Raw genomic sequence first — 72,089 nt, 5'->3', positions numbered from 1 at the left:
AATGCAGTTCCCCCAATTTACAGGCTGCATAACCTCTTTATTTTTGAGAGTGACGCAGCTGCTTCCCTGTGAAGGCACTGTATGGATGCCACTGGTCACTATTACTTGACTAGCCATTGCCCTCTTCTCAAAGGGCTCGACCAGAACAGTGTGAGGTCTTGCTGCCTTGGTAAATTCCTAATAAACTTCGATCACTGCGTCATCCAGAGGAGGCAAAGTCAAGGGCCTCAAAGAGGTGAGGACTTCAGGTGGTTGGAGCTCGGATGAGGTACACTCTCTTGTGTTACACAGTCTAGCTTCTCACATAGATTCCCTTGCACTGAGAAAATGTTGGAGTATGTTTCCAAGACCATGCGAGAGTCATCATGTGATGGGGGCTCCGGGCACATTATGGCAAGTGTGTTCAAAGGCTTCTGGACACCCACCACTTCAGCTGCAAACTCAATGGTGACTTCAATGCAGCCATCATAGGGGTAGCTGTTTTCACTAAACCCCAGAGAGTTAGACACTCTATGAGAGAACATTTCCTTGTCACAAGATGTCATGTAATGGCATTAGTCAGTCTAAGAGTACAAGGAAATCCTTATTGGAATCAAAGGAGGCATTAGCTCCCCTGACCCCCACCCAGTTTCTGAACACACAGACGCACACACAAACTACACATCATTTGGAGCATCTTCCTTTTACTAGTCTCATGGAGATCAAAGCAGAAGGGGAGTTGTAGCGCTGAGCACCTGGGATCAAATACTATTTGATGTATTTAAAATACTTGAGCGTTTTCTTTAACATACCTGTTGTGTCAGGTGAGCATGATTTGCAATTTTGGGACTTTACTATTGGTTCCATTGCAACGGAAAAGCTCAATCAAGCCCAGCTAAAGTATGTTCAATTATTTCAAATAATATTTGAAGACAGTTCAGGTAGCTACCATCTGGAGGGATGCTGCAGAGCCAGGCTAATAGAGTTAAGATAGAGTTAAGTCAGAGTGTGTGTGTCAGCCCAAGATAATGGTTCATATTAGCAGCACGTGCTCTCTGGCTTTCTGCACATTAAAGAGGGATCATTCCTTCCAACAGGCTGCAGGGGGGAGAAAGAAAGGAAACCAAACCAAACCGCACCAATCTGGAGCTGAGGCTGAGGCTGAGGCTGATCCTTCTTCTCTCCCACACACAATTTTATTTGATCTTTATTTAACTAGGCAAGTCAGTTAAGAACAAATTCTTATTTTGAATGACTGCCTAGGAACAGTGGGTTAAATGCTTGTTTAGCTGTCTTATGCCACGATTTTGCAGTCCCCGACAAAATGTCCAGGTCATGGACCAATGCTTCCACGGAACCCAAACCGGCTGTTCGGATGCGCCATCGTGTATAAATTTATTTTGTCCCCCCACACCAAGTGCAATCACTAAACTCAGGTTAAAATGTCAAAACAAACTCTGAACCAATTACATTCATTTGTAGACAGGTCGAAAATCATTGAACATTTATGGCAATTTAGCTAACTAGCTTGCAATAGTAATGGGCTGAATGGGCTGGAGACACGCACCACAGGGCTAGTGCGTGGAGGAGGAACAGGGCTCTGGAGACGCACAGGAAGCCTGGTGCGTGGTGTAGGCACTGGTGGTACTGGGCTGGGGCGGGGAGGTGGCGCTGAAAATACCGGACCGTGCAGGTGTACTGGCTCCCTTGAGCACTGAGCCTGCCCAACCTTACCTGGTTGTATGCTCCCCGTAGCCCGACCAGTGCGGGGAGGTGGAATAACCCGCACTGGGCTGTGTAGGCGAACCGGGGACACCATGCGTAAGGCTGGTGCCATGTATGCCGGCCCGAGGAGACGCACTGGAGACCAGACGCGTTGAGCCTGCTTCATGGCACCTAGCTGGTATGTACCGCACCGGGCTATGCACACGTACAGGAGACACCATGCGCTCTACCGCATAACACGGTGTCTGCCCGTACTTTCACGCTCCACGGTAAGCTCGGAGAGTTGGCGCAGGTCTCCTACCTGACTTTGCCACACTCCCTTGAACCCCCCCCCCCCAAGAATTTTTTGGGGCTGACTCACAGGCTTCCTACCGCATCGTCGTGCTGCCTCCATTCGCCGGTATCCCTCCTCGCACTGTTCCAGAGAATCCCAGGCGGGCTCCGGCATTCGCCCTGGGTCGATCGCCCACCTGTCGATCTCCTCCCACGTAGTATAGTCCAGAACCTGCTCCCATTGCCATACATCCGGTGTAGGTTGCTCCTGATACTGGTTCACACGCTGCTTGGTCCGAGTTTGGTGGGTAATTCTGTCACGATCTTCTTGAGGATAATGAGTGGACCAAGGCGCAGCGTGTGAAAAATACATCTTCTTTTATTAGGAAGACAAAAACGAACTGTCACGATCGTGTGGAGGATTGACGGACCAAAACGCAGCAGTAGGAAAGTAAGCCATATTCCTTTTAATGAATATGAAGGCAAAACGCAACAAAAACACTTACACACTAAACAAAACAAGAAAACGATCGTGAAGCTAAATAACGATGTGCACACACAGGCTACAAACGTATCACATAGACAATTACCCACATCACATGAAAGCCTATGGCTACCCTAAATATGGCTCCCAAACAGAGACAACAGAAATCAGCTGTCTCTAATTGGTAACTCATTCAGGCAACCATAGACTCTCCTAAACAACTAAACCAACATAGACAACGCTAGACACATGCACTACACACAAACCCATACAATACACCCAACACCCCCTTTACCATATAATCACCCAAAACCGACAAAACACAAACATTCCCCATGTCACACCCTGACCTAACTAAAATAATAAATAAAACAAAGAATACAAAGGCCAGGGCGTGACATAACCCCCCCCCCCCCCCCCCCCTTAAGGTGCGAACTCCGGGCGCACCAGCACACAGTCTTGGGGAGGGTCTGGGTGGGCTTCCTTCCACGGTGGCGGCTCCGGCACTGGTCGTGGTCCCCACCCCACCACAGTCACTAACCGCCTCCTTAGCTTCCTCCAAATGACCCCCCTCCACATTAACCCCACTGAATTAAGGGGCAGTTCCGGACTAAGGGGCAGCTCCGGACTAAGGGGCAGCTCCGGACTAAGGGGCAGCTCCGGACTAAGGGGCAGCTCCGGACTAAGGGGCAGTACCAGGGTAAGGGGCAGTACCAGGGTAAGGGGCAGCACCAGGATAAGGGAGAGCACCAGGATAAGGGGCAGCACCAGGATAAGGGGCAGCTCCGGACTGAGGAACGGCACATGGCTGGCTGACAGATCTGGCTGCTCATGGCTGGCTGACGGATCTGGCTGCTCATGGCTGGCTGACGGATCTGGCTGCTCATGGCTGGCTGACGGATCTGGCTGCTCATGGCTGGCTGACGGATCTGGCTGCTCATGGCTGGCTGACGGATCTGGCTGCTCATGGCTAGCTGACGGATCTGGCTGCTCATGGCTAGCTGACGGATCTGGCTGCTCATGGCTAGCTGACGGATCTGGCTGCTCATGGCTAGCTGACGGATCTGGCTGCTCATGGCTAACTGACGGATCTGGCTGCTCATGGCTGGCTGACGGATCTGGCTGCTCATGGCTAGCTGACGGATCTGGCTGCTCATGGCTAGCTGACGGATCTGGCTGCTCATGGCTAGCTGACGGATCTGGCTGCTCATGGCTAGCTGACGGATCTGGCTGCTCATGGCTAACTGACGGATCTGGCTGCTCATGGCTGGCTGACGGATCTGGCTGCTCATGGCTGGCTGACGGATCTGGCTGCTCATGGCTGGCTGACGGATCTGGCTGCTCATGGCTGGCTGACGGATCTGGCTGCTCATGGCTGGCTGACGGATCTGGCTGCTCATGGCTGGCTGACGGATCTGGCTGCTCATGGCTGGCTGACGGATCTGGCTGCTCATGGCTGGCTGACGGATCTGGCTGCTCATGGCTGGCTGACGGATCTGGCTGCTCATGGCTGGCTGACGGATCTGGCTGCTCATGGCTGGCTGACGGATCTGGCTGCTCATGGCTGGCTGACTGATCTGGCTGCTCATGGCTGGCTGACTGATCTGGCTGCTCATGGCTGGCTGACTGATCTGGCTGCTCATGGCTGGCTGACGGATCTGGCTGCTCATGGCTGGCTGACGGATCTGGCTGCTCATGGCTAGCTGACGGATCTGGCTGCTCATGGCTAGCTGACTGATCTGGCTGCTCATGGCTGGTTGGCGGCTCTGGCAGATCCTGTCTGGTTGGCGGCTCTGGCAGATCCTGTCTGGTTGGCGGCTCTGGCAGATCCTGTCTGACGAACGGCTCTAGCGGCTCCTGACTGACGAACGGCTTTGACGGCTCGGGACAGACGGGCGGCTCTAATGGCTCGGGGCAGACGGATGGCTCAGATGGCGCTGGGTAGACGGATGGCTCAGATGGCGCTGGGTAGACGGATGGCTCAGATGGCGCTGGGTAGACGGATGGCTCAGATGGCGCTTGGCAGACGGGCAGTTCAGGCATCGCTGTGCAGACGACAGACTCTTGCCGGCTGAGGCGCACTGTAGGCCTGGTGCGTGGTGCCGGAACTGGTGGTACCGGGCTGGGGACACGCATCTCAGGGCTAGTGCGGGGAGAAGGAACAAGGCATACTGGACCCTGGGAGCGCACATTAGGCCTAGTGCGTGGTGCCGGAACTGGTGATACCGGGCTGGGGACACGCATCTCAGGGCTAGTGCGGGGAGAAGGAACAGGGCATACTGGACCCTGGGAGCGCACATTAGGCCTAGTGCGTGGTGCCGGAACTGGTGGTACCGGGCTGGGGACACGCATCTCAGGGCTAGTGCGGGGAGCAGCAACAGGACGCACAGGACTCTGGGTACACACAGGAGGCTTGGTGCGTGATTTAGGCACTGGTGGTAAAGGGCTGGAGACACGCACCATAGGGCTAGTGCGTGGAGGAGGCACTGGTTGTACTGGACTGGGGACTGTCACAGGAGAGTTAGTACATGGGGCTAATATAGGAGGTGCAGGACTAGGGAGGCGTACAGGAGGCCTGGTTCGTGGGACTGTCATTCCCAGACGGTTAGCACGCACATCAGGACGAGCATGGAGAGCTGACTCAGGTAACCTCACATCCCGCACACGCTCTGTCGGGTGGATGTTGTGCCTCACGCACCAACACAGCAGCTCCGTCATTTCACTCTCTTCCAACCTCCCCAATAAATCCTTAACAGTCTCTGCATCATTCCCATTGCTTACCTCCAATATCAGCCCGACTGGCTCAGGTTCCCTCTTAGAGTCCTCACGGGTAACACGGGAAGTTGACGCAGTTCTCCCATCTGGACTCGCCACACTCCCCATGAGCCCCTCCCCAAGAAATTTTTGGGTATTACTCACGGGTCTCCAGCCTTGCTTCCGTGCTGCCTCCTCATATCGCCTCCTCTCGGCTTTCGCTGCCTCCAGCTCTTCACGAGGGAGGCGATATTCTCCCGGTTGTGCCCACGGCCCCTTACCATCCAGTATCTCCTCCCATGTCCAAGAATCCTGTGTAGGTGGGTCCTGTTGCCGCTTTACATGCCGCTTGGTCCTGTAGCGGTGGGTAATTCTGTAACGATCGTGTGGAGGATTGACGGACCAAAACGCAGCAGTAGGAAAGTAAGCCATATTCCTTTTAATGAATATGAAGGCAAAACGCAACAAAAACACTTACACACTAAACAAAACAAGAAAACGATCGTGAAGCTAAATAACGATGTGCACACACAGGCTACAAACGTATCACATAGACAATTACCCACATCACATGAAAGCCTATGGCTACCCTAAATATGGCTCCCAAACAGAGACAACAGAAATCAGCTGTCTCTAATTGGTAACTCATTCAGGCAACCATAGACTCTCCTAAACAACTAAACCAACATAGACAACGCTAGACACATGCACTACACACAAACCCATACAATACACCCAACACCCCCTTTACCATATAATCACCCAAAACCGACAAAACACAAACATTCCCCATGTCACACCCTGACCTAACTAAAATAATAAATAAAACAAAGAATACAAAGGCCAGGGCGTGACATAACCCCCCCCCCCCCCCTTAAGGTGCGAACTCCGGGCGCACCAGCACACAGTCTAGGGGAGGGTCTGGGTGGGCTTCCTTCCACGGTGGCGGCTCCGGCACTGGTCGTGGTCCCCACCCCACCACAGTCACTAACCGCCTCCTTAGCTTCCTCCAAATGACCCCCCTCCACATTAACCCCACTGAATTAAGGGGCAGCTCCGGACTAAGGGGCAGCTCCGGACTAAGGGGCAGCTCCGGACTAAGGGGCAGCTCCGGACTAAGGGGCAGCTCCGGACTAAGGGGCAGTACCAGGGTAAGGGGCAGTACCAGGGTAAGGGGCAGCACCAGGATAAGGGAGAGCACCAGGATAAGGGGCAGCACCAGGATAAGGGGCAGCTCCGGACTGAGGAACGGCACATGGCTGGCTGACAGATCTGGCTGCTCATGGCTGGCTGACGGATCTGGCTGCTCATGGCTGGCTGACGGATCTGGCTGCTCATGGCTGGCTGACGGATCTGGCTGCTCATGGCTGGCTGACGGATCTGGCTGCTCATGGCTGGCTGACGGATCTGGCTGCTCATGGCTAGCTGACGGATCTGGCTGCTCATGGCTAGCTGACGGATCTGGCTGCTCATGGCTAGCTGACGGATCTGGCTGCTCATGGCTAGCTGACGGATCTGGCTGCTCATGGCTAACTGACGGATCTGGCTGCTCATGGCTGGCTGACGGATCTGGCTGCTCATGGCTAGCTGACGGATCTGGCTGCTCATGGCTAGCTGACGGATCTGGCTGCTCATGGCTAGCTGACGGATCTGGCTGCTCATGGCTAGCTGACGGATCTGGCTGCTCATGGCTAGCTGACGGATCTGGCTGCTCATGGCTAACTGACGGATCTGGCTGCTCATGGCTGGCTGACGGATCTGGCTGCTCATGGCTGGCTGACGGATCTGGCTGCTCATGGCTGGCTGACGGATCTGGCTGCTCATGGCTGGCTGACGGATCTGGCTGCTCATGGCTGGCTGACGGATCTGGCTGCTCATGGCTGGCTGACGGATCAGGCTGCTCATGGCTGGCTGACGGATCTGGCTGCTCATGGCTGGCTGACGGATCTGGCTGCTCATGGCTGGCTGACGGATCTGGCTGCTCATGGCTGGCTGACGGATCTGGCTGCTCATGGCTGGCTGACTGATCTGGCTGCTCATGGCTGGCTGACTGATCTGGCTGCTCATGGCTGGCTGACTGATCTGGCTGCTCATGGCTGGCTGACGGATCTGGCTGCTCATGGCTGGCTGACGGATCTGGCTGCTCATGGCTAGCTGACGGATCTGGCTGCTCATGGCTAGCTGACTGATCTGGCTGCTCATGGCTGGTTGGCGGCTCTGGCAGATCCTGTCTGGTTGGCGGCTCTGGCAGATCCTGTCTGGTTGGCGGCTCTGGCAGATCCTGTCTGACGAACGGCTCTAGCGGCTCCTGACTGACGAACGGCTTTGACGGCTCGGGACAGACGGGCGGCTCTAATGGCTCGGGGCAGACGGATGGCTCAGATGGCGCTGGGTAGACGGATGGCTCAGATGGCGCTGGGTAGACGGATGGCTCAGATGCCGCTGGGTAGACGGATGGCTCAGATGGCGCTTGGCAGACGGGCAGTTCAGGCATCGCTGTGCAGACGACAGACTCTTGCCGGCTGAGGCGCACTGTAGGCCTGGTGCGTGGTGCCGGAACTGGTGGTACCGGGCTGGGGACACGCATCTCAGGGCTAGTGCGGGGAGAAGGAACAAGGCATACTGGACCCTGGGAGCGCACATTAGGCCTAGTGCGTGGTGCCGGAACTGGTGATACCGGGCTGGGGACACGCATCTCAGGGCTAGTGCGGGGAGAAGGAACAGGGCATACTGGACCCTGGGAGCGCACATTAGGCCTAGTGCGTGGTGCCGGAACTGGTGGTACCGGGCTGGGGACACGCATCTCAGGGCTAGTGCGGGGAGCAGCAACAGGACGCACAGGACTCTGGGTACACACAGGAGGCTTGGTGCGTGATTTAGGCACTGGTGGTAAAGGGCTGGAGACACGCACCATAGGGCTAGTGCGTGGAGGAGGCACTGGTTGTACTGGACTGGGGACTGTCACAGGAGAGTTAGTACATGGGGCTAATATAGGAGGTGCAGGACTAGGGAGGCGTACAGGAGGCCTGGTTCGTGGGACTGTCATTCCCAGACGGTTAGCACGCACATCAGGACGAGCATGGAGAGCTGACTCAGGTAACCTCACATCCCGCACACGCTCTGTCGGGTGGATGTTGTGCCTCACGCACCAACACAGCAGCTCCGTCATTTCACTCTCTTCCAACCTCCCCAATAAATCCTTAACAGTCTCTGCATCATTCCCATTGCTTACCTCCAATATCAGCCCGACTGGCTCAGGTTCCCTCTTAGAGTCCTCACGGGTAGCACGGGAAGTTGACGCAGTTCTCCCATCTGGACTCGCCACACTCCCCATGAGCCCCTCCCCAAGAAATTTTTGGGTATTACTCACGGGTCTCCAGCCTTGCTTCCGTGCTGCCTCCTCATATCGCCTCCTCTCGGCTTTCGCTGCCTCCAGCTCTTCACGAGGGAGGCGATATTCTCCCGGTTGTGCCCACGGCCCCTTACCATCCAGTATCTCCTCCCATGTCCAAGAATCCTGTGTAGGTGGGTCCTGTTGCCGCTTTACATGCCGCTTGGTCCTGTAGCGGTGGGTAATTCTGTAACGATCGTGTGGAGGATTGACGGACCAAAACGCAGCAGTAGGAAAGTAAGCCATATTCCTTTTAATGAATATGAAGGCAAAACGCAACAAAAACACTTACACACTAAACAAAACAAGAAAACGATCGTGAAGCTAAATAACGATGTGCACACACAGGCTACAAACGTATCACATAGACAATTACCCACATCACATGAAAGCCTATGGCTACCCTAAATATGGCTCCCAATCAGAGACAACAGAAATCAGCTGTCTCTAATTGGGAACTCATTCAGGCAACCATAGACTCTCCTAAACAACTAAACCAACATAGACAACGCTAGACACATGCACTACACACAAACCCATACAATACACCCAGCACCCCCTTTACCATATAATCACCCAAAACCGACAAAACACAAACATTCCCCATGTCACACCCTGACCTAACTAAAATAATAAATAAAACAAAGAATACAAAGGCCAGGGCGTGACACGAACGAAAAAACAAAACAACAAACGTGAAGCTATGAAAGACTAAGTGCTAACATGCAACATAGACATAGTCAATTACCCACAAACACCTAAAGCCTATGGCTGCCTTAAATATGGCTCCCAATCAGAGACAACAATAAACAGCTGTCTCTGATTGAGATCCAAACCAGGCAACCATAGACTTTCCTAAACACCTACACTGAACACAACCCCATACATTCTACAAAACCCCCTAAACAATACACACACCCTAAACTAGACGAAATACACAAACATCCCCCATGTCACACCCTGATCTAACTAAACTAATAAAGAAAATCAATATAACAGAGGCCAGGGTGTGACACTGGCGGAGTTACTTAGTTTTCTTTTTTTTGGTCTTTTTTTTTTTTTGTCTTTTGTTTTTTAATTATTTTTTTTACATTTACATCCCGCCCTGAATGTAAGCCATTTGTAGTCTGAAAGCGGAGGGGTGAACATCTCCTGCTCTGACTGCAGCTGGGAGGGACTGCTGCGCGAGGACTGAGCCGCCTTTGAGTGCTTAGTGATGGGGGTGGGGCCCATGGCAACACCCACTGCTTGTTGAGAAGAGTAAGAATGATACGTGCTTTCATGTCAGAGTCTCCAATAACACCAGAAAAAGTCACTAGATTTGTCGCTAGTCGCTTTTTTGAAAATGTGTCGCTCGAGGGGTCTGAATACCCGCTAAATATACCGACAAAGTCGCTAAGTTGGAAACACTGAGTTGATGTAACCTACGTTGGCTAACATAGCCTCGCAAGCCAATTGCATAATGTGATGACAGAAGTGAAGAAAATCGTACAATTTGGCCAGGTTGACCATGATTTTAATTTGGTAACATCGCACAGTGTTACATGAGAACCGTAAAATACTCTTATGTACAGTTTGCAAAGGCCTTAACTTTATGGTGTTTTCAGTTATTAACTTCTTGCAACTATAGGGGGTGCTGTTTCAAATTAGCATAATTGTCTCTACAGATTAAACTGCCTAGTACTCAATTCTTGCTCGTACAATATGCATATTATTGTTATTATTGGATAGAAAACACTCTCTAGTTTCTATAGCCGTTTGAATTATGTCTCTGAGTGAAACAGAACTCATTCTACAGCACTTTTCCTCCCTGTGTGTGAGATTTAGACATCTTGGCCTCTGGTTCCAGATCAGTTTTAAAAGTCTCTGTTAATCCTATGAGATACAAACACTGCCCACGCCTTCCTCTAGATGTCAGTAAGTGGTGACAATTTGAATGGAGTCGATTGCGCAATCATTGGCTCTATAAATGACAAAATACCGGAAGTAGCCTTCCTTTGGACACTGCGCTCAACGCAAGAAGGATATCTGACTGGCCTTTTTCCAAGCATTGGTTTAGCCAGTAATATGGCGTCGGTCATCTTTTTACTTGTTATAGGTGTTAGAAACATCATCATGTAGTTAATTTAAACCGTTATAGCAATTTATATCCTTTTAGTGCGATTTTGAGGCATTGCTTTGCAGCTCTCTACTCCACAGTATAACTAGGTTGCTCAGCTTGCTTTGTTGATATTAGTGCCTAACATATCCTTCATTAACTAACTGAACTTGCTATATAATATACTAATAGGCCTAACATATGCCATTTAGCAGACGCTTCTTTCAAAAGTGATTTACAGTCGTGTGTGCATACATTGTATGTATGGGTGGCCCCAGGAATCAAATCCATGGCCCTGGCACTGAAAGCCCCATGCTCTAACAACTGAGCCATACAGGACCACATATATAATATATGTGATCCAATACAAATGTCAAATGTTAACTAACACCGCAACAGACTTGTTATGCAGAAATCCCCCTCAGTTTCTCTTGTTCTACTGTTCGTGGATTGTTATTTAAACAGCATAACAAGGATGTGGTCACCTACAGGGGAATACGCTAATTGGTTGCATCCCAAATGGCACCCTATTACCTATGTAGTGCACTACTTTTGACCAGGGCACATAGGGCTCTGATCTAAAGTAATTCACTATATAGGGAATAGGGTGCCATTTTCCACTACAGTCAATAGTTCTGGCTGGCTGGCTGCTGGGGTGACATCAAAATACAGTGTCCTGATAAAGTAGGCCATTTCCTGTGTGGGACAAACCACAGCTGTCCCGTCACCTTTGACCTTTTACTGGAAGTTAGGTGACAGGTGAGGCATTGCCAGCTCTAGAGCTCTATTTATTGTTGGGCACTACATATTAACAGACTGGGCAGCGGAGTGTATAAAGGGATTGTTTTACAGTACAGCTAGGCTACCCATTGTCCTCATCCTCTGCCACACACATTCAAGTGTGCACACACAAACAGAGCCGCTCGTGCATGTGCAAACGCTTTCCTTTCTCACATACACTTTATACTGTATATGTCTCTTCCCATCTCTCTTTCTATCCCAATCCCCCTCGCTCACGTAAAACCACGCACACAGACACATGCGCCCCCCCCCCCCCCCCCCCCCCCCCCTTCCGCCACCCAACATAAAACATCTCCAGCAGATCTGATCCAACTGGATAGTACCTTTGTGCTCTATGGGGTTGATTATTCTGTTAAAAAGCTTGTTGAAAAGGGAAGGTGGGTCATGTGGCTGTGAGGAAGTGTCCCTTTCCTCTTTATTCCTATTTTCTCTATCTGTGTCTCTCACACTCCCTCCCTCATTTCCTCTCTCTCGTCTCATACCTCTGCAACGTCTCCACCCACACGTGGGCTTAAATATCCTGTTCCACAGATGCCATAAAATAAAGAGAACAGTACTATATTTTACAAGCAGCTCTACTGTGCTGTGCTGCGTGACTAAGTGGTTATGTCATGTTGTGATTGTGACCGGGCTGAGGGAGGCGGCACGGAGGGAGAATGGGAACAGCACTGACTCTGAGCCGTTAAGGTTCAATGACAGGTGGACTGCTAACTCCATCTCACGGACACATGCAAGCACACACACACATGCTAGAGCACACACACACACACATACAAAAACACAGACTCTCTCTCCTTCTATTAATGCTGAGCGATTAACCAAAGTTAAAAAAACATCTGGTTAATAAACAACTTATTGACTGATGTTATTTCCATTACTTGAATTCCATTCAGTTCGGGGGTTTTTTGTGAGCCCAATGCACCGTTTCTCTAGAGAGAAATCAAATCATTCATGAGAGAAATTAAGTAATTAACTCAAATCAAAAATCTAATTTTATTGGTCACATACACATGGTTGGCAGATGTTAATGCAGCGAAATGTGTGTCTATGGGACGCTGGGATGAAGGGAGTTGTATTTTTCATTAAGCAAATATTCAACCTCATTCAGCAAAGAAACGTGGTAAGTAACTACAATGACCGTAATCCATTGTTCCTGATCTCTTTTCCAGCTCGGACACAGATGGATATACTTTTTTACGCCTTGCCACATTAGGTTAGATACACACAGACGATACACACACAGACTGCATACAATGCTGCGTGAGAGAGGCATGTAGCCTACACAACTACGAGAGAAAGGGATAGAGAGTTTGTAAAAGTATGCCTTATCTACTTTGAAGCACTAGTCAAATGATTTAGTCATACAGCTCTCAGTATACTTACTGTAGGCAGGCTAGTCTAGCTCAATAGGATGACTAAAGACAGTATGGTATGGGGAGAACAGATATAATGTTAGATGGTTGGCTGGCTGGCTGGCCGGCTGAAACTGCCTGAGCAGGGATGAGATGAGATGATAACTTTAATAAGTCATAAAGTAATGAAATAAAACTAAGTAATATGTACAACTAAAATATTGTATTACAGTACAACAGTTTGATTTGTTTGATCTTAGCTGGCTACATAGCCGTCTTTGTATCCAAGATAATTGTGTAGTCTAGAGTAATTGTCGAGGTTACCTAGCCAGTTAGAGGTTACCTAGCCAGCTACACATTCAAACAAAGTCAACAACGCAGTCACTGCTAGCTAGCCTATTTCACCAGCCAGCAGTACTATATCATTTTAGTCAATAAGATTTTTTGCAACGTAAGCTTAACTTTCTGAACATTCGAGACGTGTAGTCCACTTGTCATTCCAATCTCCTTTGCATTAGCGTAGCCTCTTCTGTAGCCTGTCAACTATGTGTCTGTCTATCCCTGTTCTCTCCTCTCTGCACAGACCATACAAACGCTTCACACCGCGTGGCCGCTGCTACTCTAACCTGGTGGTCCCAGCGCGCACGACCCACGTGGAGTTCCAGGTCTCAGGCAGCCTCTGGAACTGCCGATCTGCGGCCAACAAGGCAGAGTTCATCTCAGCCTATGCTTCCCTCCAGTCCCTCGACTTCTTGGCACTGACGGAAACATGGATTACCACTGATAACACTGCTACTCCTACTGCTCTCTCCTCGTCTGCCCACGTGTTCTCGCACACCCCGAGAGCTTCTGGTCAGCGGGGTGGTGGCACTGGGATCCTCATCTCTCCCAAGTGGACATTCTCTCTTTCTCCCCTGACCCATCTGTCTATCGCCTCCTTTGAATTCCATGCTGTCACAGTTACCAGCCCTTTCAAGCTTAACATCCTTATCATTTATCGCCCTCCAGGTTCCCTTGGAGAGTTCATCAATGAGCTTGACGCCCTGATAAGTTCCTTTCCTGAGGATGGCTCACCTCTCACAGTTCTGGGTGACTTTAACCTCCCCATGTCTACCTTTGACTCATTCCTCTCTGCCTCCTTCTTTCCACTCCTCTCCTCTTTTGACCTCACCCTCTCACCTTCCCCCCCTACTCACAAGGCAGGCAATACGCTTGACCTCATCTTTACTAGATGCTGTTCTTCCACTAATCTCATTGCAACTCCCCTCCAAGTCTCCGACCACTACCTTGTATCCTTTTCCCTCTCGCTCTCATCCAACACTTCCCACACTGCCCCTACTCGGATGGTATCGCGCCGTCCCAACCTTCGCTCTCTCTCCCCCGCTACTCTCTCCTCTTCCATCCTATCATCTCTTCCCTCTGCTCAAACCTTCTCCAACCTATCTCCTGATTCTGCCTCCTCAACCCTCCTCTCCTCCCTTTCTGCATCCTTTGACTCTCTATGTCCCCTATCCTCCAGGCCGGCTCGGTCCTCCCCTCCTGCTCCGTGGCTCGACGACTCATTGCGAGCTCACAGAACAGGGCTCCGGGCAGCCGAGCGGAAATGGAGGAAAACTCGCCTCCCTGCGGACCTGGCATCCTTTCACTCCCTCCTCTCTACATTCTCCTCTTCTGTCTCTGCTGCTAAAGCCAATTTCTACCACTCTAAATTCCAAGCATCTGCCTCTAACCCTAGGAAGCTCTTTGCCACCTTCTCCTCCCTCCTGAATCCTCCTCCCACTCCTCCCCCCTCCTCCCTCTCTGCTGATGACTTCGTCAACCATTTTGAAAAGAAGGTCGACGACATCCGATCCTCGTTTGCTAAGTCAAACGACACCGCTGGTTCTGCTCACACTGCCCTACCCTGTGCTTTGACCTCTTTCTCCCCTCTCTCTCCAGATGAAATCTCGCGTCTTGTGACGGCCGGCCGCCCAACAACCTGCCCGCTTGACCCTATCCCCTCCTCTCTTCTCCAGACCATTTCCGGAGACCTTCTCCCTTACCTCATCTCGCTCATCAACTCATCCTTGACCGCTGGCTACGTCCCTTCCGTCTTCAAGAGAGCGAGAGTTGCACCCCTTCTGAAAAAACCTACACTCGATCCCTCCGATGTCAACAACTACAGACCAGTATCCCTTCTTTCTTTTCTCTCCAAAACTCTTGAACGTGGCGTCCTTGGCCAGCTCTCCTGCTATCTCTCTCAGAATGACCTTCTTGATCCAAATCAGTCAGGTTTCAAGACTAGTCATTCAACTGAGACTGCTCTTCTCTGTGTCACGGAGGCGCTCCGCACTGCTAAAGCTAACTCTCTCTCCTCTGCTCTCATCCTTCTAGACCTATCGGCTGCCTTTGATACTGTGAACCATCAGATCCTCCTCTCCACCCTCTCCGAGCTGGGCATCTCTGGAACGGCCCACGCTTGGATTGCGTCCTACCTGACAGGTCGCTCCTACCAGGTGGCGTGGCGAGAATCTGTCTCCGCACCACGTGCTCTCACCACTGGTGTCCCCCAGGGCTCTGTTCTAGGCCCTCTCCTATTCTCGCTATACACCAAGTCACTTGGCTCTGTCATATCCTCACATGGTCTCTCCTATCATTGCTATGCAGACGACACACAATTAATCTTCTCCTTTCCCCCCTCTGATAACCAGGTGGTGAATCGCATCTCTGCATGTCTGGCAGACATATCAGTGTGGATGACGGATCACCACCTCAAGCTGAACCTCGGCAAGACGGAGCTGCTCTTCCTCCCGGGGAAGGACTGCCCGTTCCATGATCTCGCCATCACGGTTGACAACTCCATTGTGTCCTCCTCCCAGAGTGCTAAGAACCTTGGCGTGATCCTGGACAACACCCTGTCGTTCTCAACTAACATCAAGGCGGTGACCGGTTCCTGTAGGTTCATGCTCTACAACATTCGCAGAGTACGACCCTGCCTCACGCAGGAAGCGGCGCAGGTCCTAATCCAGGCACTTGTTATCTCCCGTCTGGATTACTGCAACTCGCTGTTGGCTGGGCTCCCTGCCTGTGCCATTAAACCCCTACAACTCATCCAGAACGCCGCAGCCCGTCTGGTGTTCAACTTTCCCAAGTTCTCTCACGTCACCCCGCTCCTCCGCTCTCTCCACTGGCTTCCAGTTGAAGCTCGCATCCGCTACAAGACCATGGTGCTTGCCTACGGAGCTGTGAGGGGAACGGCACCTCCGTACCTTCAGGCTCTGATCAGGCCCTACACCCAAACAAGGGCACTGCGTTCATCCACCTCTGGCCTGCTCGCCTCCCTACCTCTGAGGAAGTACAGTTCCCGCTCAGCCCAGTCAAAACTGTTCGCTGCTCTGGCACCCCAATGGTGGAACAAACTCCCTCACGACGCCAGGTCAGCGGAGTCAATCACCACCTTCCGGAGACACCTGAAACCCCACCTCTTTAAGGAATACCTAGGATAGGATAAAGTAATCCTTCTAACCCCCCCCCCCCCCCCCTTAAAAGAGTTAGATGCACTATTGTAAAGTGGTTGTTCCACTGGATATCATAAGGTGAATGCACCAATTTGTAAGTCGCTCTGGATAAGAGTGTTACGTTCCCCAGTTTCTGTGTTCTGTTTTGTATTTTAGTGTGTGTGTTTTAGGAGATGGCTTCCTGAAGTACTCCCCAACCAGCTGATTGGTCGACCCCAGACTAATTGGTGATTGGAGCTGACCCCGCCCCCTCGTCAAGAAGCAGCTGACACTAATCACCATTGCCACCTGAAGATAAAAGCCAGTGTTCTGCCCCAAGAGAAGAGAAGATTGAGAGAGGAGAGATTTGGAGTAGAGATTTGAAGATTGAGATTGAGAGTAGAGAGAGATGAGGAGTAGAGATTTGGAGATTGAGAGAGAGAAATTAGATTGTGATATAGTGTTGGTTGTGTATCAAAGTGTGGTATGTACTGTTGTTGTTGGTAGCAGTTTTTCTATGTTCTGTGTTTGAGTGTTTGTGAAATCATTAATAATTACTCTGTTTCATTTGTTCCCAGGGGGGAAGGAGAAGGCACTTTGGGAGTGCTTAGGCAAGAGGCCCGCGGGCATACATATACCCGTAGTATATTTACTGTCTAGGCACACTAGGTAAGACCTGGGCGGACCACCCCCTGTATTTTGGTTAGGGCACCAGGCGGTGTTAAGTTAGGTAAGTTAAGTGGGTAGGCAGGTTAGATAGGAGAGGGGGAACTTTGATATTTACTTTCTTTGCTTTGGTTCCGTCCAGCCCCTTTTCCCCATATTACCGTGTAAGAAAATAAATTCTAGTAAACGGTAAATTCTGCTTTTGTGTCATCCTTACTCGCACCTACAGTCCATACCTCTTGCACGTCAGAGAGTTGAGTTGTAGTAGGGAGTTGCGTTCCCTCTTCTCAGAGGCGTGCGTAACATAATGGGGGATCATCCGGGATTCCATTAAACCCACCGGACCCTGCTGCACTGAGCTCTCTGTGGTTAGTGATTGTGGTGTGATGGTAGGTTGTGAGTTTGGATGACTTGTTTAGTTTGTGTGTTCAGTAGATTGTTGTGTACAAGATGGCTGCCTCAGCCATCTCCAAGTTCATTGAAGCGCCCTCTATTGATTGTTTGGTGAGGTTTCGAAAAGTAGACCTTATAGCTATAGCTGACCATTATGGATTTGTTATCCCTGAGAAAGCCCTAAAGGCTGAGCTTTTGGTGCTAGTCAGGGAGGGTTTAGTGAGAGAAAGAATTCTCTCATTGAAAGGAGAGGAGACGGGTAGACTTTCCGATGCCAAGTCGGAGGACAGGGCAGAGGAAGGGGTTGCTCGTACCCCCTTTACATTGCCTCGATTCGATCCTTTATCTTCTGCTTCAGGTCGTTCAGACGGGACCGCTAGGCTAAAGGTGAGGCTGGCCCGGTTAGAAATGGAGCAAAAAGATAAAGAGAGACAAATGCATTTTGACCTTGAAATTAGGAAAATAGAAGCCGACAAGGAGGTGAGGATCCGACAACTGGAGATAGAAGCTGGCTCCGGTACGACTCCAAAAGCTGCTCAGCATCAAGCCCACTTTGATGTAAGTAAAAATATAGCTTTAGTCCCACCATTCCGAGAGTCGGAAGTGGATTCCTATTTTTCTGCATTTGAGCGTGTGGCCGCTGCGCTGCATTGGCCACTCGAGGTTTGGCCGCTCCTGTTGCAATGTAAATTGTCTGGGAAAGCCCAGGAAGTAGTAGCTGCTCTCTCGCTGGAAGACAGTTTACATTACGAAACAGTTAAAACTACCGTGTTGCGGGCTTATGAGTTGGTGCCTGAAGCTTATAGACAGCGCTTCAGGAACCACAAGAAACCCTCTCACCGTACTTTTGTTGAGTTTGCTAGGGACAAAGAGTCTCTGTTTAATCGATGGTGTTCAGCCAGCAAAGCTAACACCTTTGCTGATATTCGGGAGTTGATGCTGTTGGAGGATTTTAAAAGCAACCTCCCTGATAGAATTGTAGTTCATTTAAATGAACAGAAAGTGGTGACATTGGCCCAGGCAGCAGTGTTGGCAGATGAGTACGCTTTGACACACAAGACTGTCTTTGGTGCACCTCGTTTTGAAGGTAGACTGATTACGTCATCAGTGCCTCATTCAGGTCGTTTTTCCTCTGACAAGTCTTTTCATGAAATCCGTGAATGTTTTTACTGTCACCAAAAGGGTCACGTGATTGCGGACTGCCCAGTTTTGAAAAATAAACCGAAACAGTCCCAGTCACCTTCCCCAAAAAGGAAAAGTTTGGGTTTAGTCAAGTCTTTGGCTCGTCCGTTGGTCCGAGGTATTGATTCAGCATTTGAGAAACCGGATCCTGTTTATGCTCCGTTTATCTCTACCGGTTGTGTTTCCTTAACTGGAGAACAAGCTGATCAAAAGCCAATTAAAATCTTACGAGACACCGGGGCGGCGCAGTCAGTAATTATTACTGATGCTTTACCCTGGTCTCCTGAAACGTATTGTGGCTCGCATGTTATATTACAGGGGATAGAGACAAAAACAGTACCTGTACCATTACACTGGGTCCACTTAGTGTCAGACTTGGTATCAGGACGTTTCCGTGTTGGTGTAGTGTCTACACTGCCAGTAAAAGGAGTCACATTGCTATTAGGGAATGATATTGCTGGTGGTAACGTTACTCCTGTGTTAGAGGTAGTAGACAACCCAGAAATCAAAATTGCAGATGAGAAATTGGTTCAAGCATTTCCACATGTTTTTCCTGCTTGTGTCTTAACGAGGGCACAATCTCGCAAGCTTGGAGATGTGGTGGATTTGGCTAGTTCCATTTTTGAGAATATTGAAGTAGAAGACAATGCACCGAGTATTCCTTCTGCAAGTCCGACAGTTTTTACTCCTGTAAAAACTAAGGAAGGGGACTGCGAAATCGCACCCCAATTACATGACATTCTTTTGTCTGTCACCCCTGAGAAGGTGATTGAATGTCAAAAAGGAGACACCAGTCTTCGTAAGTGTTTTGCTTCGGTAATTTCCATTGAAGAAGCTAAAACTAGAGAGACTGCCTACTTTATGGAAGCAGGAGTTTTGATGCGTAAATGGGCAGCTCATGACACCGTTAATGACTGGAGTGAAGTGTGTCAAGTGGTTGTTCCTACACCGTTCCGACAGCAGGTGCTGTCACTCGCCCATGACCAGGCGTGGTCTGGACATTTGGGGATCACAAAGACTTATAACCGGGTCCTTCGTCATTTTTTCTGGCCAGGTTTGAAGTCTGACGTGGTCCAATTTTGTAAAACATGTCACGTATGTCAACTCACTGGGAAAGCGAATCAAACAGTTCCTAGAGCACCGCTCTACCCGATTCCTGTGGTGGGGGAACCGTTTGAAAGAGTGATAGTTGATTGTGTAGGTCCGTTGCCGAAAACCAGGTCAGGTAACCAGTTCCTATTAACAATAATGTGCAGTGCTACTCGATACCCAGAGGCTATTCCTCTCCGTACTATTACGGCTAAGACTGTGGTGAAGGCACTGGTGAAGTTCTTCTCTACGTTTGGACTCCCTAAAGTAATCCAAACTGATCAGGGATCCAACTTCATGTCCAAAATGTTTTCAAATGTGTTAAAGACATTGTGTATTTCCCATCAGGTCTCAAGTCCGTATCATCCAGAGAGTCAAGGGGCTCTCGAACGCTGGCATCAGACGCTGAAGGCAATGCTACGCAAGTATTGTATGGATACCAGTACCGATTGGGATGAGGGGGTGCCCTTTGTCCTATTTGCTATTAGGGAAACGATACAAGAGTCCTTAGGGTTTAGCCCTGCTGACCTTGTGTTTGGACACACCCCAAGGGGTCCGCTGAAAGTGTTGAAGGAGCATATCTTATCTCCTACACCCAGTAGCGCCCCTAAAAATGTGTTGGATTATGTCAGTAAGATGCGGGAGAGACTGCACGCCGCATGTGCGTTGGCCCAAAAGTCTCTTTCCTCTTCGCAAAAACGCATGAAGGTGCATTATGACAAAAAGGCTGTTGGCCGTTCTTTTGCACCAGGGGATCAAGTTTTAGTTTTGTTGCCAATTCCTGGCTCATCTCTGTCAGCACGTTTTTCTGGACCATATCTGGTGGAAAAGAAACTCAGTGACACCAACTATGTGATAAAGACCCCAGATCGGAGGCGTTCTTCCCGTGTGTGTCATGTTAACATGCTAAAAGAATATTATGTACGTGACTCTCCAGACAGCTCCTCAAGTAAGCCGGTCCAGCCCGCCGTCTCCAGTGTGGCTGCGGTGGTGCTGAAGCCTGGCTGGGACCTAGAGGAGGATAAGGAGGATGGGTTGGAGTTACGCCATACGTTACAGCAGTGTGAACGCCTATGTAATTCAGAGATGCTGAAGAAGTTACCCTCTCAAATGGAACATTTGGATAACGATCAAACTAAGGACCTTATCCTATTGATAAACAGTTTTCTCAGTGTGTTTCAGGACGTTCCAAGTCGCACATCCATCTTGGAACATGACGTGGATGTAGGGAATGCTGCTCCTATACGTCAGCATCCGTACCGGGTTAATGCAAAGAAAAGGGAGGTAATGAAAAGTGAGGTAGCTTATTTATTACAGAATGACATGGCAAAACCCAGTAACAGCTCCTGGAGTTCCCCATGTATTCTTGTTCCTAAGCCTGACGGTACGTCCCGCTTATGCACGGACTATCGTCGAGTAAATGCAGTTACAAAGTCTGATTCTTTTCCTCTACCTCGATTAGATGACTGCATTGATAGAATTGGCTCTGCTGCTTACGTTAGTAAGTTAGATTTGTTAAAAGGTTATTGGCAGGTGCCTCTGACCTCTAGAGCTTCTGACATATCGGCTTTTGTTACGCCTGATAACTTTGTACAATACACTGTGATGCCCTTTGGCATGTGTAATGCACCTGCTACTTTTCAGCGTCTAGTTAACATTGTGTTTGCAGATGTGCCAAATTGTACTGCATACCTTGATGATGTGGTGATCCATTCGTCTACTTGGTCTGATCATCTCTCCACTTTGAAAAGTGTGTTTCAGCGGTTGGAGAATGCTTCTTTAACCCTCAATTTGGCCAAGTGTGAGTTTGGGAAGGCTACGGTGACTTACTTAGGGAAACAAGTGGGACGGGGTCAAGTGCGCCCAGTAACGGGCAAGGTGGAGGCAATTGTTGCTTTTCCTGCTCCCACGACTCGACGCCAGTTGCGCAGATTCCTAGGGATGGTAGGGTACTATCGTACATTCTGTAAGAATTTCTCGACGGTAGTAGCTCCCCTTTCATCTCTGCTTAGTCCCAAGGTACCATTTAGGTGGTCCAAGGACTGTAACCATGCGTTTGAGTCCGCTAAAGCGCTACTTTGTAGTGCCCCAGTGCTTGCCGCCCCCAACTTTGACAAACCTTTTAAGTTGGAGGTTGACGCTAGTATAGTGGGGGTGGGTGCGGTTCTCTTACAGGAAGATGAAGACGGAGTGGATCGGCCCGTCAGTTTCTTCTCCCGTAAGTTCAACTCGTGTCAGTCAAGGTACTCCACAATTGAACAAGAGACGCTAGCTTTATTGCTAGCCTTACAGTTCTTTGAGGTATATGTGGGATCCAGTGCCTTTCCTGTAATGGTCTTCACGGACCATAATCCTTTAGTGTTCTTAAAGCAAATGTACAATCAGAACCGCCGCCTTATGCGGTGGGCTCTGATTGTACAAGGATATAATGTACAGATAGCCTATGTGAAGGGCTCAGCGAATGTGGTTGCTGACGCTCTATCACGGGTCTACTAACTGGGGAAGCGTTGGTTTTTGTTATTACAAACTGTATGTTTGCAATTTTTGTGGTGGGCGTGTTACGTTCCCCAGTTTCTGTGTTCTGTTTTGTATTTTAGTGTGTGTGTTTTAGGAGATGGCTTCCTGAAGTACTCCCCAACCAGCTGATTGGTCGACCCCAGACTAATTGGTGATTGGAGCTGACCCCGCCCCCTCGTCAAGAAGCAGCTGACACTAATCACCATTGCCACCTGAAGATAAAAGCCAGTGTTCTGCCCCAAGAGAAGAGAAGATTGAGAGAGGAGAGATTTGGAGTAGAGATTTGAAGATTGAGATTGAGAGTAGAGAGAGATGAGGAGTAGAGATTTGGAGATTGAGAGAGAGAAATTAGATTGTGATATAGTGTTGGTTGTGTATCAGAAAGTGTGGTATGTACTGTTGTTGTTGGTAGCAGTTTTTCTATGTTCTGTGTTTGAGTGTTTGTGAAATCATTAATAATTACTCTGTTTCATTTGTTCCCAGGGGGGAAGGAGAAGGCACTTTGGGAGTGCTTAGGCAAGAGGCCCGCGGGCATACATATACCCGTAGTATATTTACTGTCTAGGCACACTAGGTAAGACCTGGGCGGACCACCCCCTGTATTTTGGTTAGGGCACCAGGCGGTGTTAAGTTAGGTAAGTTAAGTGGGTAGGCAGGTTAGATAGGAGAGGGGGAACTTTGATATTTACTTTCTTTGCTTTGGTTCCGTCCAGCCCCTTTTCCCCATATTACCGTGTAAGAAAATAAATTCTAGTAAACGGTAAATTCTGCTTTTGTGTCATCCTTACTCGCACCTACAGTCCATACCTCTTGCACGTCAGAGAGTTGAGTTGTAGTAGGGAGTTGCGTTCCCTCTTCTCAGAGGCGTGCGTAACAAAGAGCGTCTGCTAAATGACTTAAATGTAAATGTAAATGTATTATTTAATAGTAATTAGCTATTTTTCTATGTGGACCTGACAGAGACAGTGGAATATTTTCAATGATTTGGCAATATTTTGGGATTTGGAATTTCCATTAAAAAGCTCTAATCGTTATAATTATTATTATTTCAAAATGCAATTCATGTAAAAAAAAATATATATATATAAATAAAAACTGCCCTATAGGCTACCAAAAATCTGACAAGTCAAAATGCCACTACTGCGATTGTATGTGAAGGGAACTCTGAGCCCAAGGAAAAGTGGGCAACAGTGAAGAAAGAGAGATAAAGTATTCATGAACAGGAGCGGCGACATGAAAAGGTAAGGAATGAGAGAAGGAGAGAGACACGGGGAATCATGACAGAAGAGATTCAAACAGACAAACACAGAGGGGGGAGAGGCGAGGAGGAGAAGTGAAAACCCAGGCATTCTGACCCAGTTCTGGAGGATGGAGGGATGTGGAATGAGACAGGGTCTGTCAACCAGTCCTACTTAGAGAACATTGATGACTCATCACCAGCAGAGAACAGACACTACAGCCCAAACTAAGAACTGAGAAACACAGTGGAGGCGTGGAAAGAGGAGAGCTGCTAAACTCAGAATGAGACTCTATGTGCTTCACTGGTACTGTGCTGCCAAAGCTATGGACCAGTCCAGAATTTTCCAAGCTGTTTAAAGACACAGTCAACTTAGTGTATGTAAACTTCTGGCCCACTGGAATTGTGATACAGTGAATTATAAGTGAAATAATCTGTCTGTAAACAATTGTCCTAACCGACTTGCCAAAACTATAGTTTGTTAACAAGACGTGTGTAGTGGTTGAAAAACGAGTTTTAATGACTCCAACCTGAGTGTATGTGCTACTGAAGCAATAAACAGTACTGCAGAGAGTGACATGCAACATTTACACAAACAAATGTTAATAGAACATTTATGTAGCAAGATTGCTATAACGTGATATATGCTAATTGTTCAGCTGTTGTCATTTATAGTGTGTGACAGCATACTATTTATCTGTCCTGAGATACAATGCAGACCGTTGTGTTGCTTAGCATTTGAAGCATCGTTGTTATGACAATAGAACCTTCATTTGGTTGGAGAGTGCAGTAAGAGTTAGTGCTCACAGGGGAAGATGGCAACTATTATTCCACTGCTCTACGCTCTCCAACATCATAACCAACCCCTCCATTAATTCTCTCTCTTTAAGAGCTCTAAGAGGTATGCATGAGTCACTCTAGTGGACAAGTTGTGACGTGTACTTGATCGCGGCTTAATTACTGAGGCAACCCAGAGCTCTTCACAGCTCTTTATTACAGAGCAAATCATTTGCTTGAACTGTAACCGTTGTTATTGTTGATGTTTATATTCAGTTGGCAACCATTAGTCTGGGCAGCGTTCAAGAGGAAAGGGCTTACTGCAACTGGGACTAATAAATCTGTTTGAGGGATTACTTAACTACTTGTTTAGGTTAATTTGTAACTATTGTTGTTATTGATGCTGCTATCTATTGTTGACATGTACAGTGCCTTTGGAAAGTATTCAGACCCCTTGACTTTTTCCACATTTTGTTATGTTACAGCCTTAATCTAAAATAGATTAAATAAATTAAAATCCTCAGCAATCTACGCACAATACCCGATAATGACAATTTATTAACAATAAAAACAGATACCTTATTTATTCAGACCCTATGAGACACGAAATTGAGCTCAGGTGCATCCTGTTTCCATTGATCATCCTTGAGATGTTTCTACAACTTGATTGGAGTCCACCTGTGGTAAATTCAATTGATTGGACATGATTTGGAAAGACACACACCTGTCTATATAAGGTCCCACAGTTGTAAGTGCATGTCGGAGCCAAAACCAAGCCACGAGGTCGAAGAAACTGTCCGTAGAGCTCCGAGACATGATTGTGTCGAGGCACAGATCTGGGGAAGAAGGGTACCGAAAAATAACTGCATCATTGAAGGTCCTTAAGAACACAGCGGCCTCCATCATTCTTCAATGGAAGAAGTTTGGAACCTCCAAGTGTCACGCGGAGCGGAACAGATGAACCCAAGAGCAGACTCAAACGAGGAGACTGGGATGAGGTAGCCAAGGTATTTATTGAAACACAGGGGTAAGATTGAGTGTAGGCCAGGGGAAGCTCAAGCGGGTTGCTGGAAACCAGGTGCGGAGGCTGAGGCTGGAGTGAGAGGTGTGGGGAGAGGGTAAGCAGGTCTGGAGGGGAATCAAAGGGAGTGTAGAGTGGGGTATCCAGGACAGAGTAGCAGGGCTGCCGAGAAGTCGGACTGGAGACAGGGACCAGAGTCAGAGAGGGCAGAAATTTCGCAGAGAGGAGAACAGAATCGGGCAAGGGAAAACAGGCACAACAGGACAACAGGAACAAATGGCTAGAAACATGGACTGACTGGGCAGAGATTACGATCTGGGAGTGTGGAAGTGGCAGGACTGAGTATTTGTAGAGGTCTTGATTAGGGAACAGGTTGCAACTGGTGGGGATCTGCTCTGACTCCAGCACACCTGTCTCCGCCCACACAATCACACACACAGAGAGGGGGAGAGAGCACTGGGGGAGTGGCGGCAGGTCAAGGAGACACCGGATGAGCACTAGAGGGTGTGGCAGGAGCAGATGTGACACCAAGACTCTTTCTACAGCTGGCAGCCCGGCCAAACTGAACAATCGGGGGAGAAGGGCCTTGGTCAGGGAGGTAACCAAGAACCCGATGATCACTCTGACAGAGCTCTAGAGTTCCTCTGTGGAGATTGGAGAAACTTCCAGATGGACAACCATCTCTGCAGCACTCCACCAATCAGGCCTTTATGGTACATGACAGCCCTCTTGGAGTTTTCCAAAAGGAACCTAAAGACTCTCAGACCATAAGAACCAAGATTAACTGGTCTGATGAAATGAAGAATTAACTCTTTGGCCTGAATGCCAAGCGTCACGTCTGGAGGAAACCTGACATCATCCCTACGGTGAAGCATGGTGGTGGCAGCATCATGCTGTGGGGATGTTTTTCAGTGGCAGGGACTGGGAGACTAGTCAGGATCGAGGCAAAGATGAACGGAGCAAAGCGTGCAAAGATTCTTAATGAAAACCTGCTTGAGAGTGCTTAGGACCTCAGACTGGGGCAAATGTTCACCTTCCAACAGGACAACGACCCTAAGCAAAAAGCCAAGAAAATGCAGCACAGGCTTCGGGACAAGTCTCTGAATGTCCTTGAGTGGCCCAGCCAGACCCCGGTCTTGAACCCGATCGAACATCTCTGGAGAGACCTGAAAATAGCTGTGCAGCAACGCTCCCCATCCAACCTGAGAGGACCTTGAGAGGATCTGCAGAGAAGAATAGGAGAAATTCCCCAAATATAGGTGTGCCAAGCATGTAGCGTCATACCCAAGAAGACTCGAGGCTGTAATTCCTGCCAAAGGTGCTTCAACAAAGTACTGAGTGGTGTCCGAATACTTATGTAAATATGATATTTCTCATAAACTAGCAAAAATGTATAAAAAACTGTTTTTGCTTTGTCATTGTTGTGTGTAGATTGATGAGGAAGAGAAACAATTGAATAAATTTTAGAATAAGGTTGTAATCTATCAATATCTGGAAAAAGTCAAGGGGTCTGAATACTTTCCGAAGGCACTGTATGTTGTTGTTTACATAGTTAGTGACAAAGGCCCAGGTTAAATAAATAAAAAAGGCAGGACATGGAGTGCCATATGACAAACAGCCCTCAACAGATGGGTAGCTGATTTTATTTGTTTCTGTTATTGTTGTTGTTTATGTGCTGTTGACAACAGAGATAAGGGGGTAAAGAGACAGGCCTCTGCCGCATAAGCAGCAGCAGTCGTGACAATAAATCAGCTTGTCTCAACTCTATTGACAATTCATTCATTCAGTAGCCACTTTTTTGGGGGGATGGGTTCAATTGGAATCGTTGTTGTTATTGTGGTCATGTGGTTATTGATATTGTTATTGCTATTCTGCTGGTGAGTCGACTGAGGTTAAATGGGTTTGTGTCTCAAATGGCACCCTATTCTCTAGTGCTGTGCTTTTGACCGGGGGCACTAGTGCGCTACTTTTGACCATGGTGCCATTTAAAGTGCCTCCTAGGTGTTTTGGTGTGACTGAGTGTGTGGCTGGGATCCGGAGGATACTATCCGAGCCTCCTTGTCTTTCTTACATCACCGCTTCACACCAATGATGAGTCATCATAAAGGGAAGTGGAGGTTAAGCCTCCTGCAGGCTGCAACCGCGCTCTCACACAGACACACACTAGCAAAGACGTGTCTCGCTCTGTGAGTGTATCCATCTATCTATTGCTTAGATGGGCTCAAACGGGGTACTAGAGAGCCTAGAGAGAGAAAAAGAAAGTGACGGAGGGAGGGAGATGGAGAGAGAGAAAGATATGACTCATAGTCCTTGTCAGTGGCTGCTCTCTTTTTTTAATTTGAATTATTATGAATATTTGTATTTATTTTTACCCCTAGACCCCCCCCCCCCCCCCCCCCCACAAATATACCATTCAAAATTTTGGGGTCACTTAGAAATGTCCTTGTTCTTTTAAGAAAAGCACATTTTTTGTCCATTAAAATAACATCAAATTGATCATTGTTGGAAAAATGTATTGTGTCATGCACAAAGTAGGTGTCCTAACTGACTTACCAAAACTATAGTGTGTTAACAAGAAATGTATGGTGGTTGAAAAACGAGTTTTAATGACTCCAACATAAGTGTATGTAAAATTCCGACTTCAACTGTATCTTGTGATTCTTTTCAATAACAATACTGCATACCTGCTGAAGAAGAAGAAAGAGAGATGATGGGTAGTAGTAGTACATAAAGACACAAACACAACCAGACTAACCACACACACACACACACACACACACACACACACACACACACACACACACACACACACACACACACACACACACACACACACACACACACACACATAGCAGATAGTTTAGGGTTCCGTTGGTTCAGTGCATATGTGTGGTGTGTGTCTGTCTGTCTGTGTGTGTGGGGGGGGTACGTGTGGTGTAGACTGCAGGCTAACTTTCATAGTACAGTAGGCACGCACACGTGGACGCACACACACATGCGTATAGGGAAGGACATTCAACAAACACTTACACAAATGACTGATGATTGTTTGGGAGAAACTGATGATAAAAAGATTGCCGAGGATGTTTTGTTAGACTTCGGCTCTTGACATTATCGATCATAGTCTGCTGCTGGAAAAACATACAGATGAAGTCGGAGGTTTACATACACTTAGGTTGGAGTCATTAAAACTCGTTTTTCAACCACTCCACAAATTTCTTGTTAACAAACTATAGTTTTGGCAAGTCGGTTAGGACATCTACTTTGTGCATGACACAAGTCATTTTTCCAACAATTGTTTACAGATTATTTCACTTATAATTCACTGTATCACAGTTCCAGTGGGTCAGAAGTTTACATACACTAAGTTGACTAGTGCATTTAAACAGCTTGGAAAATTTCAGAAAATGATGTCATGGCTTTAGAAGCTTCTGATAGGCTAATTGACATAATTTGAGTCAATTGGAAGTGTACCTGTGGATATATTTCAAGGCCTACCTTCAAACTCAGTGCCTCTTTGCTTGACATCATGGGAAAATCAAAAGAAATCAGCCAAGATCTCAGAAAAAAAATTGTAGACCTCCACAAGTCTGGTTCATCCTCGGGAGCAATTGCCAAATGCCTTAAGGTACCACGTTCATCTATACAAACAATAGTGCGCAAGTATAAACACCATGGGACCACGCAGCCGTCATTCTGTTTCCTAGAGATGAACGTACTTTGTTGCGAAAAGTGTAAGTCAATCCCAGAACAACAGCAAAGGACCTTGTGAAGATGCTGGAGGAAACAGGTACAAAAGTATCTATTTCCACAGTAAAACAAGTCCTATATCGACATAACCTGAAAGGCCGCTCAGCAAGGAAGAAGCCATTGCTCCAAAACCGCCATTAAAAAGCCAGACTACGTTTTGCACTGCACATGGGGACAAAGCTCGTACTTTTTGGAGAAATGTCCTCTGGTCTGATGAAACAAAAATGGAACTGTTTGGCCATAATGACCATCGTTATGTTTGGAGGCAAAGGGGGGAGGCTTGCAAGCCAAAGAACACCATCCCAACCGTGAAGTACGGGGGTGGCAGCATCATGTTGTAGGGGTGCTTTGCTGCAGGAGGGACTGGTGCACTTCACAAAATAGATGGCATCATGAGGGAGGAAAATTATGTGTATATATTGAAGCAACATCTCAAGATGGGTCTTCCAAATGGACAATGACCACAGGCCAAAATTGTGGAAAAATGGCTTAAGGACAACAAAGTCAAGGTATTGGAATGGCCATCACAAAGCCCTGACCTCAATTCTATAGAAAACTTGTGGGCAGAACTGAAAAAGCGTGTGCAAGCAAGGAGGCCTACAAACCTGACTTAGTTACACCAGCTCTGTCAGGAGGAATGGGCCAAAATTCATTCAACTTATTGTGGGGAGCTTGTGGAAGGCTACCCAAAACGTTTGACCCAAGTTAAACAATTTAAAGGCAATGCTACCAAATACAAATTGAGTGTATGTGAACTTCTGACCTACTGGGAATATGATGAAAGAAATAAAAGCTGAAATAAATCATTGTCTCTACTATTATTCTGACATTTCACATTTTTAAAATAAAGTGGTAATCCTAACTAACACAAGACAGAGAATTTTTACTAGGATTAAATGTCAGCAATTGTGAAAAACTGAGTTTAAATATATTTGGCTAAGGTGTATGTATGTAAACTTCCGACTTCAACTGTATGTGTTATGGCTTTACACCCCCTGCTATATTGTGGATAAAGAGTTACCTGTCTAACAGAACACAGAGGGTGTTCTTTAAGCTTCTCCAACATAATCCAGGTAGAATCAGGAATTCCCCAGGGAGCTGTCTAGGCCCCTTACTTTTTAAAATCTTTACTAACGACATGGCACTGACATGGCTTTGAGTAAAGCCAGTGTGTCTAAGTATGCGGATGATTCCACCCGTCAGCTACTACAGCAACTGAAACGATTGAAACACTTAAGAGCTGCAGTTAGTTTCAGAGTGGGTGGCAAGGAATAAGTTAGTCCTAAGTTATTTCTAAAACTAAAGGCATTGTATTTGGGGAAAATCATTCACCAAACCCTACAGCTCAACTAAATCTTGTAATAAATCATGTGGAAATTGAGCAAGTTGAGGTGTCTAAACTGCTTGGAGTAGCCCTGGATTGTAAACTGTCATGATAAAAACATATTGATACAACAGTAGCTAAGATAGGGAGAAGTCTGTCCCAAATAAAGCGCTGCTCTACCTTCTTAACAGCACTATCAACAAGACAGGTTCTACATGCCCTAGTTTTGGTGCACCTGGATTACTGTTCAGTTGTGTGGTCAGGTGCCACAAAAATGGATTTAGGAGAATTGCAATTGGCTCAGAACAGGGCAGCACTGCTGACCCTTGGATGTACACAGAGAGCTACTATTAGTAATATGCATGGCAATCTCTCCTGGCTCCAAGTGGAGGAGAGATTGGCTTCATCACTACTTGTATTTATGAGAGGTATTGACATGTTGAATGCACCGAGCTGTCTGTTTGTACTACTGGCGCCCAGCTCGAACACCCATGCATACCCCACAAGACATGCCAGAAGAGGTCTTTTCACATTCCCCAAGTCCAGAACAGACAATGGGAGGCGCACAGCACTACACAGGGCCATGACTACATGGAACTCTATTCCACATCAAGTAACTGATGCAAGCAGTAAAATTAGATTAAAAAAATAGATAACAATACACCTTATGGAACAGTGGAGACAAACATATGCATAGACACAACCATACACACAGACGATAACATATGCACTATACACAAACACATGGATTTTGTACTGTAGATATGTGGTAGTGGTGGAATAGGGGCCTGAGGGCACACAGTGTGTTGTGAAATTTGTGAATGTATTGTAATATTTTTTTTAATTGTATCAACTGCCTTAATTTTGCTGGACCTCAGAAAGAGTAGCTGCTGCCTTGACAGCAGCTAATGGGGATCCATAATACATACAAATACACACACACACAGCTAGATGACTAAACCCACATTTGAGGATACACTCTGCTGTGAATCTGACATAAAAATGTAGAAGTGCTGTAGTCAAAAATATGAGCTATCTGCTGTTAGTTTGCATAATGCTGCATTCAATATCAAGGAGCTTCCAAGTAAATTGATAATGTTAACCCGGCAACATTTGCTATGACCCTCTACATAAGTGATAATAGCCACTCAGAAGCATGCCATAACTCATGCATCTTGCTGCTAGATTTTAGCATAATAAACAGACAATACATGAAGACAGACTAAATCTGAACTCAGTCTGAGTTTGCAACCTGATCTCTAGCCATTTTTTTGTTGTGGTTTAAATTTTCAAAAAATGTGAGTGTTTTTGGTGAGACGGTGTTGGTTTAGGCTACTAGTGATGAACAGCCACTATAAATTACGTGACATGTAACACAGTTCCTACAGCCTAATACAGTACTTCCTGTTATCTGTTGCTCAATCGAGTACAGGCTAAACTGAATGAACAACAAAGACAGAATGCAATATGACATTTTAGTAACTCGTCTGGGGAATGGCCAGATGATGTGATGCCAGGTAGCCCTTCGCGGGATGCTTTCATCGAAACCCCCTGGTGGTGGATGGTTGTCGAAAAACTGTTGCTGAAATACGCAACTGAGAGAACGAGGGTAAATTGACATATAAATGCATCCCAAGATGCCCATTGGTTGAGAGATAGGAAGTATATAATTACAAAAGTGAGCCCATAGGTTAAACGCAAGTGTGAGGAATGTGCATTATTGTGCCGTGCTTATAGGCTATACGGTAAATAGGTGAATGACATTCCAAACATGGCTAACAGGAAAGGAAGAGAAGAAACAAGACGCTATGCTGATGATAATACATTTGCGTACATTCAAAATATGCCCGGTGAATAGGAAACAATGTGAATTATATTATGCTGACTGGATAAAGTTAAAGCAAGCATTCAGACCAGCCTTCCTGATTTAACTTTTGTGAACTACATTTAATGTTCCCTGACCTGTTGCTTGGCAAGTGGTCAATCATTAATTAACACTTCCGGCACTTCATCGCTCCAGCCTTCCTTCCACACAGATAAGAGGGCCAGATATGGGTGAGAGGTGAGGTGAGATAACAGACTGCCATGCATTATTATAACCTAGCATGATAATGACAAGGGCACACATTACAATGTATCACGCGGTACTGTATTTTGATATGCACATAAGAAAGATAACACATGAAGCACTACCAAATGCGTGTGATAAGTAACCTGACCCAATTGTGCCATTAAATCAATGTCGAACAATACAATCATTTCTTACAACATGCAATTCAAACTTCTTTACAGTGCCATCATTTGCCTGACATTTAGAGTACGTGATGATTCAACCCTCTCCATCTCAACAACCAGGGGTTGTGTGGTGAGAGATAGAGAGAGCAGGGGACAGAAAGAGAGGGGGAGAAAGTGAGAGATAGAGAGAGCAGGGGACAAAAAGAGAGGGGGAGAAAGTGAGAGATAGAAAGAGAGGATATTTACACAGTACATAATGAAATGATATAAAGGTTTGGACACACCTACTCATTCGTGGGTTTTTCTTTATTTTTGCTATTTTCTACATTGTAGAATAATAGTGAAGACATCGAAACTATCAAATAACACATGGAATAAAGTATTAACAAAAAATGTGTTGGACAAATCAAAATATATTTTCATTTGAGATTCTTCAAAGTAGCCACCGTTTCCCTCGATTACTGCTTCTCACACTTTTGGCATTCTCTCAACCAGCTTCATGAGGTAGTCACCTGGAATGCATTTTAATTTTATTATGCTTTTTTGCTGACGTTTACTAACACCGGCCATATTCAATGGGTATACTTTAGCATAAGACATGTAGCTAGCTAGCTAGGTAAACAACGTGTAAGATCACACACGTCACGTAACGTTAGCTAACGAGCCAGCCATTAAACATCAATGAATGTTAAACAACAATGAACAATGAACGTAATGCCAAATCATGTCGTTACTACCCTGCATGAATCTGCTGGGAGCTAACCAACCAGGTTCAATGTTAGCTAGCTAACATTAGGCTCTAACTAGCAAAGTAAACGGTTCTGGGATACGAATAATAACGTCATACACGTAACGTTAGCTAGGGAGCCAGCCAGCTAACGTTAGCTAGCTAGCTAACAGTACACTTTAGCTTGAAATTAAACCACTTTCTGTCAAAATTAGAAACGTGTAATATCTGAAAATGTAGCTAGCTATACTATCTTACCCATATACCGTGCATCATCATGCATGTATCTTGTCTCCCTGTCACGAATGCCATGTCACGGTTACCCTTAGTTTGGAGATGTAATCCGGAGACAGGTGTTTTCTCCATCTCTTTAGCTATCCTACTCTAATACCACTGATTTCAAAACAACAAACAATCCTCCAGAAAGTGGAGAGCAAGGCTTATGCAGCTCCACTACACGAAAAAAGCAGCGTTCGACAGGATTACCAACACAGACTGACCAGCTCAAATAGACAGAAGCCTACTACATGGCAGACCAATCCGAACTCCACTCTCGGCATGTCCAGCCCAATCATTATCTCAGCCAATCATGGCTAGTAGGAAGGTTGCTGTATTTTTCTGTGGCTTAACCAACAAGGCTCATATTATAACAATTGTATTAGTATTTACAGATGGCATACACATTTGTTATTAAGGCACATGAAAGTTCACATGTTCCAGAAGGCATTTCTGCATTTTGATAAAAATAAAAAAACTTTCAAATGGCTCTCCTGTGAAGTCGTGACTTGCGACTTATGCCTAGTTTCCTGAAACGGGTCACTTATTATGGCAAGAGCAGCTAAAAAAATGCAAAGAGAATCAACAGTCCATTACTTTAAGACAAGAACTTTGAAAATTTCTTCAAGTGCAGTCGCAAAAACCATCAAGCATGAAAATGGCTCTCGTGAGGACTGCCACAGGAAAGGAAAACCCAGAGTTACCTCTGCTGCAGTGGATATGTTCATTAGAGTTACCAGCCTCAGAAATTGCAGCCCAAATAAAAGCTTCACAGAGTTCAAGTAACAGACAAATCTCAACATCAACTGTTTAGAGGAGACTGTGTGAATCAGGACTTCATGGTCAAATTGCTGCAAAGAAATCACTACTAAAGGACACCAATAAGAAGAATAGACTTGCTTGGGCCAAGAAACACGAGCAATTGACATTAGACCAGTGGAAATCTGTCCTTTGGTCTGATGAGTCCAAATTTGTTTGGTTCCAACCGGCGTGTCTTTGTGAGACAGAGTAAATGAATGGATGATCTCCGCATGTGTGGTTCCCACTGTGAAGCATGGAAGAGGAGGTGTGATGGTATGAGTGTGCTTTGCTGGTGATGCTAGTGATTCATTTATAATTCAAGGCACACTTAACCAGCATGGCTACCACAGCATTCTGCAGCAATACGCCATCCCATCTGGTTTGCGCTTAGTGAGACTATCATTTGTTTCTCAACAGACAATGACCCAACACACCTCCAGGCTGTGTAAAGGCTATTTGACCAAGAAGGAGAGTGATGGCACACAATCACCCGGCCTCACCCCAATTGAGATGGTTTGGGATAAGTTGGAACGCAGAGTGACGGAAAAGCAAATAACAAGTGCTCGGCATATGTGGGAACTCCTTCAAAACTGTTGGAAAAGCATTCCAGGTGAAGCTGGTTGAGAGAATGCCAAGAGTGTGCAAAGCTGTAAATCAAGGCAAAGGGTGGCTACTTTGAAGATATATTTTGAATTGCTAACACATTTTTGGTTACTACGTGATTTCAAATGTGTTATTTCATAGTTTTGATGTCTTCACTATTATTCTACAATGTAGAAAATAGTACAAATAAAGAAAAACCCTTGAATGAGTAGGTGTGTCCAAACTTTTGACTTGTACTGTATACATGTGTGTGTGTATATAGAGAAAGACAGAGAGAAGCCTGTCATTTTTAAGGGCTGATGGAGTAGGAGAACATTGTGTCTTGTACAGAGCGATATTCCACTCTGCAAACACCTGGAGAACAAACACCCTGGATTCTACACCCAGCAAGTGTTGTAACGGCTCCACTGTCTACACACAGGCACATACAGTCACGCACGCGCACACAAACACGTACACACAATCAAACACAGACACACATACATACCCAGGCACACACATGCACAACTCCATCTAACAGATGCTGATAAGCACACAGATGCACCAATGTACTGCAAATACACACAGGGCACAGATCCCAGCTGGCAATGAGGAATCGGCCCAGAAGTGGCCCTCTTCCGGGGGGGCGAAACTGATTAAATTGGCCCGGAATCGGGTGTCGGACTCGGGCCGGAATCAAAATGAAGTACATCGGGGCGTTTCCGTCTTCCAGAATTCAGCCGACTTTGCCGGCATCTTTCCAGAATCCCCCCAGAAGCGGCCTGATGCAATTTTGAATAAATGTATCCAAATTTACCCGATTTAGTCATTTTAAATGTTACTATTATACATTTCTGCATACAAATTATACCCATCCACAATTGTTTTTATGACTTTGTTAATGTGTCTCCTGAGTGGAGCAGTGGTCTAAGACACTGCATCTCAGTGCAGGAGGCGTCACTGCAGTACCTGGTTTGAATCCAGCCTGCATCACATCTGGCTGTGATTGGGTGTCCAGTTTGCGCTGCAATGCAGTGTCTTAGACCACTGCACCACTCGGGAGGCCGGCATCCACAAAGTTTTTAATGCTTATCAATTTGCACAGTATCAAAATACTAAAATACTACTTTTACAAGACTCTTAAAGTAATACATTTGGGCCAGATATCGCCCCGAGCTCAGTCCCTGCATCCTAGCCGTAAGTAATACTACCGAAAGGCGGCCCAGATTCTGGCCACATGAAGTCGGCCGAGTCTGACTATCAGCCGAGTGCCCTGACTCTCAGCCGGAATCAGCCCAGATCCACTGTGCTAGCTGGGATGCACACACAAGTATATTTATTTTAGACAACACCTTTAATGCAGGCCTAACCTACGTTTTGCAGTACAGTAAGTCACCATTGTTTATCAATTTATCTTTGTTTAACCCCCCCCCCACCCACCACCTGTTCCCCTTGGGCTGCACAATGTTCTTTGTGCTTCCGCCCTTCCTTATACACACACGCCTTGGTCTTTTCAATACTTGGCATGATACTCATCACACTGCTCTCTTTGGATGCTTTCAGTAATGGGCTGAGAGTCATTCTTCTCTTTTTTGGTTTATTTCTGTAACTTTCTGTTCCCCGTTCCCTTTCTTCAGCTCTTCCACATATTGTGCTGCCTTCAGCACTTATGCTTCCTCTGTTTGCGCACACACGCTCTCTGTCTCTCTCTGCTACTTTCCTTCCACTTTCTACTTCTATTTTTCCACCATAACCTTGCGTGCAGAGGATGTTCAAATTGTTGTTATCGGTTTGTCTCTTAGTAACCTACCATATATCAACTTCTCACTGCCTGTCTGGCAGATACAGATAGTCAGAGGAACTTGAACCACATAGAAGGCCAACTGTGACTAAATGTCACAGGGGAAAACAGGGAAGTTATTCACTAAGCTTGTGTTGTTTTCATAAAACGAAGCCAAAGATTAGCATGGTTCGTGTGCGGCACATTTCACAGCCTACTCTTTTCTCATAGAGACCAGGGACACAAACTAACTGCCCTGTTTTCATCCCAGTGTGATAATTGTGGATAAAAAAAAAGCATTGAAGAAAAATTGGCATGGATCTAACATATAAACGCAACATGTAAAGTGTTTGTCCCATGTTTCATAAGCTGAAATAAAAGATCCCAGAAATTTTCCATATGCACAAAAAGCTTATTTCTCTGAAATGTTACGCACAGATTTGTTTACCTCCCTGTTAGTGAGCATTTCTCCTTTGCCAAGATAATCCATCCACCTGACAGTTTTGGCATATCAAGAAGCTGATAAAATGGCATGATCATTTCATAGGTGCACCTTGTACTAGGGGCAATAAAAGGCCACTCTAAAATGTTGTCAAACAATACAATGCCACAGATGTCTCAAGTTTTGAGGGAGCGTGCATTGGCAAGCTGACTGCAGGAATGTCCAACAGAGCTGCTGCCAGATAATTTAATGTTAATTTCTCTACCATAAGCCGCCTCCAACGTCATTTTAGAGAATTTGGCAGTACGTCCAACCGGCCTCACAACCGCAGACCATGTGTATGACGTCATGTGGGCAAGCGGTTTGTTGTTGTCAATGTTGTGAACAGAGTGCCCCATTGTGGCGGTGGGGTTATTGTATGCGCAGGCATAAACTATGGACAACGAACACAATTGCATTTTATCGATGTCAATTTGAATGCACGGAAATCCCGTGATGAGATCCTGAGGCCCATTGTGAGGCCCATTTTTTTTTTAAAGGTGTCTGATTAACAGATGCATATCTGTATTCTCAGTCATGTGAAATCCATAGATTTGGGCCTAATTTATTTATTTCCATTGACTGATTTCCTCACATGAACTGTAACTCCATAAAAAAATATTTTAAATTGTCACATGTCACGTTTATATTTTTGTTCAGTATAGTATGGGATTGTATGAAGCAAAGAATTGCATGAATTCCATTTGTAGAATTGCATGCATTTCTACATCTGTAGCGAGCTATAGCACATTAGGTTAAAATTGATTACCGGTAACCGACACAGTCCCTTGAGTTGGCCTCATTTCCAAGAAGAGAAAGGCTACCTTGCAATGAGAGGTCTAGCTAATCGCTCTCATATTAGCACCGAAGGATTTCCAGCAACTTTTCTACCCAAGGCTGAAGTGAAGTCGTGGCCATTGCCATGCAATCCTCTCATGGTTAGGAAGTAAATGTGCATCATTGTGGCTTTGCATTAGATTAGCCCATTTTAAAGCCCATTAGAAAGATGTACATGCATAATTCACATTTTGATGCACATTTAAATCACAATCACAATCTGCTGCCAATTAACAAAAATGATAATTTGCGACATAAGGTTAATTTCACTCCTTTTAATGAACACAATTAGTCATTTGATCTAAATACTGTACTAGGAACCTCATTGAACTTGACTATAAATGTCAATGAATATTGTCATCAGAGTGGCCAGCAACAGCATTGACCACTTGAGTTCAACCAGTGAGTCCACAAGTTTGTTCTAAGCTCTGAGTCAGATCTAGACTGTTATCAGTCCTAACACTGGTCATGGGTCATGTGTTGATGTGACGTTGCACTTACGCAATAGGTACGCAACAGGCCTGTATAATGTAGGGTTAGGAGCAGGAGGCAGCGCATACATGGGGTGAGGATAACTTTTATGGTTGCTGGAAATGGACAGCCAATGCTGCAAAATGATGTAAGTGACTGACTTCCTGATAGAAGTGCCATGGACATGTGTGTGTGTGTATGTGTACAACAGGCAGCTGCAACACTGGAGGCTGCTCCAGTTCGAGCTCCAGTGATGTGATTGACAGGCGGAACAGTTGGGGGTGAGTGGGTCATGGTCTTTAGAGATTCAGCTGGAGGTGGGGGACCCAGGAGAGAGGAGGCCCCCGGCAGCCACAGGTGACCTTTGTCCTCTGCCATTCGAGACCCCACAGTGCTTTCACCAGCCCCTACAGTCTTTCTATCATACTGGCATACAGGAGACAAACAGTCTGTATTCTGGTGGGAAGGTTTTGGGGTCATAGAGATACTATAGTTCTATTATAAGTGTTTTATATACATTTCTATGTTTGGGGTTTTGTGTCTGCATATTTTTTTTTAATTTTTTTTATTTATTTTACCGTTATTTTACCAGGTAAGTTGACTGAGAACACGTTCTCATTTGCAGCAATGACCTGGGGAACAGTTACAGGGGAGAGGAGGGGGATGAATGAGCCAATTGTAAACTGGGGATTATTAGGTGACCATGATGGTTTGAGGGCCAGATTGGGAATATAGCCAGGACACCGGGGTTAACACCCCTACTCTTACGATAAGTGCCATGGTATCTTTAATGACCTCAGAGAGTCAGGACACCCGTTTAACGTCCCATCCGAAAGACGGCACTGTACACAGGGCAGTGTCTCCAATCACTGCCCTGGGGCATTGGAATATTTTTTTAGACCAGAGGATGCATGTGAACGGCGTGTACTATATGTGTACTATATGTACTGCATGTGTGCAGGATAAATAGTGAGGAAAGGCTGTGTCAGTGGAACATGGGAAGAAAAGTGTGAGTGTATGTATGTGAGTGGGGTTCAAAAGGCACTGTGCAGAGCCGTAGCTACATATGAGGACACGCGGGCCGGATAATAATTATACAAAGAAAACAAATGTCGAATGGTAAATGAGTCTAGTTAGTCTAGCCATCTATCTAAACTTGTAGTGAACGTGGCTGAATTACCGACCGGGCACGCAGGGTATGTGCTCAGGGGCCCTGACCTCCAGGGGGCCCCATTGGTTTTGTTAGTCACTCTCACTCAGATATCATAATAATATGGCATAAATCATGGCAAAATGTGTAGAATTGCAGGAGATTAGCTTTTAAAACTGCCAAACGTTCTCCCCACCCCAAGGCTAAATGTGTAGAATTGCAGGAAATTAGCTGTAAACCTGCCGCCCCCCCCCCCCAAAAAAAGTACTGTAAAGAAAACGTATTTGTTTACCTTTTGTTAATAAAATCTTTTAAATACCTTTCTAAATTCCAGTAAGTAATGCGTTGTACAATTCCAGTAAATAATGTGTGGTAATGTTTAATTATTCAGGATAATTCTCAATCTGCCTTAATCAAGGCCCCGCCTGTGTATTAATAAGCTCACGCACTGTGGTTCAACACAGGTGTTTCATTAAACAAAGGAAACTACAGTTATTCCTCATTGTGACCAAAGTGGATTAATCCAAATACACCAAATCCCTAAATCAGCCCATTTCTCCATTCACAACTTTCACATCACGTTCCACAAGCTGAACAGGGCAGCAAATTTAGGGGGGAATATGCTGTATCTCCCCTCTTTGTAACCCCTCTCTGGAGAGGAGGCATCAATAACTACAGATGAGAAGCTGGGGGGGGGGGGGTATCCCGAGACCCTCGTAAATATCTGTGAGTGTCAACGGCATCCTAGGAATGTGGGGAAAACTTCAGCAGGAATGTCTGACTCACACACACACATATATGTAACAGGGAGACCACACGCCAGCACACACACACCGACATGAGCATGCACACACACACAACACACATAAGTACATACACAGCATATGTGTATGTACTTATGTGTGTTGTGTGTGTGTGCATGCTCATGTCGGTGTGTGTGTGACTCACATTGTGTGTGAGTCAGACACAAGCCATCACGTGCTGTCTACACCCAGTCACCGACATATGGGTCAAGTAAGGTCAACAAGGAAGAGGAGACAAGAGAAGGTTGAAAGGAAAGAAGAGAGGAGAGGATGTTGAGAGGATAGGGGACATAGGAGAGGATTGGGAGACGGAAGAGGGAAGTGATGAGTGAGAAAGGGATGGTCAAGGAGACAGAGAGAGCTGAGAGAAGATAGGACATTATAAAGAGAAGAGGACTGCTAGACGAAGGATGAAAGATGAAAGGAGCAGGGGGAAATTAAAGAAGTGAAGAAGCTCTGAATAAAAGCAGCAGAGGGAGAGGAATGATCCAGAGAGTTGGAGGAGGTCCAGTTAAAGAGAGGCTAGTAAACAGAACAAACAGAGCCTTCAGTGTCCTGACCCCTGTCAACCCAGCCATTCAGCTACCTCCACAAGGTCAAGGGTCGACCTAAAGCAGAGCTCACCTCCAGCCACCTTCAGTCCCTCCATTCTGACCCTAACCAGGTAGAACAACATGTGCATGCACACATGTCACATTGCATTGTACAGTGGGGGGTGAAAAGGAGGAATTGCATACTATCCAACATCAAAGAAAGGCATCTTTGGGCCTATTAAACCCTGTAGTATTGTCTTCCACAGTGTAGGCCTGTGTCCAGGATTTTGATCCTGTAATTTGTTTTGCCCCAGTCAAAAAAAAAAAAGGAAAAACTGAAGGTAATTTGATTTGGGGAGCTTTAATCCAATTGCTCTACGGCAGAATTGGGAACATCACATCACAGGGTTTTGTTGTCCAGACCTTCCTAACTGATTGACCTCACACACACCATTTCCTAAATAACCCTGGACAAGCGTCACAAGGACCAGAGTGAGGAACACTAACAAGTATCACGCTGTCTTTTCAGAATTCAAGCCTTTGAAGTAGGCCTTTACCACCAATTCTCCACAGAGGCAAAGTGGAATTTTAAATTATAAAAGGGTAGAAATAGACCTAAATGGGTAACTTCCTTTCATTAAGCTAGTGTAGCTTAATGTGTTTAAATAGAGGCCCGGGTCACTAAGGTAGTAGGGGGACAAAGCCAGAGAGAGGAAAGAGAGATGCAGTGGGTCAGAGTCATGCTTTTGCTAGGCTATACCCAAAAACATACTCGACTGGACCTGTAAACAAAGGTTGAACCTTTTTGGTAAAATCCAGTTGAAATCACACAAACTATATGGACATATTTTGTAGTGTAATGGTGCCTCAGGCAAAATAAAATGCTCTGACTACTATCATCATTCATTAAGAGGATTTTAGTGAGTTGAATCATCCTTAATAGTACGTTTGTCAGGATGTCCTGTAACACTAACCTGATGTAGCAGTGACTGAATGGTTATGGGTTGAGGACAATGTCTGAGATTAATTCAATAAGAGAAAAGCTTTGAAATGGAGAGTTGAAAATGAAGAGAAGGGAGGGCCAGAAAATGAATGTTTGGGAAAGATTTGGTGAAGTGGCAAAAGGGGATGATAGCAGTGCCGGCTATATTATGTATGATGACTGTGAGGCGCTCTACAAATTTAAATAGGCCTATGGCACATCAAGGGAACTGTAGCCTACGGTTCAGATGGGTTAAGTGAAAACTGAAATCTGGTCTATAACCTCTCATATATCATTCATATTAGCAGAATTAAGCTTTTCTTGCAGTAAAATGATACACCAAATATAGGCAAAATGTTGACTCTGGAACAACTTTCAGAATCTTGAAAGAATGTGAATGCGCAGTAGAGGTGCTATAATTATCAGCATCATAGAAGCTGATAGTATTTTAACCACATAAAATATGCACCCAAGCCGAACTGAAATCTTATCAGAAACATTTTGGGTCATTTTCACAGATTTCCTTACCTCTGGTCAAACTGATTTAATTTGGAAATGTTCTTGTTTTTGGGAGTTATTGCATTTTCACCCCGGTCCCTAATTGTCACGATCGTGTGGTGGAGAGACGGACCAAAACGCAGCTTTAGGAAAATAAGCCATCTTCTTTTAATTAAACGAACGAAGATGAACATGAAACGAAAAACACTATTACAAACAAACAAAACAACAACAAATGATCGTGAAGCTAAATAACGATGTGCACACACTGGCTACAAACGTTCTGACATAGACAATTACCCACAACCAATGAGAGCCTATGGCTACCCTAAATAAGGCTCCCAATCAGAGACAACCGAAATCAGCTGTCTCTAATTGGGAACTCATTCAGGTAACCATAAACTCTCCTAGACAACTAAACATACATAGACAACGCTAGACACCTGAACTCTACACAAACCCATATACTACACAACAACCCCTTTACCATAAAAAACACCCAAAACCAACAAAACACAAACATTCCCCATGTCACACCCTGACCTAACTAAAATAATAAAGAAAACAAAGAATACTAAGGCCAGGGCGTGACATAACCCCCCCCTTAAGGTGCGAACTCCGGGCGCACCATTACACAGTCTAGGGGAGGGTCTGGGTGGGCTTCCATCCACGGTGGCGGCTCCGGGCTCTGGTCGTGGTCCCCACGTCACCACAGTCCCTAACCACCTCCTTAGCTTCTTCAAAATAACCCCTCTCCACATTAACCCCATTGCATTAAGGGGCAGTTCCGGACTAAGGGACAGCTCCGGACTAAGGGCCAGTACCAGGGTAAGGGGCAGTACCAGGGTCAGGGGCAGTACCAGGGTAAGGGGCAGTACCAGGGTAAGGGGCAGCACCAGGGTAAGGGGCAGCACCAGGGTAAGGGGCAGCTCCGGACTGAGGAATGGCAGCTCCGGACTGAGGAATGGCAGCTCCGGACTGAGGAATGGCAGCTCCGGACTGAGGAATGGCAGCTCCGGACTGAGGGACTGCAGCTCCGGACTGAGGGACTGCAGCTCCGGACTGAGGGACTGCAGCTCCGGACTGAGGGACGGCCCATGGCTGGCTGACAGATCTGGCTGCTCATGGCTGGCTAACGGATCTGGCTGCTCATGGCTGGCTGACTGATCTGGCTGCTCATGGCTGGCTGACTGATCTGGCTGCTCATGGCTGGCTGACGGATCTGGCTGCTCATGGCTGGCTGACGGATCTGGCTGCTCATGGCTGGCTGACGGATCTGGCTGCTCATGGCTAGCTGACGGATCTGGCTGCTCATGGCTAGCTGACGGATCTGGCTGCTCATGGCTAGCTGACGGATCTGGCTGCTCATGGCTAGCTGACGGATCTGGCTGCTCATGGCTAGCTGACGGATCTGGCTGCTCATGGCTAGCTGACGGATCTGGCTGCTCATGGCTAGCTGACGGATCTGGCTGCTCATGGCTAGCTGACGGATCTGGCTGCTCATGGCTAGCTGACGGATCTGGCTGCTCATGGCTAGCTGACGGATCTGGCTGCTCATGGCTAGCTGACGGATCTGGCTGCTCATGGCTAGCTGACGGATCTGGCTGCTCATGGCTAGCTGACGGATCTGGCTGCTCATGGCTAGCTGACGGATCTGGCTGCTCATGGCTGGCTGACGGATCTGGCTGCTCATGGCTGGCTGACGGATCTGGCTGCTCATGGCTAGCTGACGGATCTGGCTGCTCATGGCTGGCTGACGGATCTGGCTGCTCATGGCTAGCTGACGGATCTGGCTGCTCATGGCTAGCTGACGGATCTGGCTGCTCATGGCTAGCTGACGGATCTGGCTGCTCATGGCTAGCTGACGGATCTGGCTGCTCATGGCTAGCTGACGGATCTGGCTGCTCATGGCTAGCTGACGAATCTGGCTGCTCATGGCTAGCTGACGGATCTGGCTGCTCATGGCTGGCTGACGGATCTGGCTGCTCATGGCTGGCTGACTGATCTGGCAGATCCTGTCTGGTTGGCGGCTCTGGCAGATCCTGTCTGGTTGGCGGCTCTGGCAGATTCTGTCTGGTTGGCGGCTCTGGCAGATCCTGTCTGGCGGGCGGCTCTAGCGGCTCCTGTCTGGCTGACGGCTCTAGCGGCTCCTGTCTGGCTGACGGCTCTAGCGGCTCCTGTCTGGCGGATGGCTCTGTAGGCTCATGGCAGACGGGCGGCTTTGCAGGCTCATGGCAGACGGGCGGCTTTGCAGGCTCCTGGCAGACGGATGACTCAGATGGCGCTGGGGAGACGGATGGCTCAGATGGCGCTGGGGAGACGGATGGCTCAGATGGCGCTGGGGAGACGGATGGCTCAGATGGCGCTGGGGAGACGGATGGCTCAGATGGCGCTGGGGAGACGGATGACTCTGTAGGGAGGAGAAGGAGAGACAGCCTGGTGCGTGGTCTAGGCACCGGCTGCGCTGGAGAGGAGGAAACAGCAGGAGAGAGAACCCGGAGAGACAGCCTGGTACGGGGGGCTGCCACCGGAGGACTGGTACATGGAGGTGGCACCGGGTATACCGGACCGTGAAGGAGGACACGTGCTCTTGAGCACCGAGCCTCCCCAACCCCACCAGGTTGAATGGACCCCGTAGCCCTGCCAGTGCGGCGAGGTGGAATAGCCCGCACTGGGCTATGCAGGCGAACCGGGGACACCACCTGTAAGGCTGGTGCCATGTACACCGGCCCGAGGAGACGTACTGGAGACCAGAAACGTTGGGCCGGCTTCATGGCACTCGGCTCGATGCCCAACCTAGCCCTCCCAGTGCGGCAAGGTGGAATAGCCCGCACTGGGCTAAGCACGCGTACTGGGGACACCGTGCGCTCTACCGCATAACACGGTGTCTTACCAGTACGACGCCTTCTACCTCCACGGTAAGCACGGGGAGTTGGCTCGGGTATCCTACCCGGCTTTGCCACACTCCTCGTGTGCCCCCCCCAAGAAATTTTTTGGTCTGACTCACGGGCTCCCAACCGCGTCGTCGCGCTGCCTCCTCATACCAGCGCCTCTCAGCCTTCGCTGCTTCCAACTCCTCCTTTGGACGGCGATATTCCCCTGGTTGAGCCCAAGGTCCTCTACCGTCCAAGATCTCCTCCCAAGTCCAGAAGTTCCTGTTGCTCCGTCGAGCATTCCCATACCGCTTGGTCACTGTTTGTTGGTGGGTGATTCTGTTATAGCTGTCGCTTTCCTCATCCTCGGATGAGGTGAGGAGAGAAGGATCTTCTGACCAAAATGCGGGTTCAGGGAAATATGCCATCTTTATTATAAATACGATGGTCACGTAACAAAACAAAACACTTTCAAAACTACAAAATAACAAAACGACGTACAACGGAACCTGAACATAAACTCACATCAACAAACGTAAACTCACGAACAGGAACGTACATCAAAACGCACGAACAGCCAAACAGTCCCATATGTGAAAAAACATCGACAACACGAGAGACATCACAGGAGACAATCACCCACAAACAAACAGTGAGAATGCCCTACCTAAATATGACTCTTGATTAGAGGAAAATGCAAACCACCTGCCTCTAATCAAGAGCCATACCAGGTAACCCAAAACCAACATAGAAACAGATAACATAGACTGCCCACCCAAAACACATGCCCTGACCATAAACACATAAAAACAACATAAAACAGGTCAGGACTGTTACATTTGGACAGTGATGCAATTTTTTTTATGTGGCTCTACTGTATACTCCAGCATTTTGGATTTGAGATGTTTCGCATGAGGGAGTATAAAATGTCACCTTTTATTTGAGGGTATTTTCATACCTATCTGATTTGCCGTTTAGAAATTAAAGTACTTTATAGTTCTAGTCGCCACCATTTGAAGATTCATTTTACTTATAGTCTACGAAAGTAGTCACAGGTTTAGTATTTGGTCCCATATTCCTAGGACACAATGACTAAATCAATCTTGTGGCTATACAAACTTGTTGGATGCATTTGCAGTTTGTATTGGTTGTGTATGTAGATATTCCATTGGAAAAAATCTGCCGTTACCAGCTACAATAGTCATTTACAACATAAACTGTATTTTATGCCATCTATTGCACCTTGCCTATGCCGCTCGGTCATCGCTCATCCATATAGTTATATGTACATATTCTCATTCACCCCTTTAGATTTGTGTGTATTAGGTAGTTGTTGGGGAATTGTTAGATTGCTTGTTAGATATTACTGTACTGTCGGAACTAGAATCAAAAGCATTTCGCTACACTCGCATTAACCTGTTGGGGATGGGGGCGCTGTTTAGACTATTTATGCTAATGTGGCTAATTTTTTAAACGGCTTCCCACAAAATCCTTGATCGTACAATATGCATATTATTATTATTATTGGATAGAAAACAGTCTATAGTTTCTATAGGAGTTGAAATTTTGTCTCTAAGTGGAACAGAGCCCATTCTACAGCAATTTCCCTGACATGGAGTCAGATTTGAGAAACGTTGGCCACTTTTCTGAAGTCATTTAAAAGGGCTCTGTCGTTGCTATGACTATACGGACACTTCTTACGTCTTCCCCTGGATGCCTTTACGTGATGACGATTCCAACGGGCTCGATTGCTCGTTCACAGGCCCTACAAATGAAAAAAACCTTTAGCTAGCAAGTCTTTTCTTGCTGCGTAACGCGCGTGGAAGACACCGACCCTCTCCTGTTCCAAGCGTTAGTTTAGCCTGTTATATTTCTCCGGTCATCTTTTCACTCGTTATAGGAGTTACAAACATCACAAAGTAGTTAATTTAAAGCGTTTTATAGCAATTTATATCCGTTTAGTGCGATTTTGGGACATTTATTTTTGCAACGATGTGAAAAGTTGGGTGCGCTTTTCAGTTCATCCCGAACGTAGTTGACATTTCCACATGGCAAGAGGACAGCTTTCCACCAAAAGACGATTTCTCCCAAGAAAGGATCCTTTGCCCAAGATACTGATGGAAGAACAGCTCAAGGTAGGACATTTTTATTATGATAAATCGTGTTTCTGTCGAAACATTTTAGTGGCTTAGGACGCCATGTTTTTTGACGTAGCTTCGCTTGGCGCAAACTGTATTGAAAAGTAAGGATAAATTAAAAAATGTAATAACGCAATTGTATTAAGAATTAAATTGTCTATCAATCCCTGTCCACCCTATATTTTTTAGTCACGTTTATGAGTATTTATGTATAAGAGTAGATCACTGTCTAAGTGGCGCAAGGACGTTTTCTTTACCAGCTTGTCTACATTTCACATTGTCTAACCATGATTTTGGTGGCTAAATATAAACATTTTCGATCAAACTGTATATGCATGTTGTAATGTGATGTTACAGGAGTGTCATCGGAAGAATTCTGAGAAGGTTAGTGAAAAAATTAATATCTTTTGGCGATGTTGACTTTTATCGCTCACTTTGGCTAGAATCAATGCTGGGCTGCTAATTGCTATGTGCTAAGCTAATATAACGATTTATTGTGTTTTCGCTGTAAGACACTTAGAAAATCTGAAATATTGTCTGTATTCACAGGATCTGTGTCTTTCGATTCGTGTATGCTGTGTATTTTTACGAAATGTTTGATGATTAGTAGTTAGGTAAACACGTTGCTCATTGTAATTATTCTAGTCCATTTGTGATGGTGGGTGCAATTGTAAACTATGCCATCTACCTGAAATATGCACTTTTTTCTAACAAAACCTATCCCATACCATAAATATGTTATCAGACTGTCATCTAATGAGTTTTTTTGTTGGTTAGGGGCTATAAATATCTTAGTTTAGCCGAATTGGTGATGGCTACTGGTGTTGGTGGACAAATAAAAGATGGTGGAATATGCTAATGTGTTTTTAGGTAATAGATGTACATCTTTACATATTGTGTCTTCCCTGTAAAACATTTTAAAAATCGGAAATGTTGACTGGATTCATAAGATCTGTGTCTTTCATTAGCTGTATTGGACTTTAATGTGTGAAAGTTAAATATTTTAAAAAAATATTTTTTTTGAATTTCGCGGCACTGGTTTTTCAGTGGGGGGGGGGGGGGTGTGCCGCTAGCGCCACGCTGATCCTAGACAGGTTAACATCTGCTAACCATGTGCATGTGACAAATAAAATTTGATAGGAATAATACAGTGAAAATTATGGTAATGTCCTTTTAGTGTAAGAGCTGTCTGAAAAGAAGCCGGAATTTCAACCTGTTTTGGTGGGATGGTGTTTTGGTGTGCCGGGTGACCTCACCTGGTGGTAAATTCATTAATAGACCAATAAGAAATAGAGTTCCAAATATCCCTGCCAATAACAGGTCGTTTTCAGTTTTCCTCTCCCGAGTCAGACCACCCAGACAGTCCTAGCAAAAATCTTGCTTGAGAAAAATTGCTATTTGCCAAGAAGCTATTTTAGTTTCTTTTTGACCATTTTATTGAAAACAATCACAGTAAGGTACTTCAGTGTTACCCAGAGATGATTTGATATTGAGATAAAAACGTCTGCATTTGGCCTTTAACCATTTCTTTGGTGTGTGCTTGGAGTTATTCTCTTGTTGGAAGATCCCCTCATGGCCAAGTCACATCCTCCTTTCTGGCAGAGGCAACCAGGTTTTAGCAAAAAATGTCCTTGTACTTGGTAAAGTTCATGGTGCCGTTGACCTAAACACGAGCCCCAGGACCAATGGAAGCAAAGTAGCCCCATAACATCAAAGATTCACCGCCATATTTTACAGTATGCATCATTTTCTGCATACACATTGTACTCTCGAAGGCCAAACCCACCGCTGGTGTGTGTGGCCAAAGACCTCTATTTTTGTGTCATATGACCATAAATGCTGGAGTATCGAGACAAATTAAAAAATGTTTCATTACTGTCCAAATACGTAGGGGAGTGTATAACAATTAGATAATAGTACAGTTGGTTAATACTCTCTCTCCTACTCAACTGTCAAGATGGATACACAACTAGACAGTTACAAGGCTAGACGAAGGAGAGGAAGGACAGGAACGGAAAGTAGGGTAGGTGGCCATATGGAGGTTTAAGTGTGTGTGTGTGTGTGTGTGTGTGTGTGTGTGTGTGTGTGTGTGTGTGTGTGTGTGTGTGTGTGTGTGTGTGTGTGTGTGTGTGTGTGTGTGTGTGTGTGTGTGTGTGTGTGTGTGTGTGTGTGTGTGTGTGTGTGTGTGTGTGTTTGTAGCGTGTGTGTGTAGGACAGAGAGAGGTTAACCTGTTGGGGATGGGGGCGCTGTTTAGACTATTTATGCTAATTGGGTAATTTTTGAAACGGCTTCCCACAAAATCCTTGATCGTACAATATGCATATTATTATTATTATTGGATAGAAAACAGTCTATAGTTTCTATAGGAGTTGAAATTTTGTCTCTAAGTGGAACAGAGCCCATTCTACAGCAATTTCCCTGACATGGAGTCAGATTTGAGAAATGTTGGCCACTGTTCTGAAGTCAGTTAAAAGGGCACTGCTATTGCTATGACTATACGGACACTTCTTACGTCTTCCCCTGGATGCCTTTACGTGATGACGATTCCAATGGGGTCGATTGCGCGTTCACAGGCCCTATAAATTAAAAAACCCTGTAGCTAGCAAGTCTTTCCTTGGTGCGTAACGCGCGTGCTGGACACCGACCCGCTCCTGTTCCAAGCGTTAGTTTAGCCTGTTATATTTCTCCGGTCATCTTTTCACTCGTTATAGGAGTTAAAAACATCATAAGGTAGTTAATTTAAAGCGTTTCATAGCAATTTATATCCGTTTAGTGCGATTTTGGGACATTTATTTTTGAAACGATGTGAATAGCCGGGCACGCTTTTCAGTTCATCCCGAACGCAGTTGGCATTTCCACATGGCAAGAGGACAGCTTTCCACCAAAAGACGATTTCTCCCAAGAAAGGATCCTTTGCCCAAGATACTGATGGAAGAACAGCTCAAGGTAGGACATTTTTATTATGATAAATCGTGTTTCTGTCGAAACATTTTAGTGGCTTAGGACGCCATGTTTTTTGACGTAGCTTCGCTTGGCGCAAACTGTATTGAAAAGTAAGGATAAATTAAAAAATGTAATTCCGCAATTGTATTAAGAATTAAATTGTCTATCAATCCCTGTCCACCCTATATTTTTTAGTCACGTTTATGAGTATTTATGTATAAGAGTAGATCACTGTCTAAGTGGCGCAAGGACATTTTTCTGACCAGCTTGTCTACATTTCACATTGTCTAACCATGATTTTGGTGGCTAAATATAAACATTTGCGATCAAACTCTATATGGATTGTGTAATATGATGTTACAGGAGTGTCATCTGAAGAATTCTGAGAAGGTTAGTGAAAAAATGTATATCTTTTGGCGATGTTGACTTTTATCGCTCACTTTGGCTAGAATCAATGCTGGGCTGCTATGTGCTATGTGCTATGCTAATATAACGATTTATTGTGTTTTCGCTGTAAGACACTTAGAAAATCTGAAATATTGTCTGTATTCACAGGATCTGTGTCTTTCGATTCGTGTATGCTGTGTATTTTTACGAAATGTTTGATGATTAGTAAGTAGGTAAACACGTTGCTCTAAGTAGTTTTTCTATTCCATTTGTGACGGTGGGTGCAATTGTAACCTATGCCATCTACCTGAAATATGCACTTTTTTCTAACAAAACCTATCCCATACCATAAATATGTTATCAGACTGTCATCTGATGAGTTTTTCTGTTGGTTAGGGGCTATAAATATCTTAGTTTAGCCGAATTGGTGATAGCTACTGGTGTTGGTGGACAAATAAAAGATGGTGGATTATGCTAATGTGTTTTTAGGTAATAGATGTACATCTTTACATATTGTGTCTTCCCTGTAAAACATTTTAAAAATCGGACATGTTGACTGGATTCACAAGATCTGTGTCTTTCATTAGCTGTATTGGACTTTAATGTGTGAAAGTTAAATATTTAAAAAAAATATTTTTTTTGAATTTCGCGGCACTGGTTTTTCAGTGGGGGGGGGGGGGGGGGGTGCCGCTAGCGGCACGCTGATCCTAGACAGGTTAATCGTCCCAGGTTATCTGGACAGCCAGCTAAGCGCAGGTGTGACTCACAGGTTTTACATCCTAACATAGAACAACAGCCAACCTGTGCTAGAGTAAACACTAGGAGGGAGGGAATGAGGGGGAGAGAGAGGGAGGGGGGGGACAAAGAGAGGGAGGGAGCTTTGTGCTTTGCTCACAATGGACGTTTGTTGTACGACAACAACTCTCAGCCAACAACACATAGGTGAACCTGCGGCCAGCTATGGTGGAGTGCAAACTATGGAGCGTCAAACTTAAATGCACTTGAAATATTGCTATCACATAGAAACATTTTAGAAAGCCCTGTGAGAAAACATGCTGAAAGCTTTCAAACAAAACAGAGGAAACACTCAGGATCTGGTCTAGACTAGTCCTCATTCATTCATTGTGCCTTTGATAGGTACACGAGTAAAAAAAAATTAAAAAAAATCACTGCAACAAAGATTGAATAAGAAGACAAAAACAAAAGGACAAGCCATTAGTATGAAAAATGTCTTTCTTCCTAGGCAAAAGAAAAACTTTTTGGGACAAAAGTATTTTGTTGGTTAAATAAAATAATGATAATAAAAATAAAAATAAATAAAAATACAAATTCTGCTAAGAACATTGACTAAATACTTTGAAAAGCATCAATACACCGGAAGTTGCCAAGCGGTCGCTATGTGGGACTCGAATTGAGCCAAGTTAAATTACCTAAAAAATAGCTCATAATCTGCTTCAGCACTTGAGCTAATACCAAACAGACTGTAAAGCCTGAGTGGGAACCCACTACTTATTTTGTAAGCCAAGCACTAATTGCTAATTGCCCCCAATGAAAAACAATGGGAGCGCTAAGCTAGGCTAGTCCAGCTAATAACCCTCTCAGACCATGCTCCAGTCCAAGCAAGCTAACCTTTCCTAGGTTCCCACACATTCTGGGCTCAATGCCACCCCGCAGCAACCAACACTTAGGGGCCTAAGGGTCTTTAATGCCGATTCTTGAGAAGAACAAAGAACGACTAAAAATGCAAAAACAAAGGGACAAGCCATTAGTATGAAAAATACCTTTCTTCTCTGAGCAAAATAAAAACTTTTGGGGCAGAAAAATCATACTTTCAGCCAAAAAGTCTCAGACATGACTCTTTAGAAGATAAAGAAAAGAAAAAGAGTCAATAGTCCAGAAGAAATATCACAATAACAACCCCTCTTCATCACAATCTCACACCGAGAACCAAATCCTCCAAGTCTTACTGGAAATAGTATGATGATGGATGATCCGACCTAGATCTGCTGAGTGCTGAGGGGTTTGGAGGGTCTCAGAGGGACATCACAGGTGTAGAATGTTAGCGTTAGCCACCAGGAGATCAGGATCAAACAGAATCAAACAGGTGGGGACTGGGAGGAATGAGGAATGTGGAGCCTGGCTGGTGAAGTGCTCTTTCACTCAATCGCTCATTGCATGGCCCCTAACTTCCTCTCCTGTCATCTCACCACCAGACTCAGACTACCTGTCTCGAAGGCTCACCTCAGACCACTCCAAGAGTTCAGAAAGAACAATAAGAACACCTATGACTGAGGTAAGAGTTCAGAGTTCAATCAGTCGGGTTAGAAATTAAAGGTCATACCCTAAGAATAATAGGATGAAGTTTAGCATGTGAGGCTAGGAAACGTATCCCATGAATGGGGTGATAGGCTAGTTAATTGGAATAGGGTTAAAGTTCATATCCTAAGAAGGTGATAAGTAAGCACACAGCCTGTAGGGTCTGAGGTCAGGTTTATATAGACAGTGAATTTTATTTTTTATTTTACCGTTATTTTACCAGGTAAGTTGACTGAGAACACGTTCTCATTTGCAGCAACGACCTGGGGAATAGTTACAGGGGAGAGGAGGGGGATGAATGAGCCAATTGTAAACTGGTGTAATGTATAAGGCATAGTTCAGCTTAGAGGATCCTCTGTCAGACACTGCTTATTTAGTCTGGATAGGACCTAGTCTGAGCTTCTGCCAGCAGCATACCACCCTGCATACCACTACTGGCTTGCTTCTGAAGCTAAGCAGGGTTGGTCCTGGTCAGGCCCTGGATGGGAGACCAGATGCTGCTGGAAGTGGTGTTGGAGGGCCAGTAGGAGGCACTCTTTCCCCTGGTCTAAAAAATATCCCAATGCCCCAGGGCAGTGATTGGGGACACTGCCCTGTGTAGGGTGCCGTCTTTCGGATGGGACGTTAAACGGGTGTCCTGACTCTCTGAGGTAATTAAAGATCCCATGGCACTTATCGTAAGAGTAGGGGTGTTAACCCCGGTGTCCTGGCTATATTCCCAATCTGGCCCTCAAACCATCATGGTCACCTAATAATCCCCAGTTTACAATTGGCTCATTCATCCCCCTCCTCTCCCCTGTAACTATTCCCCAGGTCGTTGCTGCAAATGAGAACGTGTTCTCAGTCAACTTACCTGGTAAAATAACGGTAAAAAAAAAATAATAATAATAATAAAAAATAATAATAATACAGCAACCTGGCATACAGTAGTAGAATCAAGGCAGCAGTCACCATAGAAACAATAGATCTTTTCAGACCTTATGGTGTGGGAAGACAGGGACACTACAGGACAAAGCAGGGAGCAGTGAGTAAAGAAGCGAGAGAAATTGAGGCTAACCAGATTGTGAAAAGCAGAAAAGCAACAAGAGAAAATGGAGAGACAGAGGTAGCACATCAAACAATGAAACACGTCAAACACTGTTGAGGGCGCCGGTGGAGGAGGGGAGGGTGGTTGTCTCTTGGCTGAGTATGCGGGTGTGTGAATGTGGAACAGAGAGATGAATGACTTCCCAACAGGTGGGCCATGGGCTGGCTGGCCCTCAACCCTCTGATGGGAGCTTAACTTGGGACCTGCAGCAGTGTCAGGTTTCGGCCATACCTCCGGATGGAGCGGCTGGAGCCTGTGACTCCCTGGCCTGCTCACTTCATAGGAATCTCATTTGTTTTCCTATCGCTTTACCAGTAATCCTCTTCTCTTCCTCAAGCACACACACACACAGTTGCACAGATACATGTACTTTGTATCCCTCGTTTACTCAAGTGTTTCCTTTATTTTGGCGGTTACCTGTAGGTCTACGTGACAGACACACAAACTAGTGAGGAAAGTGGATTTGGATATACATTGAGAGCACAAAACATAACAAAAACATTAAATAGACCGATCAGGTGAATCCAGGTGAAAGCTTATTGATGTCACTTGTGAACTCCACTTCAATAAGTGTAGATGAAGGGGAGGAGACAGGTTAAAGAACGATTTTTAAGCTTTGTAACAATTGAGACATGGATTGTGTGTGTGATTTTATGAGAGTGAATGAGGCCAGTCAAACTATTTAAGTGCCTTTGAACAGGGTATGGTAGTAGGTCTGTGTCAAGAACTGCAACAATGCTGGGGTTTTCACACTCAACAGTTTCCTGTGTGTATCAAGAATGGTCCACCACCCAAAGGACATCCAGACAACTAGACACAACTGTGGGAAGCATTGGAGTCAACATGGCCCAGCATCCATGTTGAACAAGGCCTTCTCATCACACAAACACAACACGCACATGTCACGCACACAAACACAACACGCACATGTCACGCACACAAACACAACACGCACATGTCATGCACACAAACACACATACACACACATTTCAAAACAACAATACAGACAACCAATTTCAACTCCAAAACCCACAGAATGAAATCAAAAAAAGCACTAAAACCACCGCTGCAACCCAATTCCCATTGACCCTGGCCTGTTTTCCCCCCCATGCAGGAATAAGCCCACTTTGAGCCGATGGCAGAGTGATGCTATGTTTGATCTACCCACGCAGTTCACCCGGCCACATCCTCTCCCTGCTTCTCTACCTCCACACTGGCTGTTCACAAATAGCACAGTAGCTAGTCTGCTTTCACAGAGGAATAAACTGGATGGATGTGAAATCAGCGCATTGGTGGCTTTTATCCTATGGTGTTCCGCACTGTAGAACGGCATTACAACATTTACCAACTGAAATGGACAAATACTTTACAAAAGAAAATCCCAACCACCGGGGAACTGCAGTGTTGGAATAAATGGGTAACCTAACCTGTGTTTTTGGTGTGTTTCTCTTTTGAGGAGAGGGGTCACGGTGATATGACCTTGCCCTGGTGTTATTTACAGATGCCAGCTATAAAGAGGTGGCTGGATGAATACATGGACACACACAGCTACTGTCCATAAACGTGACGCACAAATAGCCTGACGAGGTGTCAGAAACACAGAATCAAATAGCACACAGACTATCCAAATTGTGGCAGTGGTGCTTTACGGTGCACTTTATTCACAGAAGGTCATGAAGTCAACCACTACTGCTCTAGCTGACTATAAAGCAGTGAGTCACGCTGGCTCTCTTATCCTCCTATAGACATTATTACAAAAAGAAGAGATGGTAAAGGAATGAAAAGAAGAGGTTTCAGCCACAGAGAGTAACGATAGGGAATAGCAACACAACGTCAGTGAGCAGGTTCCATTACATGGAAAGCATCACAATCAATATAATCTGTATCGTCATTCAAATGTATAAATTATTACAACTCCTGTCCTGACGCCAGTTCTTTTCAAATCGTCTAACCCGAGTAGTGAGAGATAAAACTCAACCGAGAGAGGGTGTGTAAAAACAAAGGGGGGATCAATTGCCTTTGAGGTGTCCCCAGCCGATAGGATACCTGTAATAGCCCTTTGTGGCTATATTTAGCCCTCCTGTGTCGACTTACTGTCAGCACATTTCAGCAGAGGCCCCCCCCGGACACAGCCTATATCCTTGAGAGAGCAGCAGAGAGAGAGAGAGCAAGGAGGAAACAACTTCTATATCCTGGCAACAGACTGTTAAACAGTCACCATTATCTGGCCTCCGCCCAGTACCCTGCCCTGAATCTTAGTCACTGTTCTAGCAGGCTACCAACCGGTACTCTACTATGCCCCTTAGAGACTGCTGCCCTCTGTACATAGAGTCATTGAACACTGGTCACTTTAATAATGTTTACATATTGTTTCACCCACCTGATATGTACACTGAACAAAAATACGAATGCAACATGTAAAGTGTTGGTCCCATGTTTCATGAGCTGAAATAAAAGATCCCAGAAATGTTCCATATGCACAAAAAGCTTATTTCTCTCAAAATGTGTACAGAAATGTGTTTACCTCTGTCACAAATCCCTCTGGAACGTTCATTGTGCACACCTGGCCCCTATTCCCACTGATTGTATTTGTATATATGTGCCCTTTGTTCACCATGGTGCTGTCCATTATTGTAAAGGTAATAAATTGTTACAATGTCCGTTGGTGCGTGTGAGTACCTGTGCTGTGTGTTTTGGCTTTCGTGCCCTTGTGGATTGCGCAGATGATTACGGGTCTCGTCCCGTGTGTTAATCATTATGTGCGTGTGTTATTTATTCAAGGTACTCCTCGCTCTTTTGTTTGGGTTTCAACCCTGTGTTTTTGTTACGTGTTTGTTTGGTCTTCGTCCCCGTGCCCTTACACGGCACGCCGTAATTTGAACTTAACCTGTCTAGGATCAGCGTGGCGCTAGCGGCACACCCCCCCCCCCCCCACTGAAAAACAAGTGCCGCGAAATTCAAAAAAAATATTTTTTTAAAATATTTAACTTTCACACATTAAAGTCCAATACAGCTAATGAAAGACACAGATCTTGTGAATCCAGTCAACATTTCCGATTTTTAAAATGTTTTACAGGGAAGACACAATATGTAAAGATGTACATCTATTACCTAAAAACACATTAGCATAATCCACCATCTTTTATTTGTCCACCAACACCAGTAGCCATCACCAATTCGGCTAAACTAAGATATTTATAGCCCCTAACCAACAAAAAAACTCATCAGATGACAGTCTGATAACATATTTATGGTATGGGATAGGTTTTGTTAGAAAAAAGTGCATATTTCAGGTATATGGCATAGTTTACAATTGCACCCACCATCACAAATGGACTAGAATAATTACAATGAGCAACGTGTTTACCTAACTACTAATCATCAAACATTTCGTAAAAATACACAGCATACACGAATCGAAAGACACAGATCCTGTGAATACAGACAATATTTCAGATTTTCTAAGTGTCTTACAGCGAAAACACAATAAATCGTTATATTAGCTTAGCACATAGCAATTAGCAGCCCAGCATTGATTCTAGCCAAAGTGAGCGATAAAAGTCAACATCGCCAAAAGATATTAATTTTTTCACTAACCTTCTCAGAATTCTTCCGATGACACTCCTGTAACATCACATTACAACATGCATATACAGTTTGATCGAAAATGTTTATATTTAGCCACCAAAATCATGGTTAGACAATGTGAAATGTAGCTCAGCTGGTCAGAAAATGTCCTTGCGCCACTTAGACAGTGATCTACTCTTATACATAAATACTCATAAACGTGACTAAAAAATATAGGGTGGACAGGGATTGATAGACAATTTAATTCTTAATACAATTGCGTTATTACATTTTTTAATTTATCCTTACTTTTCAATACAGTTTGCGCCAAGCGAAGCTACGTCAAAAAACATGGCGTCCTAAGCCACTAAAATGTTTCGACAGAAACACGATTTATCATAATAAAAATGTCCTACCTTGAGCTGTTCTTCCATCAGTATCTTGGGCAAAGGATCCTTTCTTGGGAGAAATCGTCTTTTGGTGGAAAGCTGTCCTCTTGCCATGTGGAAATGTCAACTGAGTTCGGGATGAACTGAAAAGCATGCCCAACTTTTCACATCGTTGCAAAAATAAATGTCCCAAAATCGCACTAAACGGATATAAATTGCTATAAAACGCTTTAAATTAACTACCTTATGATGTTTTTAACTCCTATAACGAGTGAAAAGATGACCGGAGAAATATAACAGGCTAAACTAACGCTTGGAACAGGAGAGGGTCGGTGTCTTCCACGCGCGTTACGCAGCAAGAAAAGACTTGCTAGCTAAAGGTTTTTTTCATTTGTAGGGCCTGTGAACGAGCAATCGAGCCCGTTGGAATCGTCATCACGTAAAGGCATCCAGGGGAAGACGTAAGAAGTGTCCGTATAGTCATAGCAACGACAGTGCCCTTTTAACTGACTTCAGAAAAGTGGCCAACATTTCTCAAATCTGACTCCATGTCAGGGAAATTGCTGTAGAATGGGCTCTGTTCCACTTAGAGACAAAATTTCAACTCCTATAGAAACTATAGACTGTTTTCTATCCAATAATAATAATAATATGCATATTGTACGATCAAGGATTTTGTGGGAAGCCGTTTAAAAAATTAGCCACATTAGCATAAATAGTCTAAACAGCGCCCCCATCCCCAACAGGTTAATAAAAAACCCTATTACGCATTCCTGCGCCTGCCTGCCGAATCTCTTCATACCAACGTGACAACCTCCCTGTTAGTGAGCATTTCTTCTTTGCCAAGATAATCCATCCACCTGACGGGTGTGGCATGTCAAGAAGCTGATAAACCCTTGTGTTGTCTTAAGGGTCAAAAAGGACCCGCAACTATGTTTAACAGCAGAGAAAACCTCCGAAATGATATCTTTTCAACTTGAAATTCGATGACTTTTCCTAGCGTGGCCCCAACATTAGAAAATGTGAAACATCGTCTTTGTTCATGATTCCATGAAAGCTGTACATCACCAGGGTACAACGACTGTCTTACAGTCCCGGCAGTTATAAAATCATTTACACACCACAAAGACACACACACACACACACACACACACACACACACACACACACACACACACACACACACACACACACACACACACACACACACACACACACACACACACACACACACACACACACACACACTGAGATACTGAGATGATGTGTGCTACTGATTGAACTCAGCCAGCAGCTCCTGAAGAGGAAGATCACCATGGTTGGCACAGTTAGACATAACAAGCCTGAGCTCCCCCATGCACTTCTCGCAACAAGGGGGAGAGAGGCCTTCTCATCAAAGTCTGCCTTCACCCCCAACACCACTCTAGTTTCGTATCTCCCAAAGAGGAACAAGAATGTGGTCCTCCTGAGCACACTGCACAAAACGGCTGAGATCAATGCTCGTGAGGACAGGAAGCCAGCCATCATCCTGGACTACAACCACAACAAAGGAGGCATGGACCACCTGGACAAGGTGACTGGAACTTACAGCTGCAGGAGGATGACTGCCCACTGGTCCCTGGTCATCTTCCATAACATCAATCATGTGTCCTCATACAATGCCTTAGTGATATGGACAAGATCAACCTTACCTGGATGCCTGAAAAGGCTGTCAGTTGAGGACTTGTGAGGCGTCTATTTCTCAAACTAGACACTCTAATGTACTTGTCCTCTTGCTCAGTTGTGCACCGGGGCCTCCCACTCCTCTTTCCATTCTGGTTAGGGCCAGTTTGCGCTGTTCTGTGAAGGGAGTAGTACACAGCGTTGTACCAGATCTTCAGTTTCCTGGCAATTTCTAACATGGAATAGCCTTCATTTCTCAGAACAAGAATAGACTGATGAATTTCAGAAGAAAGGTCTTTGTTTCTGGCCATTTTGAGCCTGTAATCAAACCACAAATGATGATGCTCTAGATACTCAACTAGTCTAAAGAAGGCCAGTTTTATTGCTTCTTTAATCAGAACAACAGTTTTCAGCTGTGCTAACATAATTACAAAAGGGTTTTCTAATGATAAATTTGCCTTTTAAAATGATACACTTGGGTTAACTAACACAACATGCCATTGGAGCACAGGAGTGATGGTTGCTGACAACGGGCCTCTGTACGCCTATGTAGATTTTCCATGAAAAAATCTGCCATTTCCAGCTACAATAGTAATTTACAACATTAACCATGTCTACACTGAATTTCCGATCAATTTGAGGTTATTTTAATGGACAAAAAAAAAAGGACATTTGTAAGTGACCCCAAACTTTTGAATGGTAGTGTACCTCAGCCTAAACATCAGCGCCACAGGTCACTTCAACAAAGCTGTGAATGAGAGACAAGGCAAGAAGGGTCTTCTATGGCATCAAAAGGAACGTGAAATTTGACATACCCATTAGGATCTGTCGAAAAATACTCAAATCAGTTATAGAACCCATTGCCCTTTATGGCTGTGAGGTTTGGGGTTCGCTCACCAACCAAGAATTCACAAAATGGGACAAACACCAAATTGATACTCTGCATGCAGAATTCTGCAAAAATATTCTCAGTGTACAACGTAAAACAAAAAATAATGCACGCAGAGCAGAATTAGGCCGATACCCGCTAACTATCAATATCCAGAAAAGAGACGTTAAATTCTACAACCACCTAAAAGGAAGCGATTCCCAAACCTTCCATAACAAAGCCATTACCTACAGAGAGATGAACCTGGACAAGAGTCCACTAAGCAAGCTGGTCTGGGGCCTCTGTTCACAAACACAAACAGACCCCACAGAGCCCCTGGACAGCAACATAGACTCAACCAAATCATGAGAAAACAAAAAAGAGAATTACTTGTCACATCGGAAAGAATTAACAAAAAAACATCAAACTAGAATGCTATTTGACCCTAAACAGAGAGTAGTACACAGTGACAAAATACCTGACCACTGTGACTGACCCAAAATTAAGGAAAGCTATGTACAGACTCAGTGAACATAGCCTTGCTATTGAGAAAGGTCGCCTTAGGCACACTGCCCACAAAACACTGCCCACAAAATGAAGTGGAAACAGCTGCACTTCCTAACCTCCTGCCAAATGTATGACCATATTAGAGACACATATTTCCCTCAGATTACACAGACTCAGAAAGAATTTGAAAAACAAATACAATTTTGACAAACTCCATTTTCTATTGGATGAAATACCGCACTGTGAAATCACAGCAGTAAGATTTGTGACCTGATGCCGCGAGAATAGGTCATCCAGTAAAGAACAAACACCATTGTAAATACAACCCATATTTATGTTGAATTATTTTCTCTTTTGTACTTTAACTATTTGCACATCGTTACAACACTGTATATAGACATGACATTTGAAATGTCTCAATTATTTTGGAACTTGTGTGAGTGTAATATTTACTGTTCACTTTTTATTGTTTATTTCACTTTTGTTTATCCATTTCACTTGATTTGGCAATGTAAGCATATTCCCATGTCTTCCCATGTCAATAAAGCACCTTGAATTGAATTGAGAGAGGAAGAGGCGGAGGGAGGGGAGGAGAGACTGAGAGAACCCTACTGAATTAATGATAAGGCTTGCCCCTCGTATATCTTTGATGAGTGAGATCATGTTTGGCCACCCACATGATGCCAACGCTGTGGCGACTGCAGTGAGAGCTGCTGCTGGGAGAATGAGGGCGGATAAAGAGAGGATTAGGGGACGTATACAGTGTCTTGCGACGTTTTGCATTTCGTCTCCTCTGTCGCCAGACGGAAATGTTGCGTAAGCATCTCAGTTACAGGAACACCACCTCCACAAACAGTTCATCACATAGTAACATAAAGGACAATATTCTGTTGTCAATTTGCAGGCCTTTATGTACTCAAAATAATCAATTCATATCTAGGTAGATATTCAATTGAGATAAATACATTTTCAAGGCAGTCATGGCAGAATAGCTTTCAAATTGCATGGAAAATACACTGAGTCTTTTTTTTAAGCATTGTGTTCACTCCCAGGCGGTTAGGAGGAAATCTCTGACAGCTCTAGTGTGTGCCAAATCACCCTATTCACTATTTAAGGCACTATTCTTTTGACCAGGGTCTATAGTAGTGCACTATATAGGGAATAGGGTGACATTTCTTTGTGCGTAGTGTTCACTCTTACACAGTTAGGAGGACATCTCTAAGAGCTCTCCTCTCTCCTGGTGGTAAGTGACCCTTGTTCCCCCGGGGGCTGTGTATGTGTGTGTCTATCTTTAGCCACTTCCGTCATGTCTTGTAACTCGTGTCCTTCTTTCCGCAGCACTTAAATCTGGTATCTACACCTCCGGGCCATCCAATATCCTGTACTTTCCTTTTTCCTACAGCAAAGGAAGGAAGCTCTGGCACTGGCAGGTTCTTCTACACACACACACACACACACACACATACAGACGTACAAACTGCCATGCACTTACACACACACACACACAGTGTAGGATGAGACAAAGCATGTGGATAGGTTTGAACCGGTCTAGTCTGGTCAAAACACCATATTGTCATTTGCTCTGGACTAATTTCAGCCTACTTCATGTGGTTTTCATTTGATGTGATTTCAATTCCGTGCACTTGGTTTGACACTCACTGATGTACATTCCCTTTCATGTCCCTCAGCCACTACACTAGAGAGAGGAGGGGCAGGCAGTGTGAGATGACAGACAGCCAGGCAGGGATACAGCAGAGCAGTGGGGAAACATGAATGCCCCGTTTGCCTTTGAGCTGTCCCCAATACCTGTAATAGACCCGTCACAGCAGCTATATATAGACACGCAGCCTTGACATTCTAACCTTGCCTGCGTGCTGTCTCCGTCGCTGCTGTCGCCGTCTATGTCTATCCTGTCTCTGCAGGTAGCCTAGCGTTTAAGAGCGTTGGGCCAATAACTGAAATGTCACTGGTTCGAATCCCCGAGCCGGCAAAGTGGAAAAACATGTCACTCTGCCCTTGAGAAAGGCAGTTAACCCCAACAACAACTGGGCCCTGTCGATTAAGGCAGACCCCTGCACCTCTCTGATTAACTGTGGAAGACACATTTCAGTTGAATGCATTCAGTTGTGCAACTGACTAGGTATCCCTCTTTCCCTGTCAGCACAGATCTACAGAGGTGAAAAGTGGGAGTATAATACACTCCTACCCTTGTTAGTATTTAGGCTACAGTTCTCCTCCCTGTCTAGTGTACACTGGGCAAGTGTTCAAACCGTTGTGTGTTTCTGTTCAACTGTATACACTGAGTGTACAAAACATTAGAAACATGACAGACTATCCAGGTGAAAGGTAGGATCCCTTATTGATGTCACTTGGCCTTGTGATAATTGAGGCATGGATTGTGTGTGTGCCATTCAGAGGATGAACGGGTAGGACAAAATGTATGAAGAGTGTGGGCATCCCCCCTCCATCTAGCTCAGGCATGCAGGCAGGCAGGCTCCAGTGGAGTGATGACATAGCCTCTGCTGCTAACTCCCTATTCAGAACCACTGTGCCCTGCTAATGCTGCTAGCACACCGCTGTGCACAATGGATAATGCGAGAGAGAGAGAGCGAGACACACATTTTCAGCCGGCTACATTTTCCACTACATATTACCTAGGTTACTTTTCATTTAAAAGTTTCAATTCGTTAGTCCGTCAAACCCTCACCTGCTAGAATTAACAATTTATCTTCTAGAAATCTATTGATAGGATAGGCACCTGTCAGTCACAAAGCGAGCGATGACAGGATGACAGCAGATGACAGCAGAGAGGAAGAGGTAAAGCAAGAGGTTTCCCTCTCTCCAAAATTGTTCAAAAAATATGCCCAATGCGTTGCTATGGGCTTATTTTGGACCTAAGCTTGTCGCCTGCCTATTCTTAAAAGTCAGGACAATTCTTGCCCTGTAAAGAAACATAACTTGTTGTTGAAAAAAAAAGATTTTTGCAAGAAGCATTTAGAATTAAATGTGAAGTTGCACTTATAATTACGTGATTAGCCTAAATCACGAGCCTCGTATACCTTCAAAAGTATTTAGCAATCATAATTTATTTGAAAAACACCATAATTTATTCAAAAAACACCAACACCATCCTTTGTCACAAAAGACAATTCCACCCTGTCGAACAGACAAAACTGTTGTCGATCTTTAGAAATATCTCCTATATCTGTCGTTTCCATTACACATGTCACAACACATTTTTTGCCTCGTGAGTGTTGTCTACTGAATCGCATTTTTGCAAGTGCTGTTCATTTGGCTCTCTAATTTGCATAGGCTACTGGTAGGCGTAGGCTTTTTGGAGGTTACCTGCAGGTAAAATATGAAATCATGCGATAGAAAATGGTGAGCCATCACCGTGTAACGATTGTCTATTTCGTCCTCCTCATCGGACGAGGAGAGGCGAGAAGGATCGGACCAAAACGCAGCTTGTGGAGAATACATGTTTGATTTATTTTAAGACAAGACGAACACGAAGCACACTTGAGAAATGACAAAACAATAAACGACGTCAACAGACCTGAACATGTGAACTTACATATAACGAAGAACGCACGAACAGGTACAGACTAAACAAACGAAACAGTCCCGTGTGGTACAAACACTGACACGGAAGACAATCACCCGCAAACAAACAGTGTGAACAGCCTACCTTAATATGGTTCTCAATCAGAGGAAACGTCAAACACCTGCCCCTGATTGAGAACCATATAAGGCTAAGTAACAATGAACCTAAACAAGAAACAAATAACATAGACTGCCCACCCAGCTCACGTCCTGACCAACTAAACAACACTAAACAAAGGAAAATAAGGTCAGGAACGTGACACACTGCATGAAGAATGAGAGCCTCATTCTGTTCCAAATATGATGATTAAGGCCCTCGTGGAAACATTAAAACGGAATTCAAAAATATAAAAAATGTATTCACCTTAGTAGGGAATCAACTAAATGTATTAATTTGCCCAGGTTTATCATAAGACATTTACAGAATGCATCAGTGATATGTATTCCCTGCAACTTCCTGAAGAGGCAACAAGAACTCCCCTGTCTGTGTGTGCAGCATCCACGTCTACCACAATGATGCGAATGAAAACAGTGTACTGGTAGATGGAAAGGCTTTCCCAAAAACATTCTCAATTAAATGTCAACTACAAAGCAGCCTATGCTTACCTGCCAGAATGAAATCATGATTATTTTAATCAATCCAGTGGGTATTATTTTGCCAACTCTACCTTCACATGTGCAGTACAAAAGCACCATAGCCTGTTGCTAGGTGCACACTTGCAATAAAGGTTAACTACAACAAAAAACAACTAGCAATGCACTGAATTCATAGATGTTCTGTAATTTCTTTCCACACAATACCACAACTCATTTGTCCAATCTGGGAGGTAAACTCCATGAAGAATTCAATCATTTCGCGGTGTATTTCAGGTACAGTCAAGGCATTAGAATGTACCAGAAGCCACCAAAATAGAGCTCCAAAAAAATGCGGCCAGAGGGAGCCTGGCTGGCTACTTCTTCTATTTGGCTGGCTACTCTACGCACTTGTGGAAAACACTGACAAAGTGCATCACACTGTATTCTCACTCAATGACAACACATCAAAAGGCTTGGATGTGTTACGATTAATGTACACAGGAAAACAACTACATACTTGCTTGTACACAGTCCATTAACGCACAAATTGACGCATGCAAACATATATGATATTGGCATGTAGCCTTTGTACCCCGTCACACACATTTATAAAAGCATACATTTGCACACACGCATGCACACACACTCCTACACAAAAGTCTCCAACATACACTAACACGTGCATATGCACAAACAGCCTATAACATATACAAGCATTCACTCACACAACCACACAGATAAAGAGGGAATTGCCCTGAAATAATGACACGATCAGAGGAGATGATGTCAGCAACTGTCAGTGGAAAAAGACCCCCTCCAGTCAAAATGCTGCCCCCTCTGTCTCTCCCTCCCTCCCTCTCTCCCTTCTTCCTACGCTTGGTAAGGAAGCACCATGAGGAAGCACTAACCCAAGGCAGGAAGGGAAGTACTGTGTGGAGTTGGTGATAAAGGGATGAGCAAACCTCCGGGATATCTTGTTGGCCTCCCCGGTGATGGGATCTGACAGGGCAGGACCAGGGGCATCCTGGACCGGGCTGAACCACCCTAGTCGACTCATTCAATACAAGCCTCATTTAGCTGCGTGTGTGTGTGTGTGTGTGTGTGTGTGTGTGTGTGTGTGTGTGTGTGTGTGTGTGTGTGTGTGTGTGTGTGTGTGTGTGTGTGTGTGTGTGTGTGTGTGTGTGTGTGTGTGTGTGTGTGTGTGGCGTTGTGTTGTCTTCTTCCCACTTGAGTTTGTGTGAGAAGATGGTCCCCAGGAATTTGAATGATTCAGCTGAGCCATCAATCTCAAGGGGGATGGGGGCAAAACTGTCAACAGTACAGTGTTGCTGTACTGTTTACAGAATACCTCCCTGACATTGTGACCTCCATTGAGTGCATGTGGGTCAGTGCACCTACATGCAGAAAACATACAGGGAAGATCTCAATTGCACACTCCTAGCGTCCTCTCTCCTCATCTCCTTCTCGAAACCGATTGGATGAGAAAGCCAGAGGTCCCTCCCCTCTGACCTTCTCCTCCAATGGGTTTTGAGAAGGAGACGAGGAGCGAGGATGCGAGGAGTATGCAATTGAGATTTTCCCAGTGTTTTTACAACGCTGTAGCCACAATGACACATTTAAACACAGGCCTGTATTGCCACCTGGTGGACTTTACATGTTACATGTGAATGTTTTCCCTGTTGCCCATCATTTATTTAACCTTTATTTAACTAGGCTAGTCAGTTAAGAACAAATTCTTATTTACAATGACGGCCAAACGACGAGACAGCCTATAGGGAGAAGGTCAGAGACCTAGCAGTGAAAGGCCAGGATAACAAGCTCTCCCTCAACGTGATCAAGACAAAGGAGACTACAGGAAAAGAAGGGTCGAGCACGCCCCCATTTTCATCAATGGGCTGTCGTGGAGCAGGATGAGAGCTTCAATTTCCTTGGTGTCCATATCACCAACAAACTAACATGGTTCTAGCACACCAAGACAGTCATGAAGAGGGCACAACAAATGCCTATTCCTCCTCAGGAGACTGAAAAGATTTGGCATTCCTTAGATCCTCAAAGTTCTACAGCTCCACCATCGAGAGCATCCTGACTGGTTGCGTCAATGCCTGGAATGGCAACTGCTCGGCCTCCGACCGCAAGGCACTACAGAGGGTAGTGCGTACGGCCCAATACATCACTGGGGCCAAGCTTCCTTCCATCCAGGACCGCTATACCAGGCGGTGTCAGAGGAAGGCCATAAAAATGGCCAAAGACTTCAGCCACCCTAGTCACAGACTGTTCTCTCTGCTACTGAACGGCAAACGGTAACGGAGCGCCAAGTCTAGTTCCAAAAGGCTTCTTAACAGCTTCTACCCCAAAGCCATAAGACTACTGAACAGCCAAATGGCTATGCGGACAATTTGAATTTACCCCCCCCTCCCCGCATTTTTACGCTGTGGCTACTCTCTGTTTATTATCTATGCATAGTCACTTTACCTCTACTTACATGTACATATTACAGTTTTTCTCGTTTGCTTAACCCCACAACTGGTTCCTGTAGCAGAAAAAACATAGTGCCAGCAGCATACCACCCTGCATACCACTACTGGCTTGCTTCTGAAGCTAAGCAGGGTTGGTCCTGGTCAGTCCCTGGATGGGAGACCAGATGCTGCTGGAAGTGGTATTGGAGGGCCAGTAGGAGGCACTCTTTCCTCTGGTCTAATAAAATATCCCAATGCTGTGTGTAGGGTGCCGTCTTTCGGATGGGACGTTAAACGGGTGTCCTGACTCTCTGAGGTCATTAAAGATCCCATGGCACTTATCGTAAGAGTAGGGGTGTTAACCCCGGTGTCCTGGCTAAATTCCCAATCTGGCCCTCAAACCATCATGGTCACCTAATAATCCCCAGTTTACAATTGGCTCATTCATCCCCCTCCTCTCCCCTGTAACTATTCCCCAGGTCGTTGCTGCAAATGAGAACGTGTTCTCAGTCAATTTACCTGGTAAAATAACGGCAAAATAAAAATACCCTCACTCATTTCCCATAACCGTAAACACTATTCACTATCTTTCAATATTCAAAACTCTATCTGCAAAAGCTTACACAAAAGTGGCCAGATAAATAATTAATTGAACGATATATCCATTCAGCAAACACATGCTCTCAATATAGGTCTCTAGCGTAGAGCTGGCACAACCCGTCCTGGCTGGATGGTTACTTTCTCCGGGCAAATGCGGGGCGCGAGCACAGGACGCACTGGGCTGTGCAGGCGCACCGGAGACACAGTACGCAGAGGCGCAGAGCCGGCGCAGGATATCCTGGGCCGTAGAGATGCACTGGAGGCCAGATGCCTGAGCCGGCACCATCCGTCCTGGCTGGATGCCCACTCTAGCCCGGACGATGCGGGGAGCTGGAATATAGCGCACCGGGCTATGAGTGCGCACTGGAGACACTGTGCTCATCATTGCATAACACGGTACCTGACCAGTCACACGCTCCCCACTGTAAGCACGGGGAGTTGGCTCAGGTCTCCAACCTGACTCAGCCAATCGCCTCGTGTGCCACCCCCCTGCCTCTCGTGCCTGCTCCGCTGTGCCAACTCCTCATACTGTTGCCGCTCTGCTTTCGCCGCCTCTTTCTGCTCCCTTGGACGCCGATACTCTCCAGCCCTCGACCAGGGTCCCTTGCCTTCCAAGACCTCCTCCCATGTCCATTCCTCCAGAAAACGCTGCTCCTCTCGGCCACGCCGCTTGGTCCGTTTGTGGTGGGTAGTTCTGTCACGAACGTCGTCAGGGAAATGACTGGACCAAGGTGCAGCGTGGTGAGCGTACATTTTCCTTTATTAAGAATGTCGCCAACAAAACAGGAAACACCAAAAACGAACGTGAAGCTTACTAGGGCTATACAGGCCACTAACAAAGACAACTACCCACAACTAAGGTGGCAAAACAGGCTGCCTAAGTATGATTCCCAATCAGAGACAATGATAGACAGCTGCCTCTGATTGGGAACCACACTCGGCCAAACACACAGAAATACAAAACATAGAATGCCCACCCCACATCACACCCTGACCTAACCAAATAGAGAAATAAAATGGCTCTCTAAGGTCAGGGCGTGACAGAGAGGCAGGACTTGTAGCGCGATCTGCGTCAGAAATAGGAATGACTTCTATTTTAGCCTTGGCAACGCAGATGCTCGTTGGCGCGCACGAGCAGTGTGGGTGCAATACTTGAATAACATAGATTCCTAAATAAATTTTTTCGACGTGAGCGGTGTAGTCAGGGTATAAGCCTCAAAGCCTCAAATCCTCAAAAACACCAATCAGAATTGCAGGATCAATAAATAGGGTCTGGAGGCATGTCCAAACCATGCCGAAGTTGCAAGAGAACAGAGAGGATGAGGAGGAGGGCAAGGACGACAACAACAACAAAGTCAAGTAATCTCAGATGAAATCCATGCCACCCTAGTTCGTCATGTGCTCATACATGGGAGGACTATGAGAGAAGTTGGACAGCTAGTGCAACCCAACCTAAGCCGTTACACAGTTGCATCCATTGTCCGTACTTTCAGAAGGGAAACAGGTCATTTGCCTTGTTGTTACTGTGATACATGTAATGTTGTAGTGCATGTAGACTGGATCTCCACTTTGTTCTCAGTGTAGTTTTTACCACAGTAATAGATGACCATAGGTCAGTAATGGTCAAATTTCATTTTTGCAGAACTGAGAGGCGACCATCTGTTGGAGGTAGGTGGAGACTTCTCACAGCTGAGCAGGAGACTGTCCTGGTGAATATGGGGATTGCCAATAATGCCATCCGTTTGAGGGAATTTCAAACCCAAATAGTTGAAGACCAGGTAGTCTTCCAAGGAATTGACAGCATCAGCATTTCCACCGTTGACCGCATCGTTCAGAAGAACCACAAGGACAAAGCAGCTGTATCGTGTGCCTTTTGAAAGGAATTCAAAACAGAGTAAAGGAGCAACGATTCCAATATGTGCAGGTAATTGCTGTACTGTACAGAATTATTACAGTATGTAGAGTATGGCCCATCTCTCCAGCATAGCAATACAGTACTGTGTAGTAATGTGTTACAGTAACAATCTTTCATTCCAGGACAGTAGTACACTATAGTACTGCATTTATTGACTTGTTTATTGTTTACTCCATGTGTAACTCTGTGTTGTTGTCTGTTCACAGTGCTATGCTTTATCTTGGCCAGGTCGCAGTTGCAAATGAGAACTTGTTCTCAACTAGCCTACCTGGTTAAATAAAGGTGAAATAAAAAAATATAATAAAAAAAATTGTAGTAGAGTAAAATGTGTGTTTTTTTACTTCTGTAGATAATCTTTGAGCTGGATGCCATGGCTGACCCACAGGACTACGTCTTCATCGACGAGGCATGGTTCAACCTAACAAAAAGGCGCAAAAGGGGACGCAACATCATTGGTCAATGTGCCATCACACAAGTTCCTGGCCAGAGGGGAGGCAACGTCACCCTATGTGCAGCTATCAGCAATCATGGCGTCCTCCACCGTCATGTCAAAGTGGGTCCATACAACACCCATTTCTGAATCCGATTGAGGAATTTTTCTCAGCATGGCGGTAGAGTGTATGACCGCAACCCCTACGCACAGCAAAACCTCCTGGAGGCAATGGAGGACCCCTGTGGTGATGTGTCTGTGGAGTCCATCTAAGGCACACAAGGGCATTTTTCCCACGCTGCCTGGTAAGAGCAAACATAATGTGTGACGTTGATGAGGTATTATGGCCTGACCCAGACCTGAGGCGAGATGATGAGAACTCTGACTGTAATGCTGATGCTGAGTAACCTGTACATTTCCTGCATTTGGAAATAAAGCTTTTGGAAATTATTTTACTGTGCATGGACTCTTCCTTACATGTTTTGTCAGTATGACATTTCAATGGTCAGGTTTTTGACCAAAACAGCACATATAGTAGTATTTCCTTATCCACTAATGTAAGAGGTATTTTTACAGTACTGTTTTGAATTTCTCTCGCCAGGGTGTTCCTGAAAGGGTCATCTGGATAGTCAGTGCTGTGATTTTACAAAGTTACAAATTATTTATCTGAAAACCTGTTCTAAACATTTTGGTAGCAGTGTTTTGAATGAACATACAGTCATGTAGTCTGTGTTTTTGACAGCTTGTGTTTGTTGTCTGAGGGAAAAGTTTGAATTGGGACCCAGAAGTTAGATGTTTGTACTGTTGGGTGAGAGTTTTTTAAATTGTGTGTGAAGATTTGAGAAAATGGTGAGTTGTTCCAGGAATTGTGTCTAAGCAATTGAGAAAAACTGTATCTCAATTACCTTGACTAACCTGTTTCCCCACACGTTTACTCTGTAACGGTACCCCCTGTATATAGCCTCGTGCTGTTCTTTTATTGTTGGACTTTAATTATTTGTTATTTTTATATTTTCTTATTTTGTTTATTTATTTATTATTTACTTTTGTTTATTTTGTAAATACTTTCTCAACACTTTTTTTAAACTGCATTGTTGGTTAAGGGCTTGTAACTAAGCATTTCACTGTAAGGTCTACACCTGTTGTATTCGGCGCATGTGACAAATACAATGTGATTTGACTTGATAGCACACTTGGAGTTTGCCAACAGTCACCTAAATGATTCTCAGACCATGAGAAACAAGATTCTCTGATCTGATGAAACCAAGATTGAACTCTTTGATTGCCAAGCGTCACGTCTATAGGAAACCATGCACCACTCATCAC

General features: G+C 45.4%; 1 long non-coding RNA gene across 1 annotated transcript; it reads right to left on the bottom strand.

Annotated features, from left to right (window-relative positions):
- Window positions 1-32,811: 32,811 nt before the first annotated feature.
- On the bottom strand, window positions 32,812-33,732 carry LOC129866499 (uncharacterized). Its single transcript, XR_008761489.1, has 2 exons — window positions 33,510-33,732; window positions 32,812-33,036 (listed from the first exon to the last, which is right to left on the bottom strand). It is a non-coding gene; the product is annotated as an uncharacterized LOC129866499 (long non-coding RNA).
- Between the last annotated feature and the right edge of the window lie 38,357 nt (window positions 33,733-72,089).

Source organism: Salvelinus fontinalis, chromosome 12 (genome assembly GCF_029448725.1).
Source record: "Salvelinus fontinalis isolate EN_2023a chromosome 12, ASM2944872v1, whole genome shotgun sequence".
NCBI classification, from domain to species: domain Eukaryota; kingdom Metazoa; phylum Chordata; class Actinopteri; order Salmoniformes; family Salmonidae; genus Salvelinus; species Salvelinus fontinalis.
This window is presented reverse-complemented; position numbering and strand designations above follow the sequence as displayed.